A 60,948-nucleotide genomic window follows, 5' to 3' on the forward strand; every position below is an offset into this window, starting at 1 on the left:
CCTTTCTGAGGGTTCTTCCTCTTCCCACCTCCCTTGTCCGCTGAATAGTAGGTGCAGCTGCATAACAATCCCTGGATTAGGAGAGCGGGCAGCCAGCCAGCTTCCAGGGGCTTTGCCCTACCCCCAGCGGCCCTCATTAACCCCTGGAGAAGCCCACACCACCCTGTCTCCACTTCTTATGTGGTTTGGGGCAGCGGGTGGCTTGCTGGCCTTTTGAATGGGGGAGCGGCCCAGGAGAGCCCCAGACGTGTGAGGCCTGCTTGGGCTGGCTAGACCTCTAACCAGCCCAAGCAGGCCATGCTCACCCGGGGCTCTCCTTTCTTGCATCAGGTTGCTTTTGGCTGGGGAGGCGGCGTATGCTAATGAACTCCGCCACCTATTTTTCTGCAAAACGACCCCTGGGATAGATGGTTTATTATTCTTGCCTTCCTGTCTCAGGACACCAAGAACAAGCACGCAGCCAACAAGCTGATCTGTGACTTGGACGAGAACCACGACGGGAAGATCAGTTTCGACGAGTACTGGACCTTGATCGGCGGCATCGCCAGCCCCATCTCGTGCCTGATCCGGCAACAGGAAGAGAGCGTGAAGTTCACAAAGTAAAAGAGCCCGTAGGAGCAAAGATGTCGATTGCCCCGCCCCAACCATTTCCGTCTCTCCACCTCCCTCTGCTGGCTGGGTTGTGTATGGCACGGGCCGCCTGCACAGGCTTTTGAGTTTCCTCCTCCGCTTAGTGTGACGTGGAAGGCTGAAAAGGCTGGGGACAGGGATCTATCTGTTTCAACTGCATGTCTAGCCGTCCGATCCCGTACTCAGGGGTGTTATCTGGAGGTGGGTGGTGGTGGAGCATTACGTGTCATATTCAAACTGTGAATACCACTGCAATAAAATCTGGAGTCAGGTCTGAGTATCAGTCCTATGTGTGCATGTATCTTCTTGGTCCTCCTTTTCAAAAGTTCTCCTTGCTTCCCCAGAGGAAAGAACACAACAGCGTTTCTGGATCAGACCAGAAGTTCTCTTAGAGCCAGTTTGGTGTAGTGGTTGAGTGCGCGGACTCTGATCTGGGAGAACAGGGTTTGATTCCCCACTCCTCCACTTGCACCTGCTGGAATGGCCTTGGGTCAGCCGTAGCTCTCTTATCTGGGAGAACCCGGTTTGATTCCCCACTCCTCCACTTGCACCTGCTGGAATGGCCTTGGGTCAGCCGTAGCTCTCTTATCTGGGAGAACAGGGTTTGATTCCCCACTCCTCCACTTGCACCTGCTGGAATGGCCTTGGGTCAGCCGTAGCTCTCTTATCTGGGAGAACAGGGTTTGATTCCCAACTCCTCCACTTGCACCTGCTGGAATGGCCTTGGGTCAGCCGTAGCTCTCTTATCTGGGAGACCGGGTTTGGTTCCCCACTCCTCCAGTTGCACCTGCTGGAATGGCCTTGGGTCAGCCGTAGCTCTCTTATCTGGGAGAGCAGGGTTTGATTCCCCACTCCTCCAGTTGCAGCTGCTGGAATGGCCTTGGGTCAGCTGTAGCTCTCTTATCTGGGAGAACAGGGTTTGATTCCCCACTCCTCCACTTGCACCTGCTGGAATGGCCTTGGGTCAGCCAGAGCTCTCTTATCTGGGAGGACCGGGTTTGATTCCCCCACTCCTCCACTTGCACCTGCTGGAATGGCCTTGGGTCAGCCATAGCTCATTTATCTGGGAGAATCGGGTTTGATTCCCCACTCCTCCACTGGAATGGCCTTGGGTTAGTCACAGCTCTCGTAGGAGTTGTCCTTGAAAGGGCAGCTTTTGTCAGAGCTCTCTCAGCCCCACCCACCTCACGGGGTGTCTGTTGTGGGGGAGGAAGGTAAAGGAGATTGCGAGCCGCTCTGAGAGAAGGGCAGGGTATAAATCTGCAGTCTTCTTTTTGTCCAGCAGCCTCGCTGGATGCTATTGGGAAGCCCAAAAGTTGGACAAAAGACTCATAGAGCTGGAAGGGGCCCCCAGGGCAGTGTCTCCTCTACGCTGAGTTAGTGTGAGCCAGCTCACAGATTTTTAGCCTCCAGCAGCTCGCACCTTTTTGTCTTAGCTCAGGAAAAATGGCCCCCGGAACAAACTAACTGATGCAGCAGCTCACCACTTCGCAAAGTAGAATTTTTGCTCACAGGACTCTGCAGCTTCGAGGGAACGTTGCTCCAGGGTCATCTAGTCCAACCCCTGCCCAATGCAGGAACTTCATGTATTCCTCTCCTCCCCCCCCCCCACACATCCAGTGACCCCCAACTCCATGCCCAGAAGATGGCAAAACCCTCCAGGATCCCTGGCTAAACGGGCCTGGTGAAAAATTGCTTCCTGACTCCGAAAGAGAGGATGCCCTTCTCCTATTATTTGTCTCCAGCACTTGAGGTTCAGTGGTTGCCTGCCTCAGAACATGGAGTGTCCCTTGAGCAATCATGGTTAAGAACAGGGCTTTTTTGCAGCAGAAACGCACAGGAAGGCAGTTCCAGCTGGCTTGGTGTGAGGGGGTGTGGCCTAATATGCAAACGAGTTCCTGCTGGGCTTTTCCTACAAAAAAAGCAGCCCTGTGTGAAACAATGGTGATGTCAGGGGAGTGGCCTAATATGCGAATGAGTTCCTGCTGGGCTTTTCCTACCAAAAAAGCAACCCTGTGTGAAACAATGGTGATGTCAGGGGAGTGGCCTAATATGCGAATGAGTTCCTGCTGGGCTTTTCCTACCAAAAAAGCAGCCCTGTGTGAAACAATGGTGATGTCAGGGGAGTGGCCTAATATGCTAACAAGTTCCTGCTGGGCTTTTCCTACAAAAAAGCCCTGTGTGAAACAATGTTGATGTCAGGGGTATGACCTAATATGCAAATGAGTTCCTGCTGGGCTTTTTTTACAAAAAAGCCCTGTGTGAAACAATGGTGATGTTAGGGGAGTGGCCTAATATGCGAATGAGTTCCTGCTGGGCTTTTCCTACAAAACCCCCCCTCCCCCTCCCAAGCCAGTGTGCTCAGAGGAGCCATGCCTGTTAAAAAGTCTGCCAAGAAAACATCCTGATGTGATGTCACCCCACGGGCCGGTGCTTGCACAGGGAACTACCTTTACTTTTGCCTTTTTACAATGTGCAATAGGAAGCCAGTCAACCCTTGCATCAGGGAAGGACAAACTGTCATGCTAGGAAATGAACTAGAACACTTGCTAGATGCTGAACTATGTAGGAAGGTTTCCTGCATTTTTGCGGTCGATGCAGTGTTGGATTAAACCCTGTGGAGGCCCTAGGCAGACCCTAGGAGGCCAACTTTGATGTGGGCGTCGCAGTAGAGCATTCCCTTAAGAAAGCGCATGACGAGGCTTCCCTCTCCCTCCTTTCCGGAATCGGAAGGGAGGGGGAGCAAAGCCTCATCCCTCATTCTCCTAAGAGAGAATGTGGCACTGAGATGCCCACATTGAAGTGGGTAAGAAGGAGGCTGGCATTGCTCCTCTGAGCATGCCCTCGAGCCGGGGTTTTTTTCCCCTGAGAGGTGTCCTGCCTCCTGCCACCACAGAGGAGAGTCAGCAAGCTGGCGAACAAGCAGGGGGAGGGGAATTGGGCATTTGTCTGGGGTAGCGGGAGTGGAAGAGCCCTATTCGGCGGCCCCGCTCACAGTGCCCTAGGCAAATGCCTAATTTGCCTAGTGGGCGAGCCGGCGCTGATTTGGAGGTTAGTTTTAATTCTAGGAGCACTTCAGGTCACCTCTGAAGCTGGGGAACGCGAAGTGGCATTTGAGATGACCTTAGGGAGCAGGTTTTGCAAGAGATCTTTCTCTGCCTGGGATCCTGGAGAGCCGCTGCCGGTCAGGGTAGGAAATGCTGAATTGGTTTCAGAAGGTACTGTATTGTACTGTGCTGTACAATAGAACAGTGGAAGCTAATTTAGTGTAGCGGTTAAGAGCAGTGGACTCTAACCTGGAGAATCGGGTTTGATTCCCCACTCCTCCTCCACATGCACCCAGCTGGATGACCTTGGGTCAGTCAAAAGTTCTCTCAGGAGCAGTTTTCTCAGCCCCACCTACCTCACAGGGTGTCTCTTATGGGGAGAGGAAGAGCAGGAGATTGTACGCTTGTCTGAGAATCCAGCCTCTCTTCTTCTTCTTCTAGATTTGAGTCCGGTAGTACCTTAGAGACCATCATGATTTTGGAGGTATGACCTCTGCGAATCCAAGCTCCCTTTTTCAGAAACATTGGAGGAAGGGGACAGCTATGGCCATCCTCCCTAGGTGATGCCAGACCTCTCATTAGAGGTCCCTGTCCCTCAACTGCTGATCAGCTAGCTTGTTGGGGCAACTTACCAGCAGAAAGAAGAAGGCCCAGGTCACATTGCTGGTGTCACACAGGAAGTGACATCATCATGCCATAAGAACATCAGAGAAGCCATGTTGCGTCAGGCCAGTGGCCCATCCAGTCCAACACTCTGTGTCACACAGTAGCCAAAAAAACCCAGGTGCCATCAGGAGGTCCACCAGTGGGACCAGGACACTAGAAGCCCTCATATTGTTGCCCCTCCCAAGCACCAAGAATACAAAGCATCACTTGACCCACATAGCCACTGATGGAGCTCTGCTCCATATGTTTATCCAATCCCCTCTTGAAGCTGGCTATGCTTGTAGCCGCCACCACCTCCTGTGGCAGTGAACATCCAGGTGATGATTTGGTATTTGGGCAAAAACTCTATGCTAGAAGCCTGTTTTACCATAGAGATTTTGCCCAAATACCTCAGCATTGCACAGAGGTTTTTGTCACAATGACGCGACACCAGCAACACGGCTACGGCCTTTTCTCATTCTCTTGATAAGTTCCCCCATTCCTAACCCTACCGTCGCTTTAAGTTTTTCGAAGGAAGCGAAGGCTAAAAATGTGACAGAGCTTCAGTCTGAAAACTGTGTTCAGTATTATGTCAGTGGACTGGAATTTAGGAGGAACCTATCCAGAGACACAAATAATCGAACTAAATATCATGTGTCTCTGTGTGTGTGTGTGGAAATCTGACCTAAAATGAGAATCAAAACCATCTGTCGGGATTGCGAGAGGGCCACGAAGCTGGCGACCGATCGTGGAACATCCAAAACATACTAAAAAGATTTCCCTTCTGATTCTGTCCACAAATGTTTCCGGGGTCTTAACCCTCGCTAACCGGGTGAAGCGATGGCATTGTATAATCGCAAAAGAGAGGCGCTTCCCAGCTTCCCGAGAACACCAGTCATTCCATAGTGACATGTTCTCGCAAGTGCTTGGTAAAACAAGCTCTGCTTCTCTGTGGAACGCTTTTCCCTCACCGCCCCCAAACAGCCAGCATCTGGAATGCAGCCTGGGACCCAGCAGCAGCTGCTGCTGTACATCGGCGGGAAGAACTCCAGAAAGGAAGAGATTATATCCCCATATTTATATCGGCTGCCTCAGCAAGAGAGCTGAAAGAACCCCAGCAAAACTGGGCCGGGGAGGATGACGCTGAGCAGAGGCGGCCGGAATTACTAAGCTTCTCGGCCCGGCAGAAAGTAAGTTTGGACAGGCTTTACTTTCTTTTTCAAACGACCCACAGGACTGCGGCCTAGTCGTGGCTATTCTCGGAAAGGTGAGAAAAAATGAAAACAGTTTTGCTTCCCTCCAGTGTCTGGAATGTTTGTTTCGATAAGCAAATGAAAAGTTCTCTCCCTCATAAACTAGGGTTGCCACGTCCCTGTTGGAAAACATCCGGAGACTTTGGGAGTGGATCCGGGAGAGGGCGGGGTTTGGGGAGGGGAGGAGCCTCAGCCTGGTCCAATGCCCTAGAGTCTGCCCTTCGAAGCAGCCTTCTCTTCCGGGGGAGCTGATTTCCACCAGCTGGAGATCAGTTGTAAAAGCGGGAGATCTCCGGGCCCCACCTGGAGGCTGGCAACCCTAGATTAGAGTGACTTTTTAAACCTACGTCAGTATCACCTTTAAATTGAGCTGAATGGCGTAAAGGGCCAGCGTGGGATGGTGTATTAGAGTGTCTAGACTAGAATCGAGGGGCACTTTCACATGTGCTAACTAGAATTATAGAATCATAGAGCTGGAAGGGACCTCCAGGGTCATCTAGTCCAACCCCCTGCACAATGCAGGAAACTCACAAACACCTCCCCCTAAATTCACAGGATCTTCATCGCTGTCAGATGGCCATCTAGCCTCTGTTGAAAAACCTCCAAGGAAGGAGAGCCCACCACCTCCCGAGGAAGCCTGTTCCACTGAGGAACCGCTCTAACGGTCAGGAAGTTCTTCCTAATGTTGAGCCAGAAACTCTTCTGATTTAATTTCAACCCGTTGGTTCTGGTCCTACCTTCCGGGGCCGCAGAAAACAATTCCACCCCATCCTCTATAGGACAGCCCTTCAAGTACTTGAAGACGGTGATCCTATTGCCTCTCAGCCGCCTCCTCTCCAGGCAAAACATCCCCAGTTTTGTGAGTTTCCTGCATTATGCAGGGGTTGGACTAGATGACTAGATGACTAGAGGTCCCTTCCAACTCTATGATTCTATGATCCCCTGCCCTCACCTGGGGATTGGCAACCCTAGTCCAAAATGAAATTCACAGCAGAGACATCACGCTTGAAACAGACCGGAAAAACAGTTTTTAAAAGAGGGAACTTGGTGGTGAAAAGCTTGCGTAAAAAGCCATAGAAAAGAGCCAGATTCCAGGAGCGCCTTGAAGGCTGACAAAATTTGTGGCAGGGGAGGAGATCTCCGCCTCCGGCCTCTGCAAGCGAGGCTTGCCAATCCCCAGGTGGGGGCAGGGGATCCCCCAGCGTGGAGGCCCTCCCCCCCCGCTTCAGGGTCATCAGAAAGCCGGAGGGAGGGAAGAGAGAAATGTCTGCTGGGAACTCCATTATTCCCTGTGGAGATCAATTCCCATAGGAGATAATGGAAAATTGATTTGCATGTATGTATCTGGGGCTCTTGGGGGGCTTTTTAAGCTTTCCGGTAGAGGCACCAAATTTGCAGCATAGCATCCAGCACCTCTCCTCAAAACACCTATGAAGTTTCAAAAGGATAGGGCCAGGGGGTCCAATTCTACGGGCCCCTAAAGAAGGTGTCCCGGCGTTTAAAAGGCGTGCGGTCCCTTTCAATGGGATGGCCAGAACTCCCTTTTTAAAATTTATTTGTTTATTTATATTGCCAATTCCCAGGTGGGCAAAAAAATCAAAGGTACATAACCCACCGTGAAAACCAGCTTCTATTAATTAAATTACATACATATGAACATATGAAGCTGCCTTATACTGAATCAGACTCTCGGTCCATCAGAGTCAGTCTTGTCTACTCAGACTGGCAGTGGCTCTCCAGGGTCTCAAGCTGAGGATTTTCACACCTACTTGCCTGGACCCTTTTTTGGAGATGCCAGGGATTGAACCTGGGACCTTCTGCTTCCCAAGCAGAGGCTCTACCACTGAGCCACCGTCCCTCCAAAGATGCAGCCAATAATCCAAGTTTCCAAGGTCAAGGTCGTACGGAACCCTTGTTTCGCGTGAACTTCTTCAAGCTGCAACAATCCTCTTAACAATTTCTTTTAAGTGTTAGGCCAAACGGCCAGCATGTTTGAAGGAACACCTACAAGGCGCATCTTTGGACAGACATTAAACGTCGGGAGTACTACACCAGGATTTCATGGAATGAGAGGGGAAGTTTTACCATAGGATGAAAAGAAAGACTCTTGGTGCTATTGCTTCCTTTTCTATGAAGGACTAAAAGTTATGGTTGTTTTGTAATTTATGACGGTGGAATTTGTGTTTATTTTCGTTGACCGTGTATAATTTAATAATAGAAGCTGGTTTTCACGGTGGGTTATGTACCTTTGATTTTTTTTTTTTGTCCTTTTGCCTGTTACTCTCTGTGTGTTGTATAATTCCCAGGTGGGGGCAGGGGATTCCTCAGTTTGGAGGCCCTCCCCCCACTTCAGGGTCATTGGAAAGTGGGAGGGGGAGGGAAACGTCTGCTGGGCACTCCGTTATTCCCTATGGACACCGATCCCCATAGGGTTTAATAGAAAATTGCTCCAAGGCAGGGTGGGGGCCAGGGCATAAAATTTTGGGTGGGGGCTGTGGAGCTGCCTGGCCCCAGGTCGCTCGCTCTCATGCTCTTGGGGGTGGGAAGAGCCCAGGGAGAGCGGCAGCGTGAAAATTGGGGAATGAGTGGCAGGGAAAGGAGGGGCCATACAGGAGAAGGGGGGGTTGGGTGGAGTGGCCATGCCCCCCCGTGCCATCTGTGGCTATGGGCCAGATCCGAGGGTATCTGGGGCTGCTATTTTAGGAGCTAGAAGCGCCATATTTTCAGCATAGCATCCAATGCCTCTCCTCAAAACACTCCCCAAGTTTCAAAAGGATTGGACCAGGGGCTCCAATTCTATGAGACCCCAAAGAAGGTGCCTCTATCCATTATTGGAGGGAAGGCATTTAAAAGGTCTGTGGTCCCTTTCAATAGGGCAATCTTGGGAATTTCCCAAGATTGCCCTGTATGGCGAACTTTCCACCGGCCATCGAAATAGGGGGGCACCAAAGACGAGATACAAGGACTCCTTGAAGAAATACCTTGGTACCTGTTGCATTAACCATCACCAGTGGTCTGACCTAGCCTCAGACCGCAAAGCATGGAGGCACACCATCCACCAGGCTGTCTCTTCCTTTGAGAACGCACGCATAGCTGGTCTTGAGGACAAAAGGAGATTGAGGAAGAATCGCACTGCTACAGCACCAACCCCAAATCAGACTTTTCCCTGCAGCCACTGTGGCCGGACCTGCCTGTCCCGCATTGGTCTTGTCAGCCACCAGCAAGCCTGCAGCTGACGTGGACTACTGCACCTTTCTTAAATCTTCGTTCGCGAAGTCAAGCCGAGAGAGAGAGGTCCCTTTCAATGTGATGGCCAGAACTCCCTTTGGAGTTCAGTTCTGCTTGTCCCAACCTTGCTCCTGGCTCCACCCCCAAAGTCTCCTGGCTCCACCCCCAAAGTCCCCAGATATTTCTTGAATTGGACTTGGCAACCGTACTGCGGGCCTTACCCCCAAATCCTTAGGAAGTTCCCTAGCTGGAGTTGGCAACCGTAACAGCGTGGACGTCACACTGATCCACCTTTGGAGAGTGAGAGGTCTATAGCGATGAAGTGTGGGGGTTGAAAAGTGGCACCAATTCTTTGCTTCTCGTCGCTTCCTGTTAGATAGCATTTACCGGTGGAAATACCCCTATTTCGTAAAATACAAGCAGTTCTAAGATCTCTCCACTAGATGACAGCAGAGAGCCTCAGGACGCGTATCCTGGAAAGTCCAGCTCGTAAAGCACAAGCAGTTCTAAGATTTCTCCACTAGATGGCACCAGAGAGCCTCAAGACGTGGCGCAGTCTCTCTCTCTCCCCGCCCCCTTGCTTCTCTGGTCTTCATAACTCTAATCAGGCTCAACTTGGGAGGGGGGAAGCGGAGGAGGAGGGGAAGGGAAAATGTATTTTAGGCTCTGCTCTTGTGGCTGCTTATTGGAGTCCTGTGCAGAATGCCAGGCACAATGGAAGAGATTAAATAGACCTGGGTGTGAAGCTGGTATCAAGTTTCTTCTGCTGGCAGTCTGAAAAAGGAGCAGGAGTTTTAAACAAGTGCTTCTAATTCCTGCGTTGAGCAATAGCAGCCACTAGAGGGCAGCAAGAGGCTGACCTGAAACGGCCTCCGCTCCAGTTTGCAAAGGAAAAAGCTTATACCTTGGATAAAACTTTGTAGGGCTTAAAGGCGCCGCTGGACTCAAACTTTGTTCGAATAAATTCTTAGCAGAGATACCAGGAAATGTACCTCTTCTGGACAGCCTCTCTTTTGCTTTCTTGCTGGTTTACAATATTGCACCTTAAAAATGCAGTGTGTTGCAAAAAAAGACAAGCATCCACTATATCAGGGGTGGACAAACTGAGGCTCAGGAGCCACATGTGGCTCTTTCACACATTCTTTGTGGCTCTTGAAGTCCCCACTACCCCATTGGCTGGCTTGAAGAAGGAGATTTTTCTGATTAAATCATTTAAAGTTGCTTTCTTTCCACCTCTCTCCAAGCCCTATCTATCTATCTATCTATCTATCTATCTATCTATCTATCTATCTATCTATCTATCTATCTATCTATCTATCTATCTATCTATCTATCTATCTATCTATCTATCTATCTATCTATCATCTATCTATCTATCATCTAGGTGTAGTGGTTAAGTATGTTTGTGGTTAAGTGTGTAGTGGTTAAGTGGAGAGCCAGTGTAGTGGTTAAGTGTGTGGACTCTTATCTGGGAGAACCGGGTTTGATTCCCCACTCCTCCACTTGCACCTGCTAGCATGGCCTTGGGTCAGCCATAGCTCTGGCAGAGGTTGTCCTTGAAAGGGCAGCTGCTGTGAGAGCCCCCTCCAGCCCCACTCACCTCACAGGGTGTCTGTTGTGGGGGAGGAAGGTAAAGGAGATCGTGAGCCGCTCTGAGACTCTTTGGAGTGGAGAGCAGGATATAAATCCAATAACTTCTTTATCTATCTATCTATCTATCTATCTATCTATCTATCTATCTATCTATCTGTCTGTCTGTCTGTCTGTCTGTCTGTCTGTCTGTCTGTCTGTCTGTCTGTCTGTCTGTCTGCCTGCCTGCCCGTCCTCCCTCCCTCCCTCCCTGCCTGCCTCCCTCCCTCCCTTCCTTCCTTCCTTCCTTCCTTCCTTCCTTCCTTCCTTCCTTCCTTCCTTCCTTCCTTCCTTCCTTCCTTCCTTCCTCCCTCTCTCCCTCCCTTGCAGCTCTCAAACATCTGACATTCATGTCTTTCAGCTCTCGAACATCTGGTGCTTATTCTATGTGGCTCTCACGTTAAGCAAGTCTGGCCACCCCTGCACTATATAAATATACTACAAATATAGCTGCTATACAAATATTAGCCTGATCTCATCTGATCTCGGAAGCTAAGATGGTGGCTCACTGGTAGAGCATCTGCTTGGTAAGCAGAAGGCCCCAGGTTCAATCCCTGGCATCTCCAACTAAAAAGGCTCCGGGCAAGTAAGCATGAAAAACCTCAGCTTGAGACCCTGGAGAGCTGCTGCCAGTCTGAGCAGACAATACTGACTTTGATGGACCCTGATTCAGTAGGAGGCAGCTTTGTATGCTCAAATGTCAGCTCTGGTTAGTATTTGGATGGGAGACCACCAAGGAAGTTCAGGGGAACTGACACCAACCAGGTTCTAGCCAGGATGCTTGCATTCACACATCATGTGAAACTTTGTTTAAGACTAGGGGTGGCCAAACATGCGGCTGTTTCACACATATTGTGTGGCTCTCAAAGCCCCCACTGCCCTGTCAGCCAACTTGGAGAAGGCATTTCTCTCTTTAAATCATTTCTCGAAGCCAAGCCAGCTGGTGGCTTGGAGAATGCATTTAAAGTTAAAGTTGCTTTTTCCCCACCTCCATCTATTTTCCTTCCTTCCTGTCTTCCTGTTTGGTGTAGCGGTTAAGTGTGCGGACTCTTCTCTGAGAGAACCGAGTTTGATTCCCCACTCCTCCACTTGCAGCTGCTGGAATGGCCTTGGGTCAGCCATAGCTCTGGCAGAGGTTGTCCTTGAAAGGGCAGCTGTTGTGAGAGCTCTCTCAGCCCCATCCACCTCACAGGGTGACTGTTGTGGGGGAGGGAGATAAAGGAGATTGTGAGCTACTCTGAGATTCGGATTGGAGGGTGCAATATAAATCCGATATCATCATCTTCTCCTCCTCCTTCCGTCCTTCCTGTCTTGCAACTCTCAAACAGCTGATGTCTATTCTATGTGGCTCTTACCTTAAGCAAGTTTGGCCACCCCTGATTAAGACTAGTCGGTTAAGAAAAGCAACTGTACAGCGTGATCACAAATCCTGGTATAATGGATCTGAACAAACCACAATGAGCCAAGGGGTTCAAATTTGGACAATCACACCTTGGTTTCATGAAAGCCTGGTTTTGTCTGTTCTCTGAACTGAGCCATTCAAAGCAAACTGGATTATCTCCACGCAAAAAGAGTAAACGGGCACCAGCTGCACAAACAAATAGACCTACAAGAGAACCTTTCAGCTTCCTGGGAGACTCCCTGTTGCTCACCTGGGCGTCCTTTGTTCTTCAGCAAAGGAATGTCAAAAGGAGGCTCCCGTGTGAAATGGCTCAGTCAATATTACTCAGTAGGTTCAATAATATCAGTCAGGGCTTAAACGTACCTCCTGTTTGGTTAAGTGGTTAAGTTAAGTGGTTAAGAGCCAGTTTGGTGTAGTGGTTAAGTGAGCAGACTCTTATCTGGGAGAACCGGGTTCGATTCCCCACTCCTCCACTTGCACCTGCTGGAATGGCCTTGGGTCAGCCATAGCTCTGGCAGAGGTTGTCCTTGAAAGGGCAGCTGCTGGGAGAGCCCTCTCCAGCCCCACCTACCTCACAGGGTGTCTGTTGTGGGGGAGGAAGGTAGAGGAGATTGTGAGCCGCTCTGAGACTCTTCGGAGTGGAGGGCGGGATATAAATCCAATATCTTCTTCTTCATCTTCTTCCTTCGAGAAGATGTCGCCAGCTGATCAGATCACTGTTTTGAATTGTAGTTGGCTGAAGTCGGGGCTTTTTTTTTTTGCAGCAGGAGCTCCTTTGCATATGAGGTCACACCCTCCTGATGTAGCCAATCCTCCTGGAGCTTACAGGGCTCTTCTTACATCAGACCGGCTACATCAGGGGAGGGATGGTGGCTGAGTGGTAGAGCATCTGCTTGGTAACCAGGAAGTCCCAGGTTCAATCCCCGGCATCTCCAACTAAAAAGGGTCCAGGCAAATAGAAGTGGAAAACCTCAGCTGGAGACCCTGGAGAGCCGCTGCCAGTCTGAGTAGACAATACTGACTTGGATGGACCCAGTCTTCTGATTCAGTAGATGACTCATATATGTTCATGTGTTCTAGGGGAGGGACGGTGGCTCAGTGGTAGAGCATCTGCTTGGTAAGCAGAAGGTCCCAGGTTCAATCCCCGGCATCTCCAACTTAAAAGGGTCCAGGTAAATAGAAGTGGAAAACCTCAGCTGGAGACCCTGGAGAGCCGCTGCCAGTCTGAGTAGACAAGACTGACTTTGATGGACCGAGGGTCTGGTTCAGTAGAAGGCAGCTTCATATGTCTGTTAATGCCATTCTGTCTCAGAAATCACTGCAGGCTCCAAGCTATAAGGACAAATGGACTCGCATTCGAGCTGTACCTGAAGAAGTGAGCAGGGGCTCCCAAAAGCTCCTACCTGGCCCCCAATGTTTCCTCTAAGCTGCAAGTCTTGTGAACAAAATGTTTACTGTCATTAAAGTCTGTCAGGCCAGAATCCCTCTTGTTATCTAGGCTACCAGTGGGTTTGGGAAACAAAAGCAGAAATATTTTGATTACAACTCTGCTAGCCTTTGCTGGGATTGTAATTGCTTCTAAAGGGAAAGGAAAGGTCCCCTGTGCAAGCACCAGTCGTTTCCAACTCTGGGGTGACGTTGCTTTCACAAGTTTTCACGGCAGACTTTTTACGAGGTGGTTTGCCATTGCCTTCCCCAGTCATCTACGCTTCCCCCCAGCAAGCTGGGTACTCATTTTACCGACTTTGGAAGGATGGAAGGCTGAGTCAACCTTGGGCCAGCTACCTGAATCCAGCTTCTGCCGGAATCGAACTCAGGTCGTGAGCAGAGAGTTCAGACCCACAGTACTGCAGCACTCCTGCTTTACCACTCTGCGCCACGGGGCTGCTAATTGCTTCTAAATGGGGAGATAAAAGCCCACCTTTAACATCCTGGCGAAATAAGGTGTGAGAATGTTTTGCTCATTGCAAAATCACTAGTTGTCATCTCATGCCTAACTTACAAAATTATCAAGAAAAATTTACAGCAGTAGGGTTTCCAGTAGTTTCATATTTGGTTCCTAATAAGGCTTATTATTGGGACTTGCTATTTTTCTAAGGTATGTCATTCCATCTTTGTATCTTCTCTGTAGCAAATGTGTATTTGTCTTTGGTTTAATGCAGTGTCACGTTGGATTGGTGTATATTACAAATAAAGATTATTCCAAAAATTAAAAAAATGTTGTGAGCGACTGCTTAAATTAGTTTGCTCTGGGGCCATTTTTTTTTGAGCTGAGGCAAAAACGTGTGAGTTGGAGGCTAAAAATCTGTGAGCTAGCTCACACTAACTCAGCTTTGAGGGATCTAAGTGGTACAGAAATTACGTAAATAGGATCCTACTGACAAGAAGCTGTACACAGCAGTATAGACCACGGTCCCTATTCCAGCGGTTGCCAAACTTGCTTAACCTAAGAGCCACGTAGAGTAAACATCAGATGTTTGAGAGCCGCAAGGGAGGGAGGGAGGGAGAGAAGGAAGGAAGGCAAATAGATGGGAGAGGGAGGGAGAGATGGGAAGAAAGCAAATTTAACTTTAAAGGCATTCTCCAAGCTGCCAGCTGGCTTGGCTCGGAGAAGCGATTGAAAGAGAGAAATGCCTTCTCCAGGCCAGCTTCAAGAGCCACACAATATGCGTCAAAGAGCCACACGTGGCTCCCAAGCCACAGTTTCGCCACCCCTGCCCTAGTCCATCATCCAAGCAAATCCCTAATCCATTATCCACCTGTTTTGTGCAGTGCGACCCGATTATCTGTGCCGAAGACCCCTCCTGAATAGTTTTGTAGTGTGTACAGAAAACTAGGAGAATGGGAGCTTTCCTGATCTCCCAGGCAAGGTGTTGGGTTCCAGGGGGAAACTGAGAATTCCATGCAGGGCCGACCCTGTCACTAAGCAGACTGGGAAATCGTCTAGGGCGCTGGCCTTCTGGGGGCGCAGAATTGGGCGCCCCCCCCATATGAACGGTGATGTTATCTGGGGTGGGATTCTAGCAGGAGCTCCTTTGCATATTAGGCCACATACCCCAATGGAACCAATCTTCCAAGAGCTTACAAAAAAGAGCCTTGTAAGCTCTTGGAGGATTGGCTACGTCAGAGCGGTGTGGCCTAATATGCAAAGGAGCTCCTGCTAGAATCCCACCCCTGAATTGTTATCAGTTGGGGGGAGGGGTGTGTCTAGGCTTCCCAATCCCCAGGTCCCAGAGGGGGATCCCCCGGTTTTACAGGCTTCCCCCCTCCCCCAGCCAGCTGGCGGGCGGGGAAGCCCCTCCCCCACAGCCATTATGCACCTCCATGAACGATTCCCATAGAGAATGATGTGGAATTGATCTGTGGGTATCGGGGGCTCTGAGGGGGCTGTTTTTTGAGCTAGAGGTGCCAAATTTTCAGTATAGCATCTAGTGCCTCTCTCCAAAATACCCCCTACATTTCAAAAGTATTGGACCAGGGGGTCCAATTCTATGAGCCCCAAAAGAAGGTGCCCCTATCCTTCATTATTTTCTATGGAAGGAAGACATTTTAAAAGGTGTGCTGTCCCTTTAAATGTGATGGCCAGAACTCCCCTGGAGTTTAATTATGCTTGTCCCACCCTTGCTCCTGGCTCCACCCCCAAAGTCTCCTGGCTCCACCCCCAAAGTCCCCAGATATTTCTTGAATTGGACTTGGCAACCCTAGGTGTGTCTTGCCTAGGACGCCAATCCCCAGCATCACCAGTTAAAAGATTGCTATTAGCAGGTGTTGATCAGTTTAGTTTTAGTTTATTTATGATTTCTATCCCGCCCTTCCCACCAAGGTGGCTCAGGGCGGCTCACAACACATAAGATCTAACATTAAAATATTAAATTAAGCATTTTACAGAGTTAAAATTAAGCATTTTACACAGCTAAAAATATATTGACAAAGGCCTTTTTCTGCCAGGAACCCTGGAGAGCGGCTGCCAGTCAGAGCAGACAATGCCAAGCTCGCTGAAACCGTGATTTGACTTGGTTACAAGGCAGTTGTTGCCAAAAAACCCCCCCTATCAATAGTTTCTTTGTTTCCTTCCCTGTGTTCAGCCAGCATTGGGCAGAATGGCCCGAACCCAACGTGAACGTGTTGGACAAAGCAAGAAGAAACCAGGAAAAGGAATCTATTCATCCGTATTGGGCATCTGAAAAGGAAAGGCCGGGTTTCCTGTTGCTTTTGTGGACCGCCGCTGCCTCCTGCATCGCATTTCCACTCCGGGCCTGCTCAGAGAGATGACCGACGTCCCAGCGTGGAGTTAAGCGAATTACTGGGAGCATCTGGACTTTCTCTCTGGCAGCGGAAGGGCGGCTCTGGTGGACTGCACTTTGAAAACGCACAAAGGGAACGGCCTTCAGGCGCCCGGAACTGGCTTCGACAGGTAAGCACTGATTTTCCAAATCTCGTCGCCTCTGCAAACCTCTTCGCCTCTGGCTGATGAGGAAAGACCAGGGCTTTTTTTGTACAGAAACACCTTTGCATATTCGGCCACCCCGCCCCTGATGTAGCCAATCCTCCTGGAGCTTACAGTAGGCCCTGTACTAAGAGCTCTCTAAGCTCTTGGAGGATTGGCTACATCAGGGGTGTGTGGCCTAATGTGCAAAGGAGTTCCTGCTATCAAAAAACCCCCCTGAATGAAGCATTAAACTGTGGATTTGCTGCCAAAGGATGTAGTGATGGCCACAGATACAGACAGCTTTAAAAGGGGATTAGATAGACTCATACCGTATAGGCCTATCAGTGGCTAGCGGCCAGGGGTGGAATTCTAGCAGGAGCTCCTTTGCATATTAGGCCACACACCCCTGATGTAGTCAATTCTCCTGGAGCTTACAGTAGGCCCTGTACTAAGAGTCCTATAAGCTCTTGGAGGATTGGCTACATCAGGGGTGTGTGGCCTAATATGCAATGGAATTCCTGCTACCAAAAAAAGCCCTGGGAAGGACTGATGAGTGTGGGGGGCATATTTGGGATCTATTTGGGGCTGATCTTTTTTTTCTTAAGACATGCCAGTTGCCTCAACTCAAGGTGCTACTCAACTCAAGGTTGAGTGCCTCAACTCAAGGTTGAGTGCCTCAACTCAAGGTTGCCTCAACTCAAGGTGCAACTCAAGGTGCTACTAAAGATGCTACTGACACACAAGGCTCTAGAATAAACAATAGAAAAGCCCTCCACAGAACATCCACCAGATCACTTGTGGTGTGGAGAGTCCAGCCAGAGGAAGAATAGGGAATATAAGAACATAAGAGAAGCCATGTTGGATCAGGCCAATGGCCCATCCAGTCCAACACTCTGTGTCACAGAAGAACATGAGAGAAGCCATATTGGATCAGGCCAGTGGCCCATCCTGTCCAACATTCTGTGTCACACAGTGGCCAAAAAACAAAACAAAACCCAAGTGCCATCAGGAGGTTGACAAGTGGGGCTAGAAGCCCTTCCACTTTGCCCCCCACAAGCACCCAGAATCCAGAGCATAACGTGCCCCAGACAGAGAGTTCCAACAATATGCTGTGGCTAAGAGCCACTGATGGACCTCTGCTCCATATGCTTATCCGATCCCCTCTTGAAGCTGTCTATGCTTGTAGTCGCCACCACCTCCTGCGGCAGTGAATTCCACATAGTTATCCTGCTGAGATAAGGAGCGTGATGAGGAGCCCCATGGGCATTTTTCATGGGTTATTTCTCCTGTACTTATCAGGTAGGAGAAAGCAGACACAGCCCAAAAGGGAAAAATAGCTCTGGAGAAAGGGCTGCACCACATCCCAGCCTGGTGGAAAAGGAAAGGTCCTCTGTGCGAGCACCAGTCATTTCCGACTCTGGGGTGATGTTGCTTTCTCAACATTTTCACGGCAGACTTTTTACGGGGTGGTTTGCCATTGCCTTCCCCAGTCTTTTACACTTCCCCCCCAGCAAGCTGGGGACTCATTTTACCCACCTCGGAAGGATGGAAGGCTGAGTCAACCTTGGGCCGGCTACCTGAATCCAGCTTCTGCCGGAATCGAACTCAGGTCGTGAGCAGAGAGTTCAGACCACAGCACTGCAGCACTCCTGCTTTACCACTCTGCGCCACGGGGTCGCCAGGAAAGAGGGGGAAAGAGAGAAGAAAACGCCAGCCAGCCTCACAGCTTCCATGGCCTAACTAGGCGCTTGCCACTGTTCTGCCAAGCTTGTATATGTCCATCAGTATGCTCAACCAGACTCTACTAGGCTAGGCAGTTCTGCCTACAACTCGTCTGAGCTAGGGTGCTGCCTTCTCTGGGATGGGCACCTGGCTTAGGGTTGCCAATCCCCAGGTGGGGGCAGGGGATCCCCCAGTTTGGAGGCCCTCCCCCTGCTTCAGGGTCATCTAGGGTTGCCAGTTCTATGAGCCGCCAAAGAAGGTGCCCCTATCCTTCATTATTTCCAATGGAGAGAAGGCTTTTAAGAGGTGTGTGGTCCCTTTAAATGAGAAAGCCAGCACTCCCTTTGGAGTTCAATTATGCTTGTCACAGCCTTGCTCCTGGCTCCACCCCCAAGTCTCCTGGCTCCACCCCCAAATACCCCAGATATTTCTTGAATTGGACTTGGCACAGACACAGAGTGTTGGACTGGATGGGCCATTGGCCTGATCCAACATGGCTTCTCTTATGTTCTTATGTGACACAGAGTGTTGGACTGAATGGGCCATTGGCCTGACCCAACATGGCTTCTCTTATGTTCTTATGTGACACAGAGTGTTGGACTGGATGGGCCACTGGCCTGATCCAACAGGGCTTCTCTTCTGTTCTTATGTGACACAGAGTGTTGGACTGGATGGGCCATTGGCCTGATCCAACATGGCTTCTCCTCTGTTCTTATGTGACACAGAGTGTTGGACTGGATGGGCCATTGGCCTGATCCAACATGGCTTCTCCTCTGTTCTTATGTGACACAGAGTGTTAGACTGGATGGGCCATTGGCCTGATCCAACATGGCTTCTCTTATTTTCTTATGTGACACAGAGTGTTGGACTGGAGGGGCCACTGGCCTGATCCAACATGGCTTCTTTTTTGTTCTTATGTGACACAGAGTGTTGGACTGGAGGGGCCATTGGCCTGACCCAACATGGCTTCTCTTATGTTCTTATGTGACACAGAGTGTTGGACTGGATGGGCCACTGACCTGATCCAAGAGGGCTTCTCTTCTGTTCTTATGTGACACAGAGTGTTGGACTGGATGGGCCATTGGCCTGATCCAACATGGCTTCTCTTCTGTTCTTATGTGACACAGTGTTGGACTGGATGGGCCATTGGCCTGATCCAACATGGCTTCTCTTCTGTTCTTATGTGACACAGAGTGTAGGACTGGATGGGCCACTGGCCTGATCCAACATGGCTTCTCTTATGTTCTTCTGTGACACAGAGTGTTGGACTGGATGGGCCATTGGCCTGACCCAACATGGCTTCTCTTATGTTCTTATGTGACACAGAGTGTTGGACTGGATGGGCCACTGGCCTGATCCAACAGGGCTTCTCTTCTGTTCTTATGTGACACAGAGTGTTGGACTGGATGGGCCATTGGCCTGATCCAACATGGCTTCTCTTCTGTTCTTATGTGACACAGAGTGTTGGACTGGATGGGCCATTGGCCTGATCCAACATGGCTTCTCTTCTGTTCTTATGTGACACAGAGTGTTGGACTGGATGGGCCATTGGCCTGATCCAACATGGCTTCTCTTATTTTCTTATGTGACACAGAGTGTTGGACTGGAGGGGCCACTGGCCTGATCCAACATGGCTTCTCTTTTGTTCTTATGTGACACAGAGTGTTGGACTGGAGGGGCCATTGGCCTGACCCAACATGGCTTCTCTTATGTTCTTATGTGACACAGAGTGTTGGACTGGATGGGCCACTGGCCTGATCCAAGAGGGCTTCTCTTCTGTTCTTATGTGACACAGAGTGTTGGACTGGATGGGCCATTGGCCTGATCCAACATGGCTTCTCTTCTGTTCTTATGTGACACAGAGTGTTGGACTGGATGGGCCATTGGCCTGATCCAACATGGCTTCTCTTCTGTTCTTATGTGACACAGAGTGTAGGACTGGATGGGCCACTGGCCTGATCCAACATGGCTTCTCTTATTTTCTTCTGTGACACAGAGTGTTGGACTGGATGGGCCATTGGCCTGATCCAACATGGCTTCTCTTCTGTTCTTCTGTGACACAGAGTGTTGGACTGGAGGGGCCATTGGCCTGATCCAACATGGCTTCTCTTATGTTCTTATGGCAGCCCTATTTTAGACTGTCGAACCTGGTTTTCTGCTGCCAGACGCTCCTCACTGATTTTAAATACTGATCATTTGAATTGTTCTCAGGAGATTATCAGATGGATTTTACATGTCTGCTGTTACGTGTCTCTAGAGGGGCAGCCATCTATATTTGCTTTTGCCTCTACCCCTGATGTCTCCTGGCTCCACCCCCAAAGTCCCCAGATATTTTGTGAATTGGACTTGGCAACCCTACAGGAGATCTCCAGATCACCTGGAGGTTGGGAACCCCATCCCAGACATTTTGTCGCCGTGTTCTCCCCAACAACCTGTATTTGCTGTGGTGTCTCTAAAAATGTTCTAAACTTCTGGGCCAAAGCTCACGAAACTAGAGTCCTGTAATTAGAACGCAAGACGGGCAATTTGGCTCTTAAAACATAGCTGTGGGCAGACGACAACCTGGATTCAACCCTCGCTGCTGGGGAAAGAAGGTTTAACTCTTCCTTGCAGTTTCCTGAATCCAAAGCACTGTCCCTGGCTGTAATCTTCAGTGGGAGGGAGCAGGAAATGGTATTGTTTCTCCCTCATTTAAAGCAGTGTGCGGGCAAATTGCTGAAATAAAGGAAACAGCTTGGTGAAAGGGAAAAGGGCAGTGGCTGTTGTTTGCTTTCTGGATAAAACTGTGGCTCAGAGATGGAGCATCTGCATGGCATGCGGAAGGTCTCAGGTTCAATCCCCGGCATCTCCAGCTAACTCATTTGTTACGAGGGCCAGATCGGACATAAATGAGACTTTGTTGGGCCAGACTATGTTGGGCACGGCCTTGTGTGTACCTATTTAAGATTAAATAGCAGAGATATAAACTTCACAAAGGACAGAGACAAACACAATGAAAGTGTTTTTTTTTTTTAAAAAAACCCTTAAAACATTAGCACGTTGGTATTAAAGGTGCTTTCTTTGTATTTCTCCCATGGGATCTAGGGAACTGGGCAAAGGAAGCTCTGGCTCTTTCCTTCCTTCCCCAGGGGACCAGGAGTGGGAGGAGCCTCAGCCAATAGAAGGATTGGCTAGAATTCCACCCCTGGTTGTTATTACTCTTGTTAATTGTGTACTTGGCTCAGTAGCTCAGTAGCTGTGCAACTGAGAGAGCCTGGCAAAGCAAACTCCCTCCCCCTCCCTCCCCAAGGGAGGAGCCTCAGCCAATGGAGAAAATAGAGGCTTTGTTCTGTAGCTCCTGGGCGATTGAGCAAGCCTGGCAAAGCACGCTGCGTTGCAGAAGGAAGCAAGAGAGAGGGAGAAGGAAGTAGATGCCAGCAAGTTGCTTGGGGGCCTGATAGGAGTCCTCCAGGGGTCTTATTGGCCCCCCGGGTTGACATCCCTGTAGGAGATGAGAAAGACCTCTGCCTGAGACAGTGCAGAGCGTCTGCCAGTCTGAGCAGACCATACTGACCTCGATACACCACGGGTCTGATTCAGTATAAGGCAGCTTTGCATATGTTCACGTGCACGTGAGAAGCAGTGAATTTGTCCACACGCTGCACCAGATACAGAGACTTTGAGCTCAGGCAAATGGGGTTAAGCTCAATCATCCAAGCCCTTCCATAAAATGCAAATTGCACCTGATGCAGCCTCAGTTTGCCTGTCACAAGAGCCTCAGGTGCACAAAACGGAGGGGTGCAGAAAAGCGTATCATGACTAGACTGTTGTATTGTTATCAGGGGTGGAATTCTAGCAGGATTCCTTTGCATATTAGACCCCCCCCCCAATGCAGCCAATCCTCCAGGAGCTTACAAGGCTCTTTTTTGGAAGCTCTTGGAGGATTGGCTGCATCAGGGGTGTGTGGCCTAATAGACAAAGGAGGTCCTGCTAGAATTCCTTACAGGGCTCTTCGTACAGGGTCTGCTGGAAGCTCCAGGAGGATTGGCTGCATCAGGGGTGCATGGCCTAATATGCAAAGGAGGTCCTGCTAGAATTCCTTACAGGGCTCTTCTCACAGGGCCTGCGGTAAGCTCCAGGAGGACTGGCTACATCAGGGGTGTGTGGCCTAATAGACAAAGGAGGTCCTGCTAGAATTCCTTACAGGGCTCTTTGTACAGGGCCTGCTGGAAGCTCCAGGAGGATTGGCTGCATCAGGGGTGCATGGCCTAATATGCAAAGGAGCTCCTGCTAGAATTCCACCCCTAGTTCTTACGACTTGTTATTTGTGTATTTACCTTTTGACTACTATGAAAGTAAAAGGGGTGCAATTTTATATCATTCTATTCTTGTGTTGGGTACAACAATTAGCTACGTAGTTAGGGCTCTACTCTAAAGGGCAGAGGGTGGCTTTAGCTTTCCCATTTCAGCTCTGCTTTGCTATTCAAAACAGGTCTCCTTGGCTTTGCTGTTAGCATTTGAAAGAAGAAAAGATCGTGCCCTTTCAAAACCCGCATTTCTCCTTGGGTCCCCTAACAACCTTTCTCGCTCCTTCATTGGGCTCTTTAGTTCTACTCAGCCTTGGAGAAGGCATGGCCTGGAAGGTGTAAACCAAAATGCCCTCAAAACGAGGATGGGGACTTGTCAGGTGGACACGTGGCTTAATCAGGATCTTTTATCTATGTGTACAGGATCCACGTCCAGAAATTAATGCTTAAATTTATCAAGGACTCTAATTAAGTAAAACCATTAAAATTTATTCCAGAAAAATATAGGCATACAGACAAGGCAATGTGCTCATGAAACATACATACAGTCCTAGGAAAAATAGAGAGAGATATAGAGACAACACATGGATAGACAAACAGGGTGATAACTACCGATCGTAGTCTTCAAGGAAGGCTCCAATGGCGACAAAAGAGGACGGGGGGAATGGGACCCTCAACTGTGGCCAGAATCAGGGATGGATCTAGACAGCGGAACTGGGGTACTGCTAGACGCACACCTGAGTGGAGTTGGGTCAGAGGTTAAATAGACTACCTTAGACCCTCAGGGGATGGGAGGTACAGGGGTGGAAAAAGGGGAGGCTCTGCAGTGACCATAAGGGCTGGACTTCTGCAGTAGCCAGTAGCAAGTTAATTGGTGGCACCTAATTGGGTACCCATAACTGACCAATGAACAAGCTTGGGCCCTGGTTACCTGATTGGACCTCTAGGTAACAATAAGCCAGGGTAGGGAAGCTCCAAGATGACTGTTGGGGAGAAGAATGGGGAAAATTACTGGGTGGAGGGGTACTTAAGACTATTAAACTTATCTAAAAAGATGGCAATAGATGGCCAAATTACTATCTAGGTAACACCCGGTTTCCACAAAGAACTTGGCTCTGGTTGAAGATGGTCTTCCTTTTCTTCAGTGTTCTTGGCATCAGTCTTTGTCCTTAGTTCCGTCGGACAAAGGCTTAGGCGGTCTGGCAGGGTCCACGGCTAGATAAGCTTGATGGCCTCATGGATGGGTGACATCTGTTCAGTATGTGAGCCTCCCGCTTTGCTGAAATGGATCTTGGCACTGCTGGAAGATAGCTGGTGTTAGCCTCCCAAAGTGTATTCTATGGTCCAGGCTGGAAACTGTTTGCCAAGATTGTGCACACAAGGAGCGGCTGGAGGCTCTTCTGTAGTTCTGGCTAACACCCATCCAGAGATGTAGAATGCTGCTGCAAAGCTGAGGCTTATAGTATCCGCATAAGCCTTAGAAACCGTAAGCAAAGTCCACGTCTTAGAGCAGATGTGTGCGAGTGAAAACTCCAGGCACCCTGGCAACCATACTGGTGATCACGATGTCCACGTGTATGAAAAGTAGGGGGCTTTTTCTTACAAAGGTCCCACCCCAGCCCCAGATACCCACAGATCAATTCTTCATTATACCCTATGGGAATCGGCCTCCATAGAGAATAATGGAGTGCCCAGCAGACATTTCCCTCCCACTCCTGCTTTCTGATGACCCTGAAGCGGGGGGAGGGCCTCCAAACCGGGGGATCCCCTGCCCCCGCCTGGGGATTGGCAACCCTACCCCAAGCTACTCCAGTGACTTTCTTCCTATGCCCAGAGGAATGCAAAAAACCCCAAAACTCCAGGATGCCTGGATCGATCTGGCCTGGGGGGAAATTCCTTCCTGATCTCGAAGTGGTCGTTGGCATTACCTTGGGCATATATAAAAGGGCCATAAGAGCTGAGCGCTGGCTTATCCCTTCCTGCCCGCCATCCCACAATCTGCCTAAATTCATCGAATCAGCATTGCTGTTGGATGGCCATCTAGCCTCTGCTTAAACACTCTCCCCACCCCCCAAGAAGCCTGTTCCACTGAGGAACTGCCCTAACCATCAAGAACATGAAAACATAAGAAGAGCCCCGCTGGATCAGACCAGTGAGGGTCCATCCAGTTCAGCCTCCTGTCTCACACAGTGGCCTCAACCAGTTCCTCTGGAGGGCCAACAACAGGGCAGGGAGGCCAAGGCCTTCCCCTCATAAGAACATCAGAAGTGCCCTGCTGGATCAGACCAGTGAGTAGGGTTGCCAAGTCCAACCCCAGAAATATCTGGGGACTTTGGGGGTGGAGCCAGGAGACACTGGGGTGGAGCTAGGGGGGAGGGAGGAAACGGCGCCGGGGAGCGTGGCGAGCCGCCCCGCAGCTGCCGCCTCTTCTCTGCTCGCCGTGGCTGCTCCTCCGAGATGGGGTCAGCCTGAGCCCATCTTGGAGGAGCAGCCACGGCGAGCAGAGAAGAGGCGGCAGCGGCGCGGCGGCCTCGCCCACTCGGCCTCTGGGGTGGAAGCGGAGGGGGGTGTGGAGGCGGGCCGGGGGCGTGGCGAGCCGCAAGTCTGGGTCCTAGAAGGGCCCGGATTCGCGGCTCGCCATGCTCCTGGCCTGCCTCGCCCTCCCCTGCGCTGCTGACGCCTCTTGGCTGCTCCTCCGAGATGGGCTCAGCCTGGGCCCATCTCGGAGGAACAACTGCGGTGGGCGGGGAGGGGGCGGCAGCGGTGCGGCGCGGCGGCCTCGCCCGCTCCAGGATCGGGCGGCTTGCCGTTTCCCCCCCTCTCCCCCCGCTTCCATTTTTTTGGGGAGCGGGGGAAGAGGGTGGAAATCCTGGGGTCCCCCGCCAGGGCGGGAGGGTTGGGAAGCCTACCAGTGAGGGTCCATCTAGTCCAGCATCCTGCCTCACACAGTGGCCTCAACCAGTTCCTTTGGAGGGGCAACAACAGGGCAGAGAGGCTGAGGCCTTCCCCTCATAAGAACATCAGAAGAGCCCTGCTGGATCAGACCAGTGAGGGTCCATCTAGTCCAGCATCCTATCTCACACAGAGGCCTCAACCAGTTCCTCTGGAGGGCCAACAACAGGGCAGAGAGGCTGAGGCCTTCCCCTCATAAGAACATCAGAAGAGCCCTGCTGGATCAGACCAGTGAGGGTCCATCTAGTCCAGCCTCCTGCCTCACACAGTGACCTCAACCAGTTCCTCTGGAGGGCCAGCAAAAGGGCAGAGAGGCCGAGGCCTTCCCCTCATAAGAACATCAGAAGAGCCCTGCTGGATCAGCCCAATGAGGGTCCATCTAGTCCAGCATCCTGTCTCACACAGCGGCCTCAACCAGTTCCTCTGAAGGACTAATGACAGGGCAGAGAGGCTGAGGCCTTCCCCTCAGAAGAGCCCTGCTGGATCAGACCAGTGAGGGTCCATCTAATCCAGCCTCCTGTCTCACACAGTGACCTCAACCAGTTCCTCTGGAGGGCCAACAACAGGGCAGAGAGGCCGAGGCCTTCCTCTCATAAGAACATCAGAAGAGCCCTGCTGGATCAGACCAGTGAGGGTCCATCTAGTCCAGCATCCTGTCTCATGCAGAGCCCTCAACCAGTTCCTCTGGAGGGCCAACAACAGGGCATACAGGCTGAAGCCTTCCCCTCATAAAAAATATCAGGCAAGCCCTCTTGGATCAGACCAGTGAGGCTCCATCTAGTCCAGCATCCTGTTTCACACAGTGGCCTCAACCAGTTCCTCTGGAGGGCCAACAACAGGGCAGAGTGGCCGAGGCCTTCTCCTCATAAGAACATCAGAAGAGCCCTGCTGGATCAGACCAGTGAGGGTCCATCTAGTCCAGCATCCCGTCTCACACAGTGGTTTCAACTAGTTCCTCTGGAGGACAGGGCAGAGGGGCTGAGGCCTTCCCATGATGTTGCCTCCTGGCTCTAGATTCAGAGGTTTGGTGCCTCTGAATGTGGAGATCCCCCTCACATTCCCCTCAGCCACCATGACTAGTAGCGTTGGTAGACATATCCTCCATGAATCAAATTCTTCCTCTCTTTATTCCTGGGCTCCACCTTCTTGGTTTGAATCCAAAGAATCCTGTCTCAGCCTGTACTTCCTTCTGCTTAAGGAACTTGAACTAACAGAACTAACGTTTTTTCGCAGAACCGTGGCAGTAAAAGCACACCTGGGTTAATAAGTAAACGGAGGCGACGGGAAACTCTCTTTCTCCCATTTCCAGTAAAGACCTTTCAGTGAGCGCATCGATGCTCTTGAGACCATCGGCAAACACTCCAAAGTCCTTCACAGGCTGGGTTCTCCAGGGTCTCTGATGGTTCTGACCCACTTAGCTGGGCTCCGAGATCAGCCCTGGGGGCTCTGGTACACGGACCTGCATCGTCAAAGGTGTGTTGGAGGCGAGAACAATTTGTGTGGTGGCCTTCCTAAACGGTGGAACTCTCTTCTACAAAAGGGCCCCTCTTGAAAGGCTTTTAGGTGCTTGCGGGAAATGTATTCATTCCAAAAAAACTGCAGCCAGGATTAAGCCTGTTTTTTTAATCTGCTTTTGGTATTGTCGATCTTCTTCTTCTTCCTCCACCTCCTCCTCTCCTCCTCCTTCTCCTCCACCTTTTCTCCTCCTCCCCCTCCTCCTTGTCTTTCTCCTCCTCCTCCTCTTCTTCCTCCTCCTCCCCTTCTCTTTCTTCTCCTCCTCCTCACTTCCCCATCCTTCTCTTCTTCTTCTTCCTACTCCTCCTCCACCCCTCCTCCTCCTCTTCCTCCTCCCCTCCTCCTTTCTCTTCCTCCTCCTCTTCTTCCTCCTCCTCCACCCCTCCTCTCTTTCTCCTCCTCCTCCTCTTCTTCTTCCTCCTCCACCTCCTCTCTGTTTATTTTTGTGAATTTCTTTTGTCAGACTGAATTTCTTTCGGTCTATCAATGTCGTGTATGCGTGGCAGTGGTATATGAATGGTGTGTGTGGCTTCTGAAGGGAGGGAGTATAGATATGAGGAATTCGCACGAGGACTGTTTTTCAGATGTCACACATGCCAGGAAATCCATAGGTGGCCAAACTGCCCTTTCTTCCCCCCTCCCACCTACAATGTGGGAGTAATCATAGTGGCCTACCTTGCAGGGTTGTTATAAAGGTCATGACTAAATAATGTGAGTTTCTTTGAATACAGTGTGATGCTAAATAGACGCTCGATATTATGTGTCTCCCTTCCCCTGTAAGATATCCATGAACCACATTTTAAACTGAGCCAGTATGGTGCAGTGGTTAATTTATTTATTTAATTTATTTATTTTCCGATTTATATCCCGCCCTTCCCAACAAGTGGCTCAGGGCGGCTCACAGCACAATATTTCACATAGTAACATTTAAGCATAAAACAGTTAAAATTAATTAATACATTTAAGATTATAAAATATTTAAAATTATAAAACATTTAAAACATTTAAAACATTAGGGTCAGCAACCTCTAGTACAGGGGTCCTCAACCTTTTTAAATAGGGGGCCAGTTCACTGTCCCTCAGACTGTTGGAGGGCCGGACTGCCGTTACTGTACAAGGCCGCGGACCGTCAGTTCTCCGTCTTCTGCATCTCTCTCCCTTCCCCACACCACACACCCTGGCCTGGAAACTCACCTCACCTTGGTATCACCTCACACTCTGTCTCCGCCACCTCAGCCGAGTGCCGGAAGTGTGCGTTGCTAACGCAAGTTTAGGTTGAACGTCACTTCCGGTCTGATTTTGCCATAACCCGGCGGGCCGCATAAACGTCCTCAGCGGGCCGCATCTGGCCCGCGGGCCGTAGGTTGAGGACCCCTGCTCTAGTATGACTACACCAGGTTTCCTGTGCCAGCTAGTCATAGGCCAGCCGGAAGAGGGTTGTCTTACAGGCCCTGCGGAACTGGGCAAGGTCCCACAGGGCCCTCACCTCCTCCGGCAGCTGGTTCCACCAGGAGGGGGCCGCAGAAAAGGCCCGGTCCCTGGTAGATTTTAAGCAGGCTTCTTTTGGCCCGGGGATAACTAGGAGATTTCGAGTTCCCGATCTCAGTACTCTCTGGGGCACATGTGGGGAGAGACGGTCCTTCAGGTAGGCAAGTCCTAGGCCATATAGGGCTTTAAAGGTAATGACCAGCACCTTGTACCGGACTCGGTAAGCTATTGGCAGCCAGTGCAGCTCCCGGAGCCCTGGCCGGATGTGCTCCCTTCTTGGGAGTCCTAACAACAGCCGGGCCACAGCATTCTGCACTAGCTGTAGCTTTCGGGTTCGGCACAAAGGCAGCCCCATGTAGAGAGCATTGCAGTAGTCCAACCTCGAGGTGACCGTGGCGTGGATCACTGTTGCTAGATCGTCGCCAACTGCCTTGCCCGCCTAAGATGAAAAAAAGCGGACTTGGCAGTGGCTGCTATCTGAGCCTCCATCATTAAGGAGGGCTCCAATAGTACCCCCAGGCTTTTGACCCTGTCCGCCGCCATCAGCGGTGCACCCTCAAAAGCTGGAAGGGGGATTTCCCTCCCCGGACCCCGACGACCCAAGCAAAGGACCTCTGTCTTCGCTGGATTTAGCTTCAGCCCGCTCAGTGTGCAGACTCTGGGAGAACCGGGTTTGATTCCCCACTCCTCCACTTGCAGCTGCTGGAATGGCCTCGGGTTAGCCATAGCTCTGGCAGAAGTTGTCCTTGAAAGGGCAGCTGCTGGGAGAGCCCTCTCAGCCTCACCCACCTCACAGGATGTCTGTTGCGGGTGAGGAAGGTAAAGGAGATTGTGACCACTCAGAGACCCTGTCCTTGAAAGGGCAGCTTCTGGGAGAGCTCTCTCAGCCCCACCCACCTCACAAGGTATTCGTTGTGGAGGAGGAAGGTAAAGGAGATTGTGAGCTGCTCTGAGATTCAGAGTAGAGGGCGGGATATAAATCCAATATCTTCATCTACCTCACAGGGTGTCTGTTGTGGGGGAGGAAGGTAAAGGAGATTGTGAGCCGCTCTGAGACTCTTTGGAGTGGAGGGCGGGATATAAATCCAATATCTTCATCTACCTCACAGGGTGTCTGTTGTGGGGGAAGAAGGGAAAGGAGATTGTGAGCCGCTCTGAGACTCTTCGGAGTGGAGGGTGGGATATAAATCCAATATATTCATTTACCTCACAGGGTGTCTGTTGGGGGGAAGAAAAGGAAAGGAGATTGTGAGCCGCTCTGAGACTCTTCGGAGTGGAGGGCGGGATATAAATCCAATATATTCATCTACCTCACAGGGTGTCTGTTGTGGGGGAGGAAAGTAAAGGAGATTGTGAGCCGCTCTGAGACTCTTTGGAGTGGAGGGCGGGATATAAATCCAATATCTTCATCTACCTCACAGGGTGTCTGTTGTGGGGGAGAAAAGGAAAGGAGATTGTGAGCCGCTCTGAGACTCTTCGGAGTGGAGGGCGGGATATAAATCCAATATCTTCATCTACCTCACAGGATGTCTGTTGTGGGGGAGAAAAGGAAAGGAGATTGTGAGCCGCTCTGAGACTCTTCGGAGTGGAGGGCGGGATATAAATCCAATATATTCATCTACCTCACAGGGTGTCTGTTGTGGGGGAGGAAAGTAAAGGAGATTGTGAGCCGCTCTGAGACTCTTTGGAGTGGAGGGCGGGATATAAATCCAATATCTTCATCTACCTCACAGGGTGTCTGTTGTGGGGGAGAAAAGGAAAGGAGATTGTGAGCCGCTCTGAGACTCTTCGGAGTGGAGGGCGGGATATAAATCCAATATATTCATCTACCTCACAGGGTGTCTGTTGTGGGGGAGGAAAGTAAAGGAGATTGTGAGCCGCTCTGAGACTCTTTGGAGTGGAGGGCGGGATATAAATCCAATATCTTCATCTACCTCACAGGATGTCTGTTGTGGGGGAGAAAAGGAAAGGAGATTGTGAGCCGCTCTGAGACTCTTCGGAGTGGAGGGCGGGATATAAATCCACTATCTTCTTCTTCATCATTATCTTCTTCTCCTTCTAAAGTAGAGTCACATATCTACCTATCAGCTTAGAGCGGTGCTGATTTGAGGCGTGCCTCCATTCCTCGAACAGGTGCCCCGGGAGAAAAGAAACGATGGCTGCCGAGCTCTCGGAGCTGGAAAAGGCCATCGAGACGCTGGTGAAGACCTATGACAAGTACGCCACCAGAGGCTTCTTCCGAAGGAAGCGGGGGATCAGCAAAGGCAGCTTCCAGAAGATGCTGAGTGAGGAACTCCACCACATGTTGACGGTGAGAGGAGAGGCCCGGAGATTCTGGGCGCAGGCTGGTTGGGGGAGGATTCAAATCTCAGACAACAGAGTTAAGACAGGGCTGGTGTCGTCATACGTGGAAGCGGGGAAGATGCTGGGGGTGCCCTGGGTTTCTAATGGGGCCCCCTGACACAGACTAGGGTTGCCAATCCCCAGGTGAGGGCAGAGGATCCCCCGGTATGGAGGCCTTCCCCCCCCGCTTCAGGGTCGTCAGAAAGTGGGGGGAGGGGAGGGAGGGAAATATCTGCCGGGCACTCCACGATTCCCTAGGGAGACCGATTCCCATAGGGTATAATGGAGAATTGATCTGTGGGTATCTGGGACTCTGGAGGGGGGCCCCTGTTTTTTGAGATAGAGGCACCAAATTTGCAGCATAGCATCCAATGCTTCTCCCCAAAACCAGTTTCAAAAAGATACGACCAGGGGGTCTAATTCTATGTGCCTGAAAAGAAGGTGCCCCTATCCTTCATTATTTCCAATGGAGGGGAGGTATTTAAAAGGTGTGCAGTCCCTTGAAATGTGATGGCCACAACTCCCTTCGGAGTTCAATCATGCTTGTCCCAACCTGGCTCCACCCCCAAAGTCTCCTGACTCCACCCCCAAAGCCCCCAGATATTTCTTTGATTGGACCCGGAAACCCTAGGGGTGGACCCTGGAGTGGGTGGGGTTTCGGGATGGGCCTCAGCCAGGTCTAATGCCACAGAGTCCACTCTCCAAAGCAGCCGTTTTCTCCAGGGGAACCGATTTTGGTCATCTGGGGATTTATTGCAATAGTGGGAGATCTCCAGGGGCTACCTGGAGGATGGCAACCCAGCTTAGGCAGGCGGCTTTCATTCCTGCTTTTCAGCCATTTCACCCGTGAGGTGTCCTGGCCCCACTGGTGGACCTCCTGATGGCACTTGGGGTTTTTGGCCACTGTGTGACACAGAGTGTTGGGCTGGATGGGCCACTGGCCTGATCCAACATGGCTTCTCTTATGTTCTTATATCTGGGGCAGTGATGCTCTGTATTCTTGGTGCTTGGGAGGGGCAACAGTGTGAGGACTTCTAGTGTCCTGGCCCCACTGATGGACCTCCTGATAGCACCTGGTATTTTTGGCCACGGTGTTGGACTGGATGGGCCATTGGCCTGATCCGACGTGGCTTCTTTGATGTTCTTATTCTTTCTTTCTGCTCTTCCCGCCTCCAGGACACCGAGAACAGCCAAGCGGTCGACCAGATGAGGCAGAGCTGCGATAAGAACCAAGACGGGCAGATCGGCTTCGAGGAGTACTGGACCTTAATGGGCAGAATCGCAAACTCACTCTTGTTCATCATGGAAGAGCCGGAGGAGAACGCTGAGAAGTAACGAGCGAATGGGAGCCAAGATCTTCACTGATACTCCCCTTCTGGACTTCCTGTTTCTCTCCGGAGAGCAGCTGCCAGTCTGAGTAGACAATACTGTCCTCAATCCAGTAGTGTTCATGGGTGTTCCAATCCAAGAACTGCACCTTTCCAGCTCCCCCTGCTGGCTGGACTGGGTCCTACATATACCTTCTGCTGCCATTTTTGCAGTTCAGCCTTACCCTGAGGAGGCCAGGAATGGGGGTATGGCTTTTAAACAGGGTTTTTAAAAATTTTTAATTTTTTTAGCAGGAACACGCAGGAATGCAGTTCCAGTTGGCTTGGTGTCAGGGGGTGTGGCCTAATCTTAAAATGAGTCCTTGCTGGGCTTTTTTTCTACACAAAAAGCCCTGTGCGAAACAATGGCGGCGTCAGGGGGTGTGGCTTAATATGCAAATGAGTCCCTGCTGGGCTTTTTCTACACAAAACAATGGTGACGTCAGGAGGTGTGACCTAATATGCAAAAGTAGTCCTGCTTTTAGACCACCTGTCTGCCCATCCTCTCCTTCTTCTGGAGGACACTGAGAGATATGGCAACTGGGCACGGTGTAGTTATGGGGAGATCCACCAGGGAGCACAGTAACTCTGAAATGGCATTAAAATAAAATCTAGAGTTGAATTAGAGTGTCGGAGTCCCATTTCTTCTCAGTAATTCTTTAACATCCTCTGAGTGGTGCCAAATCTTACTACTGCCGAGATATATGTCACATGGATCCCTCTGTCCTTTTCTTTTAAGAAGATTGGATTTCTATCCTGCCCTTCACTCTGAATCTCAGAACGGTCACAATCTCCTTTATCTCTACCCCCCCACACACAACAGACACTCTGTGAGGTGGGTGGGGCTGAGAGAGCTCTAACAGAAGCTGCCCTTTCAAGGACAACTCCTGCGAGAGTTATTGCTGACCCAAGGCCATTCCAGCAGGTGCAGGTGGAGGAGTGGGGAGTCAAACCCGGTTCTCCCAGATAAGAGTCTGCTCACTTAACCACTACACCAAACTGGCTTTTGGAATGTGAATTCTTTTTTGTTGTTGGGGAAATAAAACGGGCACCCACAGAGAGGACATCTGGAGGTACCACTTCAATGGAACCTGCTCCTCGTGGCTACATGCAAACTACTGATTAGTGTGTTGGGTTAGAGAGATGGGTTCGAATCCCCACTTGTGCCATGGAATCTTGCTGGGAGACCTTGGGCCACTCTTGCATTCTCAGCCTAACCTACCTCACAGGGTTGCTGTGAGGATACAGTGAAGGAGGGGAGGTCTTTTGTGAATTTCCTGCATTGTGCAGGGGGTTGGACTAGATGACCCCTGGAGATCCTTCCATCTCTAGGATTCTCTGCTTCTAAGGTATAATGTAAGTTACTTTGGGTCCCTATTGGGGAGAAAGGCAGGGTACAAATAAATTAAATAAATACAACAAAACAAAATAAATAAAGCTTGCTAACAACGTTGGCTAAGCTCAGCGACTCATTCTGGAAAAACTCGTACAGAATAGGTGTGCGCAGTTCTCAGATGTATCCACTAGAGGGGAGCAAAGGCACAGGAGCATAGTGCGCTCCCATGGTTCACCGCGTCAATGATTTCCAGCTCCTGCAATGAGCAATGATAACCACTGGGGAGCAGCAAAAGGCAATGGAAGCGCGTGGGACGCTGGGCCTTCTCACCCAATTCTGTCGTGGCCCCAGGCATTGGAAAATTTCTAAAACCGTGAGCGGACAAAGGTTGAGGTTGCCGAGAAATCCACATCCATTCAGCTCTTCCCCAGTCTGAATTATGCGGAGGCTGGCTTTGAATACTTAAGCGCTGTGTGAGTGAGATTGCGAGAGTGAAAGAAAGACACTCTGCACACTCCCAGAAGCCTTGTCTGTGGAGCAGAGATAAACTCAGTCTAGGGTGGGGAAATTCCTGGATGTTTGGAGGTGGTGTCTGGAGAAGACAGAGCTTGCAGGGCGTGGGGTGGGGCGGGTTGCAGCTCAGGAGGGATAGGATGGAATGGACCCCACCCTTTAGACATGATGTCTGGAGTCCAGTTTGACATCTGGGAGAACTCCAGGCTGCAGCCGGAGGTTGGCAACCAGGATTTCCATCTAGCGTTATAACTGTGGGGCACCTCCATAGGTTTCTAAGAAGCTGGTTTGGATTGAAACGTTTTCATCCCGCCCTTTCTCCAAGGAGCAAGTTTCTACGGCCAACTGAGTGTATATATTTTCTCATGATGGGCTTTTTTTTGTTTTAACATCCCTGAATAATCAGGGAAACAGAGTTGCTTGAAGGATTGCCCAGGCAAGCCCGATCTCGTCAGATCTCAGAAATTAAGCAGGGCCGACTCTGGCAAGCAGTTGGGTGGGAGACGTCCCGGAAATACCAGCAGTCAGGAGGGCAGGGGAGGGCTTTATTCAGCCACCTCCCTGAATATCCTCCAAGCTCCCAGGGTGGCCAACGGTAGCTCTCCAGATGTGTTTTGCCTTTGACTCCCATCAGCCCCAGCCATTGGCCATGCTGGCTGGGGCTGATGGGAGTTGTAGGCAAAAAACATCTGGAGAGCTACCATTGGCCACCGCTGCAGTAGGGGATCAGTCTCCAGAGTTCGCCCTGACTTCCAGGTGCACACACACTCCGGCTCACTCACACACAAATGGACATAAAAAAAAATAATAAGAATAAAAAGAATTGCCCCAAATGAGCGAGGACACTGGTAGGGTTGCCAGCTTCCAGGCAGGACCTGGAGAACTCCTGGAATTGCAGTTGACCTTCAGCTGTCAGTTTTCCTCAAGGTTGCCAACTGGAGGTTGGGGAAATGCCAGGAGATTTGGAGCTGGAGCCTGGAAGGGCAGAGTTTGAGTAGCGGAAAGGCTTCGCTAGGGTATAATGCCAGAGAATCCACCCTCCAAAAGGGCCCTTTCCCCAAGCTATTTCCCTGCCTGCCCGCCTGCCTTGCGGCTCTCAAAACACCTGACGTTCGCATCTTGCAGTGCCAGATTAAACCCCGTGGAGGCCCCTAGGCAGTCGGAATTTTGGGGAGCCCCCTCGTAAATTATCTCAGAGTCTGAGCGCCCACCCCGCTGCCCGTAGCCCCCGCTGCAGCCTGCAGGCCCCTCCTCCAAAGCCCCCTTGACAAAGCTGCGGGGGAGAGGCAGAGAGAGGCAAACTTGGCGACGACGCCAGAAGCAGCTGCACCAGGCGAGTCAGGCCAAGAGCAGCTCAGTTGCTGGCTGCGCGTGCCGGATGGAAGGGCTGCAAGCAGGGGGGAAACCAGTGGGGGGAGAGCCAGCCCAGGGCCCCTAAAGGCATGGGGGCCCACAGACCAGTGCCTACTTGCCCTAATTGTTAATCCAGCCCTGACATCTTGCAACATCTTGCTGAGTTAGCGTGAGCTAGCGCACACATTTTAAGCCTCCAGCTCACACATTTTTGTTTTAGCTCAGGAAACGTGGCGCCAGAGCGCATTAATTTGCGCCGTCGCTCACTGCTCGAATGCCAGTCGCTCACTGCTTCAATACCAGTAGCTCACGAAGCAGAATGTTTGCTCACAAGACTCTGCAGCTTAGAGGGAACGTTGCATGCAACCCTCAGGCATCTGATGTTTCTTCTGTGTGGCTCTTCCGTTAAGCAAGTTTGCCCACCCCCCCCCCACCCCCCTGGTCTGGAGGATGGCAACCCTACGCGATCCATTCCTGGAAAGCATTTAAAGGTTGAGGTGCAAACACCAGACGTTTCTGACTCTGGGGTGACATCGCATTGCGACGTTTCCACGGCAGACTTTTTTACGGGGTGGTTTGCCACTGCCTTCCCTAGTCATCTACGGTTCCTGTTTTTCATGGCTTCGAGGGCCATGATGTTGAAAAATGGGACCCAAAGACAGCAGTTTGGTGTAGTGGTTAAGTGTGCGGACTCTTATCTGGGAGAACCGGGTTTGATTCCCCACTGCTCCACTTGTGCCTGCTGGAATGGCCTTGGGTCAGCCATAGCTCTGGCAGAGGTTGTCCTTGAAAGGGCAGCTGCTGGGAGAGCCCTCTCAGCCCCACCCACCTCACAGGGTGTCTGTTGTGGGGGAGGAAGGGAAAGGAGATTGTGAGCTGCTCTGAGACTCTTTGGAGTGGAGGGCGGGATATGAATCCAATATCTTCATCCATCTCACAGGGTATCTGTTGTGGGGGGGGGGAAGGGAAAGGAGATTGTGAGCCGCTCTGAGACTCTTCGGAGTGGAGGGTGGGATATAAATCCAATATCTTCATCTACCTCACAGAGTGTCTGTTGTGGGGGAGGAAGGGAAAGGAGATTGTGAGCTGCTCTGAGACTCTTCGGAGTGGAGGGCGGGATATAAATCTTCACCTACCTCACAGGGTGTCTGTTGTGGGGGAGGAAGGGAAAGGAGATTGTGAGCTGCTCTGAGACTCTTCGGAGTGGAGGGCGGGATATAAATCCAATATCTTCTTCAAAATCAAAGAGGAGCAACCTTTTCCTCTTGTTCAGAGAAGGGGGGTGGAAAAAGGAGGGGGGGTTTCAATGCCTGCATTGGCAGTCTCTGGGCAATGCAGAAAGGGGAAGGGTGTGTGTTTGCCAAGTTGAATCATCGCTGTGGAATCCCTGCGCTGGCCAGTGGGTGAGGCTAGGCTGAGTCATTGTGTTGGGGGGGTTAAGGCAGGCGAGGGTGAGGGAGAGAGGAGAATTGAAACCAGCTCAGTTGGGCCCAGGGCTTAGTGGGATTATTTTGGCGCGCCTGCTGGGAGCATGCAAAATGGATTTCGGTGAAGCGGGAGGAGGAGGGAGTGAAGTTACAACAAAGGTGCGCTCTGCAGGATTTCTCCAGCATGGCATCTCTGCCAAGGGCTGACTCTATACAGACCCACGGGGGGGGGGGGGGGGTGTTTCACAGTCACAACTGTTTTTACTGAGACCCAGGGGTGGAATTCTAGCAGGAGCTCCTTTGCATATTAGGCCACACACCCCTGAAGTAGCCAATCCTCCAGGAGCTTACAAGGCTCTTTTTTGGGAGCTCTTGGAGGATTGGCTACATCAGGGGGTGTGGCCTAATATGCAAAGGAGCTCCTGCTAGAATTCCACCCCTGCTGAGATCCCTCCAGGGGGTGGGAGTGGGGAGACACGCTGGAACAGTGCTTGTGGTGGGGGGGGAAGAGTGGGAGGGTTTCTAGTGTCCTGGCCCCACTGATGGACCTCCTGATGGCACCTGGGTTTTTTGGCTGCTATGTGACACAGAGTGTTGGACTGATCCAACATGGTTTCTCTTATGTTCTTATGTCTGGGCAGTGATGCTCTGTATTCTTGGTGCTTTGGGTGGGTGGAGGCACAGTTGGAGGGCTTCTAGTGTCCTGGCCCCACTGGTGGACTTCCTGATGGCACCTGGGTTTTTTGGCCACTGTGTGACACAGAGTGTTGGACTGGAGGGGCCATTGGCCTGATCCAACATGGCTTCTTTTATGTTCTTATGTGTGATACAGAGGGTTGGACTGGATGGGCCATTGGCCTGATCCAACATGGCTTCTCTTCTGTTTTTATGTGAAACAGAGTGTTGCACTGGAGGGGCCATTGGCCTGATCCAACATGGCTTCTCTTCTGTTCTTATGTGACACAGAGTGTTGGACTGGAGGGGCCATTGGCCTGATCCAACATGGCTTTTCTTCTGTTCTTCTATGACACAGAGTGTTGGACTGGATGGGCCATTGGCCTGATCCAACATGGCTTCTCTTATGTTCTTATGTGTGACACAGAGGGTTGGACTGGACGGGCCATTGACCTGATCCAACATGGCTTCTCTGACGTTCTTGAGTTATGCTGTTATTTCCAGCCGTGCAACTAGAAGTATCATCACTGGGTTCTTAGGCCTGCTGACTCGGGGTTGGGAAAATGCTGGATATTTGGGCACGGGGCCTGGTAGGGATGCCAGCCTCCAGGTGGGGCCTGGGGATCTTCTGAAATTACAGCTCATCTCGACAGTGTGCCACTCTTCTCCCTGGTGTCTCTGGCTTCTCTTCCGACAGCCTGCCGTCTTTTCTTCTGGGATCGCTGTGTGTTCGTGTAGGTACTTGTATATGTGGGTGGCCCCAGGCTGCTCCTTCCATCTCCGTTGCATGACGTTGGCCACCGCGAGCCGGAAGATGCGTCATCTCCCCTAGAAATGAGACTTTTCCTCTTCTGGAGGCACCAGACCCTGTACCAGGCTGGGAGAGAACCTTCCATGTAGTAGGACTAACGTCTCTTGCTCTGCGTGGTCATCAGGTATTTTTTTGTAGCAAGAACTCCTTTGCATATTAAGCCACACCTCCCTGATGTAGCCAATCCTCCAAGAGCTGACAGGGCTCTTCGTACAGGGCCTACTGGAAGCTCCAAGAGGATTGGCCACATCTAGGGGGTGTGGCCTAATATGCAAAGGAGCTCCTTTTAGAATTCCATCCCTGGGCCACAAACTCCTGATGTAGCCAATCCTCCAAGAGCTGACAGGGCTCTTCATACAGGGCCTACTGGAAGCTCCAAGAGGTTTGGCTACATCTAGGGGTGTGGCCTAATATGCAAAGGAGTTCCTGCTACAAAAATGGGCCTGGTGGGCATCGTCCTGTGACTTGCTTGGAAAGCAGGGAACTTGGGAGCAGAGAAGACCAGACGGCCAGCTAACCCAAACATCCTATCCAGGGACGGCTGTCGCAAAAGGAGGAGATTATGATGCCAGCCAACCAAAATAGAGTGTTGGCAGTTTTTCAATATTTCCCTTCCTTCTGCCAGATGCTTGCAAATGGTCCTCTTATGAGCAAGAGAAAAAAGAAGACTGCAAATTTGTACCCTGCCCTTCTCTCTGGATCAGAGCAGCTCACCACCTCCTATATCTTCTCCCTCCACAACAGGCACCCTGTGAGGTATGTGGGGCTGAGAGAGTTCTCACAGCAGCTACCCTTTCAAGGACAACTCCTGCCAGAGCTATGGCTGACCCAAGGCCATGCCAGCAGGTGCAAGTGGAGGAGTGGGGAATCAAACCCGGTTCTCCCAGGTAAAAGTCCGCACACTTAACCGCTACTCCTAACTGGCCCAGTGTCAAACTAGGACTGGGGGAGGCCTGGATTCAGATTCTTGCTTGGCCCTGAAGGTCTTTTAGTGATCTGGGACCCATCCCGCTTACCAGTCTGTCTTTCACAGAGTTGCCAACCTGAAATACACCCCACCCCCTGAAGTTACCTTCTCACTGTGCTCTGTGCGTCTTGGCTCCTTTTCCCACTCAACCTAAGCAAGCTTTGCAGACAGGGCATTTTTTTAACAGGAACGCACAGGAACACAGTTCCGGCTGGCTTGGTGGCAGGGGGTGTGGCCTAATATGCACATGAGTCCCTGCTGGGCTTTTTCTACAATTGAAACAATGGTGATGCCGGAGGTGTGGCCTAATATGCAAATGAGTTCATGCTGGGCTTCTTCTACAAAAAAGCCCTGTGTGAAACAATGGTGATGTCAGGGGGTGTGGTGTAATATGCAAATGAGTGCCCGCTGGGCCTTTCCCACAAAAAGCCCTGTGTGAAACAATGGTGATGCTGGAGGTGTGGCCTAATATACAAATGAGTTTCTGCAAAAAAGCCCTGTGTGAAACAATGGTTGTGTCAGGGGGTGTGGCCTAATGTGAAAATAGGTTCCTGATGGGCTTTTAAAAAAAAAGCCCTGTGTGAAACAACGGTGATGTCAGGGGGTGTGGCCTAATATGCAAATAGTTCCTGATGGGCTTTTTCTAGAAAAAGCTCTGTGTGAAACAATAGTGATGTGAGGGGGTGCAGTCTAATATGGAAATGAGTCCCTGCTGGGCTTTTTCTACCGAAAGCCCTGTGCGGAACAATAGTGATGCTGGAGGTGTGGCCTAATATGCAAATGAGTCCATGCGAGGCTTTTTCTACAGAAAAAGAGGCCCTGCTTCCAGGACTGCTGTGAGGATAGAATTGAGGGGATTTGAGTTGTCAGCTCTGGGATTGGAGAGTTTGCGGGCGGGGTCCTGTGGAAGGCTCTTCCCCCCCTCCTCCACCGGCCAGCTGAGCAATGGGGAGTTCAGGGTCCTCAGTGGGGTACAACGCCATAGACTCCACCCTCCAAACCACCCATTTTCTCCAGAGGAACTGATCTGGAGATGAGCTCTAATTCAAGGGCATCCCTAATCCCCAGGCTCCAGACTTGAATCTCCAGGGATTTCCCTACCCAAAGTTGGCACCCCTGTTATGGGTTGCCACACCATCGACCCAAGTCCCCCAACCCCGGGGCCGAGTTGCGCAGAGGAGCTCTGGGGCTTTTGCCAGCTGCCGTTTAAATCGAACCTCAGAAGACCTCCGGGGGGGGGGGGGAAATGACAAGGGAATTCTTCCTAACCTGTCATTTCCGAGCCAAGCTTCAGGCACAGAGAAGGCTTGGCCAGCGGTGGCGCCACTTAATTATGGGCCCGCTCTCTTCCCCCCTCATTTTGGACCACCGGCGATGCCTCATTGGCAGCTCCCGCCTCTCAGGCGATTACCGAGTGTGAAGAAGGAATTTTGGATAATTGCTAGAGAAAGAGAGTGTTGATATATTAGGTAACCGAGCTGATATGATCACGGCCTTCAGAGAGCTGAAGGGCTGTCGTCTAGAGCGGGGGTGTCAAAACACTTTAGTTATGAGGGCTGGATAGGGTTGCCAAGTCCAATTCAAGAAATATCTGGGGAGTCTGGGGGGTGGAGCCAGGAGACATTGGGGCGGAGCCAGGAGCAAGGTTGTGACAAGCACAATTGAACTCCAAAAGGGGGGGTTCTGGCCATCCCACTGAAAGGGACCACTGCACACCTTTTCAGTGCCGTCCCTCCACTGGAAATCATGATGGATAGGGGCACCATCTTTCGGGGCTCACAGAATTGTTCCCCCTGGTCCAATCCTTTTGAAACTTGGGGGGTGTTTTGAGGAGAGGCGCCAGATGCTATGCTGAAAATTTGGTGCCTCTCCCTCAAAAAACAGACCCCCCCCCCAGAGCTCCAGATACCCACGGATCAATTATCCATTATACCCTATGGGACCTGGTCTCCCTAGGGACTAATGGGGTGCCCAGCAGACATTTCCCTCCCCCTGCTTTTTGATGACCCTGAAGTGGGGGGAGGGCCTCCAACCCAGGAGATCCCCCACCTCCACCTGGGGGTTGGCAACCCTAGGGCTGGATCTGACATAAATGAGGCCTTGTCGGGCTGGGCCGTGTGTGTTATAAAATGTAATGCCAGGTAATGGACACAAACCACCCCTCAGATTCAGCAGGAGCTCACAGGAGCAGAGCTCCTGGACCTTTCTGATGGTTCCCCCTCCTCTTCCCCACCTACCTTGTCCACTGAATAGTAGGTGCAGCTGCATAACAATCCCTGGATTAGGAGAGCGGGCAGCCAGCCAGCTACCGGGGGTTTTGCCACGCCCCCGGCAGCCTTCATTAATCCCTGGAGAAGCCCGCACCATCCTTTCTCCACTTCTTATGTGATTCTGGGCAGCAGATGGCTTGCTGGCCTTTTGACTGGGGGGGGGGGCAGCCCAGGAGAGCCCCAGGCAAGCGAGGCCTGCTTGGGCTGGCTGGATCTCTAGCCAGCCCAAGCAGGCCTTGTTTGCCTGGGGCTCTCCTTTCTTGCATCGGGTTGCTTTTGGCTGGGAGGTAGGGTTGCCAATCCCCAGGTGGGGGCAGGGGACCCCCTGGTTTGGAGGCCCTCCCCCCGCTTCAGGGTCGTCAGAAAGCGGGGGGAGGGGAGGGAAATGTCTGCTGGGAACTCTGTTATTCCCTATAGAAATTTATTCCCATAGAAAATCACGGAGAATTGATCCATGGGTATCTGGGGCTCTGGGGGGGCTGTTTTTTGGGGTAGAGGCACCGAATTTTCAGTATAGCATCTAGTGCCTCTCCCCAAAATACCCCCCAAGTTTCAAAAAGATTGGACCAGAGGGTCCAATTCTATGAGCCCCAAAAGAAGGTGCCCTTATCCTTCATTTCCTATGGATGGAAGGAATTGCAGAGGTGTGCCGTCCCTTTAAATGTGATAGCCAGAACTCCCTTTGGAGTTCAATTATGCTTGTCACAGCCTTGATCTTGGCTCCACCCCAAATGTCTCCTGGCCTCACCTCCAAAGTCTCCTTGCTCCACCCCCAAAGTACCCAGATATTTCTTGAATTGGACTTGGCAACCCTACTGGGAGGGGGTGACATATGCTAATGAGTTATGCTAATAAGTTCCGCCACCTATTTTCCTACAAAACGACCCCTGACACAAACACAGTTAAAGATTTTTTTAAATACAATTAAACAATCAAACTTCAAACAATAAACACTATTAAAACCTTTTAAAACCATTTTACAGTGCTGTTAAATAACTACCTAGGCGGGATTGTCCTTTACGAACAGTTAAACCCATAGTCGTTCCAATATCTCAGTAGTGTAGGGTGGCAGTCCTCTCCTGGTTTACGCGCTAAAGGCCTGTCGGAATAACTCCGTTTTGCAGGTCCTGCGGAATTGAGAGAGGTCCCACAGGGCCCCTTATGGCCTCCAGGAGTGCATTCCATATTTCAGGTGCTGCCACTGAGAAGGCCCTGGACCCTGTAGAGCACAGCCTGGCCTCCCTTGGTCCGGGGGTGGACAGTAGATGTTGCGTCCATGAATGCAGTGCTCTCCAGGGAACATGTGGAGAAAGACGGTCCCAAAGGTAGATAGGCCCCCGATCATATGTCCTCAATGGTCCCTCCCAACTCTATAATTCTAGACTCTGGCTCCAGTTCAGGGGGCCTCTGGACTCCTCTTTTCCCACCAAGCATAAAAGGACGTCTCTCAGGATGATTGCAACAGTGAGGGCATGCAGAGGAGAGGACGAAAGAAAGCTGCTTGGGAGGTGTCCGCTTGAAGGTAGCCATGCAGAACCGCCCCATCCAGGGAGTAAACACTGCAGGTGGGTTCAACAAAAGCCTGAATGGAACAGGTGCGGGGAAGATTGAATAGCCAGCCAGGCCAGGTGGTGAGAAGTTGTGGAGGAGGCATGGGAAGGCTCTGTGTGTGGACTTTTTCCAATGCTATAATATCCTTTTTGAGGTGCAGCGACCAGAACTGCACACAGTACTCCAAATGAGACCGCACCATCGATTTATACAGGGGCATTATGATACTGGCTGATTTGTCTTCAATTCGCTTCCTAATAATTCCCAGCATGGCGTTGGCCTTTTTTATTGCAAACGCACACTGATCATACACACCATCATGCATACACACACACAAACACACATCCATTGCCTCTCCTAGCAAAACTATTTGCTAGGATCTTTGATTCCCTCCCCCCAGTATGATGAACTTGCTGGTTCTTGCCCGCTTTCATGTGGCACAAAACTGCAGATGCAACAGCAGGCATGACTCGCTCTCTGGTTGAGATAATGTCCAGGACGGTGTGTTGACAGAGAGGAGTGGTGAAGGCAGGCTTCTACAGTGGCTGAATGAATCTGAAAGCGGGCCTCTCTCAAAGCATTCGATTCATCTGGTCTTGCCAGTTTTCATGCCCAGCTTTTGCACCCAGAACTCAGGCAGTGTATATCAGGGAACAGGATTGGTTCTACGCCAACCTTAGAGTCCAGATGCCAAGGAGGAAGGGAATTTGCATCCTTCGGAAATGATTTGCTTCCCTTCGGAAGGACTTGGCGCCGGAGCAAGGAGTTAAATTTGCATCGAGGCCCCTGATATTTGAGATGAATTTGTATTCACCGTGCAAGAAATGGGGAATAGGCCCCTTTAGGGAACAGGTACCGGGTCTCGGTTCAGCAGGTCATAGAGTGATTAGGTGATTAGGATTCAGGGCCAAGCTTGAAAGTTTGCTTCTGTATATTGTATCAAAAAAAGAGTTGCAAAAGGAGAGATTGATCTATGGGAAGAGGAAGGAAGGAAGGAAGGAAGGAAGGAAGGAAGGAAGGAAGGAAGGAAGGAAGGAAGGAAGAGAAAGAAAGAAAGAAAGAAAGAAAGAAAGAAAGAAAGAAAAAGAAAGAAAGAAAGAAAGAAAGAAAGAAAGAAAGAAAACTTTAAAGCATTTGAGGTGGTAGCTTTTTATACCACATGAGAGGGGTCATCAAGAGGGGCTGGAGCTCAACTCATCTGCATCTGCTGCACACCCCTGACATCAATAGAAGGCGTATTATATTATATCAGCTCAGCATGTACCTTAAAATGCTTCTTGAATTATAATTGCCATAAGAAAACCTTACTTCCATCATACTTTTTACATTCCTGTCTCCTATGTGGCATGATGAAGATTTCCATCTGTCTGATTTGTGTTTGGGTTGTTTTCCCTTTTTTTGTGGGGAAAAATATTAGAAAGTTTGTCCAATCTTAGAGTTCAGCAAAATCCTCATGGGGGGGGGGGGTGAACAATGGAGCCCAAAAGCAAGATGGGGGGTGGGATGGTAAGAAAGAAAGAACACAATGAAATTTATCGGTTCTGGAGATCCGCTCCTGTGAGCTCCTGCTCCAAATGAGGCCTGCCACATAACTACCGGAAATGCATCTGAAAAATAATTAATTGGAAATGCAGGGGGTTTTGTTGGTTTTTTTAGCAGGAATGCACAGGAACGCAGGCAGGGGACGTGGACTGATATGCAAATAAGTTCATCCTAGGGTTTTTCTTTAAAAAAGCCCCACACGAAACAATGGTGACATCAGGGGGTGTGGCCTAATATGCAAATGAGTTCCTCCTCGGCCTTCTTTAAAAAGCACTGCGTGAAACAATGGTTCCGTCAGGGGTGTGGCTTAATATGCAAATGAGCTCCTGGGCTTTTTCTTTAAAACTGCAGTGTGAAACAATGGTGCAATCGGGGTGTGGCCTAATATGTAAATGAGTTCCTGCTGGGCTTTTTTCTTTAAAAAGCCCTGTGTGAAACAATGGTGAAATCAGGAGGTGTGGCCTAATATACAAATGAGTTCCTCCTGGGCTTTTCCCACACAAAAGTCCTGTGTGAAACAATGGTGACATCGGGGTGTGTGGCCTAATATGCAAATGAGTTCCTCCTGGGTAGAGGTAAAGCCCTGTGGAGATGTAAGAATAAGCAATAGGGATTGTTATTCCACCCTCCCTAAATGGAATCCCCTTAAGAAACAAGGATCTTATTTTAGGTCTTTGAACTGGTCAGTTTCACCCATCTGAAGTCTTCAAGCCTGATCAAGTTTCACTCAATCAACTTTTATTCTTTTATGGTTTTTCAGTAGGAAAATGGATTCCAAAGCCGGTTTACAGCAAATCAAACCAATAAAGCCTGGCCAATTTTCAGGTTCTAGGCACTTTTGGTCTCTGGGCTGATAAAAAAACAAGAAGTCACATTTTTATTTCATCTTAGTGACATTTCAAAGCCAAAGCAAAGTAAGGCTGTTTCTCTAGACTCTGGCCTGTCTTTCCCCCTCCTTCGACTATCGGCCTCTTTCTCATTGAGAGGGTGAACTTGAGTCTTGCCTGTACCTCTTCAGATGGCAGATTCTGAAAGTTCCTGGAAACTCCCAAAAGAAATCCTGGTTTGCTAGAAGTTAGGGTTGCCAACCTCCAGGTGGGGCCTGGATATCTCCTGCTTTGACAACTGATTTCCAGCTGGCAGAGATCATCTCCCCTGGAGAAAATGGCTGCTTGGAAGGGTGGACTCCAGGGCATTGCACCCTGCTGAGGCCCCTCCCCTTCCCAAACCCCACCCTCTCCCAGATCCAGCCCCAAGTCTCCAACTATTTTCCAACCCAGACCTGGCAACCCTAATTCTAATCCCTGCCTCTTCTCCTAGATTAGGGTTGCCAAATCCCCTGCGTCCAGGAGTGGGGGACTTTTTTATACCATAGACTTTCCCCTCCCAAATGGCTAGAGTGTCCGGGAAAACCATAGAGTTTTCCCAGAACCACCTAAAGCAGCCGTTACGCACCATCGCTGGCATGATGATGTCACTTCCAGGTGACATGATCGTGCTGGCAAAGTAGGGGGAGGTCCCCCCACCAGCCCAATGTGGGTGATGGCTTGGGAACCTCCTGGGTGGGGAATTCCCCGCCCGGACTGGAGGCTTGGCAGCGCTATCCTAGATAGGGTTGCCAATCCCCAGGTGGGGACAGGAGATCCCCCAGTTTGGAGGCCCTCCCCCACTTCAGGGTCATCAGAAAGCTGGCCGGGAGAGGGAAATGTCTGCTGGGCACGCCTTCATTCCATGGAGACCGATTCCCATAGGGTATAATGGAGTATGGATCCATAGGTATCTGAGGCTCTGGGGAGGGTTGGGCTTTTTTAGGTGGTGGCACCAAATCTGCAGCATAACATCAGGTGCCTCTCCTCAAAACACTCCCCCAAGCTTCAAACAGATTGGACCAGGTGGTCCAATTCTATGAGCCCCCAAAGAAGCTGCCCAAGTCCTTCATTATTTCCAAATGAAGGGAAGGCATTTAAAAGGTGTGCGGTCCCTTTGAAAGTGATGGCCAGAACTCCCTTTGGAGTTCAATCATGACTGTCACACCCTTGCTCCTGGCTCCACCCCCAAAGTCTCCTGGATCCACCCCCAAAGTCCCCAGAATTTTCTTGAGCCCGACCTGGCAACCCTACCTAGATATGTTATTTTTATAGGAAAAAGAAGAAGATGATATTGGATTTATATCCCGCCCTATACTTTGAATCTCAGAGTGGTCACAATCTCCTTTATCTTACTCCCCCACAACAGACACCCTGTGAGGTGGTTGGGGCTGAGAGAGCTCTTACAGCAGCTTCCCTTTCAAGGGCAACTCCTACGAGAGCTATGGCCAACCCAAGGCCATTCCAGCAGGTGCAAGTGGAGGAGTGGGGAATCAAACCCCGTTTTCCCAGATAAGAGTCCGCGCACTTAACCGCTACACCAAACCGACTCTCACAGGATGTACAGGATACTCCCCCCCCCCCTCACATGGAGGCATTCATGCATGCCATCCTCCCCCTTTTAACTGGAAATGGCACAGCCCAGACCCAGGCAACACCACACCTCAGGTTGTGAACTGGAATAGGCCTTGCTGTAAGCCATGCCAATCAAACAAAGCTGTATGGTCTAACCAGAAGAATGAGGGCAATCCCACAAGATTATACGGGCCAGGAAGGGGGAAAGAGAGATGCGAATCAGGAAAGACCAGTCATCAACTTTACAAAGCCGAAGGCTTGCTGTTAATTCTTGCTTCATCGGCCACCCCCTTTCCCCTTCTTTCTTCTTGAATCAAAGGCCCTCTGGTTTCTCAGAACCAGCTGATTCACTGAGCTTTCCATGTATAATCCTTACCAAACAAGCGCGTCTTGTTGTTCCAACGGCGTAAATAGAAGATAATAAAGAGTGCAAATAACTTCTCTTCCCCCTCCCCGCTCCAACAAACTTGCTGTGGAGCCAAAAGGATGTGCCGTTTTTCCATTTGTGTACATTGTACCACACCCCGGGAACCCAACCTTACAGAATGCTGATCATCCAAATGTGTATCCTGGCTGGAAGAGCAAATGGACTGATTTAGGTTTCCAAGTCAGAGATCTGAAAAGCAGTGGGGGCTGAAATGGGGCCACGTCCTTCTGGGTGGGAAGAAGAACGCAGATTTATAACCCCACCCTTCTCTCTGAGTCAGAGTCTCAGAGAGGCTTACAATCTCCTCTTCCTCCACAACAGACACCATGTGAGGTGGGTGGGGCTGAGAGAACTCTTACAGAAGCTGCCTTTCAAGGACAGCTCTGCGAGAGTGATGGCTGACCCAAGGCCATTCCAGCAGCTGCAAGTGGAGGAGTGGGGAATCAAACCTGGTACTCCCAGATAAGAGTCTGCATGCTACAGTACTAGGCTTCCCAAACCTCCCGCCCTGGCGGGGGACCCCAGGATTTCCACCCTCTTCCCCCGCTCCCCAAAATAACGGAAGCGGGGGGAGGGGGGAAACGGCGCCGGGGAGCATGGCGAGCCACCCAATCCTGGAGTGGGCGAGGCCGCCGCGCCGCTGCCGCCCCCTCCCCGCCCACCGCAGCTGCTCCTCCGAGATGGGCCCAGGCTGAGCCCATCTCGGAGGAGCAGCCAAGAGGCGGCAGCAGCGCAGGGGAGGGCGAGGCAGGCCAGGAGCATGGTGAGCCGCAAATCCGGGCCCTTCTAGGACCCAGACTTGTGGCTCGCCACGCCCCCGGCCCGCCTCCACCCCCCCCCGCTTCCACCCCAGAGACGGAGCGGGCGACGCCGCCGCGCCGCTGTCGCCTCTTCTCTGCTCGCCGTGGCTGCTCTTCCGAGATGGGCTCAGCCTGAGCCCATCTTGGAGGAGCAGCCACGGCGAGCGGAGAAGAGGCGGCAGCTGCGGGGCGGCTCGCCACGCTCCCTGGTGCCGTTTCCCCCCTCCCCCCTAGCTCCACCCCAGTGTCTCCTGGCTCCACCCCCAAAGTCCCCAGATATTTCTGGGGTTGGACTTGGCAACCCTATACAGTACACCAGGGGATGTTGGATGATAACTGATGTGTAACGGTGGTAGAGTCCCAGGTTCAATTCCTGGCGTCTCCTGTTAAAAGAATCAGTTAGTAGGTGATGTGAAAGACCTCAGGATGGATGTCTTAGCTCCGGAAGGATGGCCCCAGAGCAAGCTCATTTGTGCAGTAGCTCACATCTTTACTGCCAGTAACTCACAAATAGGGTTGCCAATCCCCAGGTGGGGGCAGGGGATCCCCCGGTTTGGAGGCCTTCCCCTTGCTTCAAGGTCATCAGAAAACTGGTGTGTGTGTGGGGGGGGGGGGAAGGCACTCCATTATTCCCTATGAAGACCGATTCCTATAGGGTATAATGGAGAATTGAACTGCAAGTATCTGGGACTCCGTGGGGGGGGGGCCCTGTTTTTTGAGCTGAGGGACCAAATTTTCAGCAGCGCATCCAATGCCTCTCCTCAAAAGATCCTCCAAGTTTCAAAAAGGTTGGACTGGGGGTCCAATTCTACAAGCCCCCGAAGAAGGTGCCTCTATCTTTCATTATTTCCAGTGGAGGGAAGGCATTTAAAAGGCGTGTGGTCCCTTTAAATATGATGGTCAGCACTCCCTATGGATTTCTATTATGCTTGTCACAACCTTGCTCCTGGCTCCACCCCCCAAAGTCCCCGGATATTTCTTAAATTGGACTTGGCAACCCCATGATCTGCCTCCAGCCCATTGTTTGCGTCAATCAGCGATATTATCCTCAGTGACTTCAAACCTGGCCTCCAAAAATCGCTTTCCCCTGCTCTGAATGGGGCTCGCCAGCTGAGCAAACACAGGCTCATGGCCAGCACCAACTTTGCTTACAGATGACAAAGAAATTCTAGGATTGAAGGCCAGGTTGGGACTTTGCGTTCGGGCATGAGATCATCCTGCCAACGGCTTTCCTTATTGGACCACTCTCTTTCTGGATCAGGTGTCCCTTGCTGAAGAATCCTAATTTAAAACTTCCTGTTTCCGGGTGGCTGGCTTAGCAGGGGGCACCCCCTGGAGGTGCTACTCAGTTTGCCTCACAGCATTCCTGACTCGGGTTAGAAGCTGAAGCGGTTGATGTTTCTCGCCTCCTCATTTGAGGTTTACAACATTATACATGGGATAGAGATGGAAGAGAAAGAAGTCGTTTTCTCCCTTTCTCACAATACAAGAACTCGTGGGCGCTCCGTGAAATTGCTGAGCAGTCGGGTTAGGACAGATAAAAAGAAGGACTTCTTCATCCAAAGGGTGGTTAACACATGGAATTCACTGCCACAGGAGGTGGTGGCGGCTGCAAACTTAGACAGCCTCAAGAGGGGATTGGAGAAACATATGGAGCAGAGGTCCATCAGTGGCTCTTAGCCACAGTGTATTGATGGAACTCTCTGTCTGGAGCAGTGAAGCTCTGTTTTCTTGGTGCTTGGGGTGGGGGTGGTAGTAATTGGAGAGTTTCTGGAGCTGGTGGATCTCCCAATGGCCCCTGGGTTTTGATTACTGTGTGAGACAGAGTGTTGGACTGGATGGGCCATTGGCCTGATCCAACATGGCTTCTCTTATGTTCTTATGGCCACTGTGCGACACAGAGTGTTGGACTGGATGGGCCATTGGCCTGATCCAACATGGCTTCTCTTATGTTCTTATGGCCACTGTGTGAGACAGAGTGTTGGACTGGATGGGCCATTAGCCTGATCCAACATGGCTTCTCTTATGTTCTTATGGCCACTGTGCGACACAGAGTGTTGGACTGGATGGGCCACTGGCCTGATCCAACATGGCTTCTCTTATGTTCTTATGGCCACTGTGTGACACAGAGTGTTGGACTGGATGGACCATTGGCCTGATCCAACATGGCTTCTCTTATGTTCTTATGGCCACTGTGTGACACAGAGTGTTGGACTGGATGGGCCATTGGCCTGATCCAACATGGCTTCTCTTATGTTCTTATGGCCACTGTGTGAGACAGAGTGTTGGACTGGATGGACCATTGGCCTGATCCAACATGGCTTCTCTTATGTTCTTATGGCCACTGTGTGAGACAGAGTGTTGGAGTGGATGCGCCATTGGCCTGATCCAACATGGCTTCTCTTATGTTCTTATGGCCACTGTGCGACACAGAGTGTTGGACTGGATGGGCCACTGGCCTGATCCAACATGGCTTCTCTTATGTTCTTATGGCCACTGTGTGACACAGAGTGTTGGACTGGATGGACCATTGGCCTGATCCAACATGGCTTCTCTTATGTTCTTATGGCCACTTTGTGAGACAGAGTGTTGGACTGGATGGGCCATTGGCCTGATCCAACATGGCTTCTCTTATGTTCTTATGGCCACTGTGTGAGACAGAGTGTTGGACTGGATGGACCATTGGCCTGATCCAACATGGCTTCTCTTATGTTCTTATGGCCACTTTGTGAGACAGAGTGTTGGACTGGATGGGCCATTGGCCTGATCCAACATGGCTTCTCTTATGTTCTTATGGCCACTGTGTGAGACAGAGTGTTGGACTGGATGGGCCATTGGCCTGATCCAACATGGCTTCTCTTATGTTCTTATGGCCACTGTGCGACACAGAGTGTTGGACTGGATGGGCCACTGGCCTGATCCAACACGGCTTCTCTTATGTTCTTATGGCCATTGTGTGACACAGAGTGTTGGACTGGATGGACCATTGGCCTGATCCAACATGGCTTCTCTTATGTTCTTATGGCCACTGTGTGACACAGACTGTTGGACTGGATGAGCCATTGGCCTGATCCAACATGGCCTCTCATATGTTCTTGGTGCTTAGGGGGAGGGCAATGTTTATTGTATTCTCTCTCACCCCTCTTTGCCAGTGTATTTTTAAATTGCTGCTCTTTTCCTCCGCATGTGGGCTTCCTTTACATGTGTTGCTCTACCTCCTGCGGTAGCCATTTTGTGGTTGGCTGCTTCTCCTATGGCAGCCATTTTGTGGTTGACTCTTTCTCCTGTGGCAGCCATTTTGTGTTTGGCACCTTCTTCTGCGGCAGCCATCTTGTGTTTGGCTCCTTCTCCTGTGCCGGCCATTTTGTGGTGGCATACATCACCCTGTGTTGGAATTCAAAAGGTGGCCATTTTGTGGTTGGCTACTTTTCCTGTGGTTGCCATTTTGTGGTTGGCTCCTCCTGTGGTGGCCATTTTGTGGTGGTGTCCGTCACCCTGTGTCGGAATTCAAAAGGTGCCCATAGGCTGAAAAAAGCTGCAGACCCCTCAAGTAGACAGTACTGACCTTGACAGACGTATGGCGTGATTCAGTATAAGGCAGCTTCATGTATATAAGGAAACGGGCAGGAAAACTCATCCAGTTATCAGCTGCAGAGAATAAATTACGGTACTTAGCCCTTAATGATGTCTGTTCCAACCCTACCCCTATCTGAAGTTAGCCACAGGCTCTCACTCAGTTGCTTTTAATTGATGAAAAATGAGTTGTACGTACACAGAAGATAAGGCAGGCTGGAAATGTTGACAAGGCAGAAATGATAAATCTGGTAATTCCTTGCGTGTGTGAGGAGAGAATGTAAGCCAGGTCTTAAGATGACTACGGTGTGTTGAGGAGTACTTGTTTTAGCTCACGGGAGTGGCTGTGGCTCATTGGGAGGGGGCACCGGTTTCGCATGCGAATGGTCTCAAATACGACCCCAGTGATGAAGTGTGAAGGAAGTTCCTTTTCCTTCTGAGTCCTTTGAGAGTCACTGCCTATTGAACAGATCAGCGTACGTCTACTGAAATCTACTGTGAAACCATGGGCTAATTGCCGAGTGATAAATGACTCCTTCAAGTGAGCAGTGGTTTTCAAACTTTGCCCTTTCCCACAACAACTTAGAAGTCAGGGAAACCTCAGCACCTTGCGCAAAAAAGAATGAGTCAAAGGAATTCCTCCTCAATGAATTTCCAGCATTCAACAGTGTAAGCTTGTTTTGTGGCAGGAATTAGGGTTTAAGGGGAAAGCTGCAACCATAAACTCTCTTAATTCATCCACATAAACAGTAGGATTAGCTGAAAAGTGGATGGTGCTTCGCTAAAGCCAAAGGGAATGTTCACATTTCATAGATGACAGTTCGGATCAAAACCTTACTCATACATAAATCGTAAATCGTAATCCAGCCCATAGATACTTTGATTTCATAATTAAGTGCACACACAAAGCAATATATATACTTTGCGGTTTTAAATTGGTTGGGGCAAGATTAGTGGCTACTGAATCCAACACAACTGAATCCAAGACATGAATTACTAGATTTCTATAGGCTTTGAGAGAACAGCTCTGAGAGAACTGGGGCTGACCCAAGGTTACCCAGCTGGCTGCATGTGGAGAAGGAATGGGGAATCCAGCCTGGTTCTCCAGATTAAAGTCTTACGCTCTTAACCACTGCACCAAACTGGCTCTCTGCACCAAACAGGTATCACCAAACAGATCCCAAATGCATTTGAGGAAGCGAGCAGCGACGCACGAAATTTCACACCCTGCCACAAATGTTGTCAGTCTTTAAGGTGTTACTGGACTCTTAGAGCCAGGGCTTTTTGTGTAGAAAAAGCTCAGCAGGGACTCATTTGCATATTAGGCTACACCCTCTGATGTCACCATTGATTTGCTCAGGGCTTTTCTGTAGAAAAAGAGCCCCGTGGCACAGAGTGTTAAAGCTGCAGTACTGCAGTCCTAAAATCTGCTCATGACCTGAGTTCGATCCCCGACAGAAGCTGGGTTTTCAGGTAGCTGGCTCGAGGTTGACTCAGCCTTCCATCCTTCTGAGAATGGCCCATGGTCACCAATGCGATTTTTGACAGAGTCCAGATTTGAGCCCGCATCTTCCAGATCCTAGTCAGACACTCTGACCCTGGGGGTGTCAAACATGAGGGCTGGGGGCCAAATCAGGCCCTGGAGGGCTCCTGTCAGGCCCCTGAACTGCCTGTCATTTGCTTCCTTCTCCCTCTCTCTTGCTTCCTACTGCAACGCAGCTTACTTTGCAAGGATTGCTCAATCGCACAGGAGCTACAGAGCAAAGCCTCTATTTTCTCTATTGGCTGAGGCTTCATCTGGGAGAAGAGACACCTTGCTTTGCCAGGCCCTCTCAACTGAAGAAGAAGACTGCAGATTTATACCCCACCCTTCTCTCTGAATCAGAGACTCAGAGCGGCTTACAGTCTCCTATATCTTCTCTCCCTACAACAGACACCCTGTGAGGTGGGTGGGGCTGAGAGAAGAAGAAGAAGATATTGGATTTATATCCCGCCCTCCACTCCGAAGAGTCTCAGAGCGGCTCACAATCTCCTTTCCCTTCCTCCCCCACAACAGACACCCTGTGAGGTAGATGAAGACATTGGATTTATATCCCGCCCTTCACTCCGAAGAGTCTCAGAGCGGCTCACAATCTCCTTTACCTTCCTCCCCCACAACGGACACCCTGTGAGGTGGGTGGGGCTGGAGAGGGCTCTCACAGCAGCTGCCCTTTCAAGGACAACCTCTGCCAGAGGTATGGCTGACCCAAGGCCATGCTGCCAAAGGAGGTGGTGGTGGCTGCCAGTATAGACAGCTTCAAGAGGGAATTGGGTAAGCATATGGAGCTGAGGTCCATCAAGCTTCAAGAGGGTCCAGTTTCAAGAGGGAATTGGATAATCATATGGAGCAGAGGTCCATCAGTGGCTACTAGCTACAGGATATTGATGGAACTCTCTCTGGGGCAGTGATACTCGGTATTCTTGGTGCTTGGGAGGGGGACAACAGTGGGAGGGCTTCTGGTGTTCTGGCCCCACTGATGGACCTCCTGATGGCACCTGGGTTTTTTGGCCACTGTGTGGCGCAGAGCGTTGGACTGGGTGGGCCATTGGCCTGATCCAACATGGCTTCTCTTCTGTTCTTAAGACATGAAAAACAAAAGGCATTTTTATACGAAGGGAATGAGGTTAATGCCTTTAGTACTGGTGTTTGTGCCAAGAAGTTGATTCCTGCTGTGAGGTAAGGCATTAACCTCATTCCCTTCATATAAAAAAGCATGGGTGCCTTCCTGAGCTCACGAGGTAGGGCAGGTACTGAGTCTCCTAATCATGGAAGGACAAGACAGGATCCCATCTCTCCTCCTCCTCCAGGAAACAAATTGAACTGGGTGAGGTTCAAACTGGTTGGGAGAGAAAGAATCTGAGAAGGCTCGTGGCCCTAGAGTGGTAGGCATAGCACTCGCCTGGGGACGGCACTTGTGGGTGCGGACGTGACAGAAGGCAGCCGCTCGGTGGATTCGCACCCACGCCCTCGTGGCTCAGATCGCTTCTCTCGTCTCCACAACAGCCAGGTTACCCCCTCTGCACCTCTGGGTGAGTGGCTCTCCCCACCTCTTGCAAATCCCTGCTTCTTTTAGCCTTGAATCCTTTTTTTTTTTTTTTTTTAAAAGCCAGGTGCGTATTCTGTTCGAAGGGTGGTGAGTAGAACCTGACAGTTCTCATTCCAGGTGCGCTTGGAAGGATTTGCCTGAACACTCGCCCAGGTCTTTGGAAAGGGAAGGCTTAAATTTGCCAACTCGGGTTGGGAAATCCTTGGAGATTTGAAAGGTGGGGAGGGATAAGGGCGGAGCTTGGGAAATGACCTCAGTGGGGTAGAATGACCTAGAGCGGGGGTGTCAAACTCATGAAGAAGAAGAAGATATTGGATTTATATCCCGCCCTCCACTCCGAAGAGTCTCAGAGCGGCTCACAATCTCCTTTCCCTTCCTCCCCCACAACAGACACCCTGTGAGGTAAATGAAGATATTGGATTTATATCCCACCCTCCACTCCAAAGAGTGTCACAGCGGCTCACAATCTCCTTTCCCTTCCTCCCCCACAACAGACACCCTGTGAGGTAGATGACGATATTGGATTTATATCCCGCCCTCCACTCCGAAGAGTCTCAGAGCAGCTCACAATCTCCTTTACCTTCCTCCCCCACAACAGACACCCTGTGAGGTGGGTGGGGCTGGAGAGGGCTCTCACAGCAGCTGCCCTTTCAAGGGCAACCTCTGCCAGAGCTATGGCTGACCCAAGGCCATGCTAGCAGGTGCAAGTGGAGGAGTGGGGAATCAAACCCAGTTCTCCCACCTAAGAGTCCGCACACTTAACCACTACACCAAACGGATCTGGGCTAAATGAGACTTTGGTGTGTGTCATAAAATGTCATAAAATGTAATGCCAGGTAGTAGAGATATAAACTTTATAAAGGACACGGACAAACATAATTAAAGATATTTTTTAAAAAAACATTTTAAATTAGACATGCTTAAAACATTAGCACTCATTGGTCTTAAAGGTGCTTTCTTTGTATCTCTCCTAGGGAACTGGGCAAAGGAAGCTCTGGCTCTTTCCTTCCTTCCCCAGGGGACCAGGAGGGGGAGGAGCCTCAGCCAATAGAAGGAAGGAAGGCTTGGCTCAGTAGCTCTGCTGTGCAAACTGGAGAGCTGGTTTGGTGTAGTGGTTAAATGTGTGGACTGTTATCTGGGAGAACAGGGTTTGATTCCCCACTCCTCCACTTGCACTTGCTGGAATGGCCTTGGGTCAGCTATAGCTCTTGTAGGAGTTGTCCTTGAAAGGGCAGCTGTTGTGAGAGCTCTCTCCAGCTTCAGTTTGGTGTAGTGGTTAAGTGTGCAGACTCTTATCTGGGAGAACCGGGTTTGATTCCCCACTCCTCCAGTTGCTCCTGCTAGCATGGCCTTGGGTCAGCCACAGTTCTGGCAGAGGTTGTCCTTGAAAGGGCAGCTGCTGTGAGAGCCCTCTCCAGCCCCACCCACCTCACAGGGTGTCTGTTGTGGGGGAGATTGTGAGCCCCTCTGAGACTCTTCGGAGTGGAGGGCGGGATATAAATCCAATATCTTCATCTACCTCACAGGGTGTCTGTTGTGGGGGAGGAAGGTAAAGGAGATTGTGAGCCCCTCTGAGACTCTTCGGAGTGGAGGGCGGGATATAAATCCAATATCTTCATCTACCTCACATGGTGTCTGTTGTGGGGGAGGAAGGTAAAGGAGATTGTGAGCCGCTCTGAGACTCTTCGGAGTGGAGGGTGGGATATGAATCCAATATCTTCTTCTCTCAGCCCCACCCACCTCACAGGGTGTGTGTTGTAGGGAGAGAAGATATAGGAGACTGTAAGCCGCTCTGAGTCTCTGATTCAGAGAGAAGGGTGGAGTATAAATCTGCAGTCTTCTTCTTCAGTTGAGAGGGCCTGGCAAAGCAAGCTGTCTCTTCTCCCAGATGAAGCCTCAGCCAATGGAGAAAATAGAGGCTTTGCTCTATAGCTCCTGTGCGATTGAGCAAGCCTTGCAAAGTAAGCTGTGTTGCAGAAGGAAGCAAGAGAGAGGGAGAAAGAAGCAAATGACAGGCAGTTGTTCAAGGGCCTGACAGGAGCCCTCCAGGGCCTGATTTGGCCCCCAGCCCTCATGTTTGACACCGACGGGGTTAGAGTGTCTGACTAGGATCTGAAGAAGAAGAAGAAGATATTGGATTTATATCCCGCCCTCCACTCCGAAGAGTCTCAGAGCGGCTCACAATCTCCTTTACCTTCCTCCCCCACAACAGACACCCTGGAAGATGCAGGCTCAAATCTTGACTCTGTCAAAAATCGCATTGGTGACCACGGGCCATTCTCAGCAGCAAATTAGCATACATCATAACAAAGGCGTTTGACAGACGCAAGGACCAAACGGGAATAACAACTTTAGTCGATACTGTTGCCATTCAGTTGGATTTAATTCCAGGGGGAAACGTAGTGAAGGAAATAAATATATCAAAATTGGGAGACTGAAAGGCAAATGTACCTCTCTTAAACCAGGGGTGTTGGACTCATTTGTTATGAAGGCCGGATCTGACGTATATGAGACCTTGTTGGGCTGGGCTGGGTTGGGCCGGGCCATGTGTGTACCTATTTAAGATTAGGTAGCAAGAGAAATAAACTTTTTAAAGGACACAGACAAACACGACTAAAGATTTATTTATTTATTTAAAAAACATGCTTAAAACATTAGCACTTGTTAGTCTTAAAGTTGCTTTCTTTGTATTTCTCCCATGGGATCCCGGGAACTGGGCAGAGGAAGCTCCGGCTCTTTCCTTCCTTCCCCAGGGGAGGAGTCTCAACCAATGGAGAAAATCAAGGTTTTGCTCTGTAGCTCCTATGCAATTGAGCAAACCTTCCAAAGCAAGCTGAGATGCAGAAGGAAGCGAGAGGGAGAAGGACGCAGACAAGAGCCAGTTGCTCGGGGGCCTGATAGGAGCCCTCCAGGGGCCTGATTCGGCCCTCGGGCCATACGTTTGTTACCCCTGTCTTAAACTGCGGAATGCTGAGACGTTGTTACGTTCCATTTGTCTCCCCTCAATAGAATCAAATGCATCTTTCACACACGGTCTAATCCTCCTTTTTTCTTTCTTCTCAGAGGCCAAGATGGAGGCCCCCCTCGAGAAGGCTCTAGAAGTGATGATTGGCACTTTCCACAAATATTCGGGCAAGGACGGCAACAAATATAAGCTCAGCAAGGCCGAGATGCGGGAACTGCTTCTTCGGGAGATGCCTGCTTTTGTCCCGGTGAGGCTGCAGGCTGGGAGCAGTGTTCCCTCTAAGCTGAGTTTAGGGATGCCAATCTCCAGGTGGGGGCAGGGGATCCCCTGGTTTGGAAGTCCTCCCCCCCCCCCCGCTTCAGGGTCATCAGAAAGCCGGGGGGGAGGGAAATGTCTGCTGGGTACTCCATTATTCCCTATGGACACTGATTCCCATAGGGCATAATGGAGAATTGATCTGTGGGTATCTGGGGCTTTGGGAGGGTTGCTTTTGAGGTAGAGGCACCGCATTTTCAGCATGGCATCTGGTCCCTCTCCCCAGAAGTCCCTCCGAGTTTCAAAAGGATTGGACCAGGGGGTCCAATTCTATGAGCCGCCAAAGAAAGTGCCCCTATCCTTCATTATTTCCAATGGAGGGAGGGAATTGAAAAGGTGTGCTGTCCCTTGAAATGTGATGGCCAGAACTCCCTTTGGAGTTATATTATGCTTGTCACAGCCTGGCTCCACCCCCAACATCTCCTGGCTCCACCTCAATGGCTCCTGGCTCCACCCCCAACATATCCTGGCTCCACCCCCCATGTCTCCTGGCTCCACCCCCAAAGTCCCCAGATATTTCTTGAATCGGACTTGGCAACCCTAGCTGAGTTAGCGTGAGCCAGCTCACAGATTTTTAGCCTGCACCTCACATGTTTTTGCCTTAGCTCGGGAAAAATGGTCCCAGAGTACCCTAATTTATGCAGCAGCTCACAACTTTAATGCCAGCAGCTCACAAAGTAGAATTGTTGCTCACAAGACTCCCCAAGTTAGAGGGACCATTGCTGCCCACATGACCCAAAAGTGACACCATCACTTCCAGAACATGGGGGTGACACTCTGGCATTTGGGCAAAAATTCTGTGATGAATTTAGCTTCTACCATAGAGTTTTTGTCTAAATACCAGAGCGTTGCCTTGACGATGAGGTTACTTCCCAGTCACATGGGCAGCAGCATGGGCACATTGTCGGGCCGCAGCAGAGCCTCCCACCTTTTCAAGATAAGTTCCCTCCCCTCCCCCTTGGCCACTTGATGGGTAGCTGGGTGGTGTGGGGTCTGTCAGCGGAGGGCCCTTGCCTCCGCTGGTGGATCGGGCAATTCTAATGGCAAGAGATCTGGCAGTTTGGCAGCTGGTTTGGTGTAGTAGTGGAGAGCAGCAGACTCTTAATCTGGGAGGAATGGGTTTGATTCCCCACTCCTCCTCCACATGCAGCCAGCTGGGTGACTTTGGGTCAGTCATGGTTCTCTCAGAGCTCTCTTGGCCCCACCTACCGCACAAGGTGAATGTTGTGGGGGAGAGGAAGGGTTGTAGGAGACTGTAAACTGTTCTGAGTCTGTTAGTGAAGGGCAGGCTATAAATCTGGTCTCCTCCTCCTCATCCAGCCAGTTTGGTGTGGAGAGCCAGTTTGGTGTAGTGGTTAAGTGTGCGGACTCTTATCTGGGAGAACCGGGTTTGATTCCCCACTCCTCCACTTGCACCTCCTGAGATGGCCTTGGGTCAGCCATAGCTCTGGCAGAGGTTGTCCTTGAAAGGGCAGCTGCTGTGAGAGCCCTCTCCAGCCCCACCCACCTCACAGGGTGTCTGTTGTGGGGGAGGAAGGTAAAGGAGATTGTGAGCCGCTCTGAGACTCTTCGGAGTGGAGGGCGGGATAGAAATCCCGTATCTTCTTCTTCTCATCTTCCTCCTCTCCTTATTCTCCTTCTTCACCTCCTCCTCCTCTTTTTCTCCTCCTCCTTCTCTTCCTCCTCCTCTTCTCTTCCTCTTTTCCTCATCTCCTCCTCCTCTCCTTCTTCTCCTCCACCTCCTCCTCTTCTCTTCCTCCTCCCCCTCCTCTTATTCTCCTCCTCCTCCTCTCTTCCTCCTCCTCTCCTTCTCCTCTTCCTCCTCCTCTTCTCTTCCTCTTCCTCTCCTCTTCCTCCTCCTCTCTTCTCCTCATATTCTCTTCCTCCTCCCCCTCCCGCTCCTCCTTCTCTTCTCCTCCTCCTCTTCTCTTCCTCCCCCTCCTCCTCCTCCTCTCCTCTTCTTCCTCTTCTCTCCTCCTCCTCCTCCTCTTCTCTTCCTTCTCCCCCTCCTCCCTCTCCTCCTCTTCTCTCCTCCTCATCTTCTCTTCCTTCTCCCCCCTCCTCCTTCTCATCTCCTCCTCCTCTTCTCTTCCTCCCCCTCCTCCTCCTCTCCTTCTCCTCCTCCTCTCCTCTTCCTCTCCTCTTCTTCCTCTTCTCTCCTCCTCCTCCTCATCTTCTCTTCCTTCTCCCCCTCCTCCTTCTCCTCCTCCTCTCCTCCTTCTCCTCTTCTCTCCTCCTCATCTTCTCTTCCTTCTCCCCCCTCCTCCTTCTCCTCCTTCTCATCTCCTTCTCCTCCTCTTTATTCTCCTTCTTCCCCCTTAACACTGCGGATTCTAGCTGCCTTTTGGAAAGCCACCACCGTGCCGTCATTCCCAGATTCTCTGAATGTTCGGTGCCTTGATCCCAAGCGAGGATCCAACGCAGCGATGCGACCAATAGGCTGAGATGTCACTGAGCTCCGTCCTGCCTTGTCCTCCCTGCAGGGGAAGATCGACGAACCCGGTTTTGAATATATGATGAAGAAACTCGACAGCAACAAGGACGAGGAGCTGGATTTCCAGGAGTATTCCGTCTTCTTAGCAATCGCTGCTTCCCTCTGCAATGAGTTCTTCCAAGAGTGTGCTGATGAGAGCAACCGGAAGAGATGAGGCTGATGTTTATAACTCTTTGGCCTTAAACCCTCTGACAAGGCCCAGTCTGGGGGCAAAGATGTGCAGTAAATAAAGATGTCTGACAGAAGGTTTTATGTGTGTGCTAAGAAGATCTTTGGCTAAATCGGTGGGCAATCTCTGTTCGGGATCTGTGCAATTCACACCTGCTATGTCTAGGGTGGGCAACCTCCAGGCTGAAGGAGCTGGGGATGTTTAGCTTGGAGAGGAGGCAGCTGAGAGGTGCTATGATCACCATCTTGAAGTACTTGAAGGGCTGTCATAAAGAGGATGGTGTGGAATTGTTTTCTG

The 60,948-nt window shown here is 50.8% G+C and overlaps 3 protein-coding genes across 5 annotated transcripts in view; all 3 read left to right on the forward strand.

The window, feature by feature from the left end:
* The window catches only part of LOC132588402 (protein S100-A16-like), a 2,467-nt gene extending 1,828 nt beyond the window's left edge, over positions 1-639 (forward strand). The window contains exon 2 of the mRNA XM_060260784.1: positions 439-639. Within this exon, the coding sequence (XP_060116767.1) occupies positions 439-603 (165 nt within the window). The 3' untranslated portion in view covers positions 604-639. The remainder of the gene's footprint in view (positions 1-438) is intronic.
* Positions 640-16,059: 15,420 nt separating this feature from the next.
* On the forward strand, positions 16,060-32,558 carry LOC132588411 (protein S100-A16-like). Of its 2 annotated transcripts, none has more exons than XM_060260791.1 (3): positions 16,060-16,248; positions 30,360-30,537; positions 31,746-32,558. In XM_060260791.1, the coding sequence occupies exons 2-3, from the start codon at positions 30,382-30,384 to the stop codon at positions 31,902-31,904; spliced, it is 315 nt and encodes a 104-aa protein (XP_060116774.1). In that variant the 5' UTR covers positions 16,060-16,248; positions 30,360-30,381; the 3' UTR covers positions 31,905-32,558. The 2 variants fall into 2 exon arrangements, with proteins under 2 accessions (XP_060116774.1, XP_060116780.1); XM_060260797.1 differs by lacking the exon at positions 16,060-16,248 and adding an exon at positions 26,515-26,696 and having other exon boundaries at positions 30,291-30,537.
* A 16,505-nt stretch (positions 32,559-49,063) lies between these two features.
* LOC132588423 (protein S100-A4-like) lies at positions 49,064-60,727 on the forward strand. 2 transcript variants are annotated; one of them, XM_060260809.1, is made up of 3 exons: positions 49,064-49,310; positions 57,772-57,920; positions 60,472-60,727. In XM_060260809.1, the coding sequence occupies exons 1-3, from the start codon at positions 49,256-49,258 to the stop codon at positions 60,634-60,636; spliced, it is 369 nt and encodes a 122-aa protein (XP_060116792.1). In that variant the 5' UTR covers positions 49,064-49,255; the 3' UTR covers positions 60,637-60,727. The 2 variants fall into 2 exon arrangements, with proteins under 2 accessions (XP_060116792.1, XP_060116801.1); XM_060260818.1 differs by lacking the exon at positions 49,064-49,310 and adding an exon at positions 54,653-54,691.
* Positions 60,728-60,948: the final 221 nt, after the last annotated feature.

This window comes from Heteronotia binoei, chromosome 1 (assembly GCF_032191835.1).
Source record: "Heteronotia binoei isolate CCM8104 ecotype False Entrance Well chromosome 1, APGP_CSIRO_Hbin_v1, whole genome shotgun sequence".
Lineage (NCBI taxonomy): Eukaryota > Metazoa > Chordata > Lepidosauria > Squamata > Gekkonidae > Heteronotia > Heteronotia binoei.

What these genes read in the sequence shown, in the direction of transcription:
- LOC132588411 (XM_060260791.1), top strand. Translation starts at nt 30,382, where the DNA reads ATGGCTGCCGAGCTCTCGGAGCTGGAAAAGGCCATCGAGACGCTGGTG. An exon ending in AACTCCACCACATGTTGACG is followed by an intron (nt 30,538 to 31,745) that starts GTGAGAGGAGAG and finishes TCCCGCCTCCAG; the next exon opens with GACACCGAGAACAGCCAAGC.
- LOC132588423 (XM_060260809.1), top strand. Translation starts at nt 49,256, where the DNA reads ATGAGATCATCCTGCCAACGGCTTTCCTTATTGGACCACTCTCTTTCT. An exon ending in CCACTCTCTTTCTGGATCAG is followed by an intron (nt 49,311 to 57,771) that starts GTGTCCCTTGCT and finishes CTTTCTTCTCAG; the next exon opens with AGGCCAAGATGGAGGCCCCC. An exon ending in AGATGCCTGCTTTTGTCCCG is followed by an intron (nt 57,921 to 60,471) that starts GTGAGGCTGCAG and finishes TCCTCCCTGCAG; the next exon opens with GGGAAGATCGACGAACCCGG.